The following is a 72,089-nucleotide window of genomic DNA, read 5'->3' on the forward strand; positions in this document are numbered from 1 at the left end:
CTGCGTCGCCTTGACACCAGCCAGCCCCTCCGTGGCAGGGTTTGAGTCTTCCCTGGCCCGCCTCTGGTGTGTTTGACTGCTGTATTTGTGCCTGGTACTGCTTTTTTTTGCCAGCTTCTTCTTTATTTTGCCTGCTACTTTTATTACTATTCTGCGCTTTTGTGCCCCCTCGCTGTTATTTTCTCCCTCCGTCTTATTTTCTCCTCAGTTTCCCACCGCTGCTGTTCCACTGACACCTCCCCTTCTGCCCGCCTCCCAGCTGCTCCCCCACAAATGTCGACCGAAACGCGGTTGCGCGTGAGGCTAGCGCGTCCGCGCCTGGACCACGCCAGACCCACTGGCCTCCGCGAGCGCCACAACACCGGCCGATCCTCCACCTGCTTCCAGGCTGCCCCGAAGCTCATTCACGGACCCTTCACCTGCCGAAACTGCAGCTACACCAGCCAGCGCACACCGGGACGTCCTGCCCATCCCACCAAAGCCACAACAGTCTCAGGTGCATTCTCCTCAACACCCGATCAGTCCAGAAGCACGCCGTCCAACTCTGGGACCTTCTCCATTCATCCTCCTCGGACTTCACCTTCCTGACAGAGACCTGGATGAACGCCTCCTCAGCGCCCGACATAGCCATCCCGGACGGCTACAAGTTCACACGCAGGGACCGAAACAACAACAAACCTGGAGGAGGAATCGCCATTGTCCACAGGAACACCGTCAGAATCTCAACAAACACAGATGACTTCCTCAGCATGGCCGAAAACCTACACTTCCAGATCCACGTCAATCACAATACCACCCTTAGAGGAACCCTTGTCTACAGACTCCCGGGACCCCATCCACAGTTTAGAGAACCCATCGCCGACCTCATCAGCACACACGCTCTCGCATCCAAGGGCTACATTCTCGGAGACCTGAACTTCCACCTCGAGAAAGCCAACGACAGCTACTCCACAATGCTGCTCGACAACCTTGGACTCAAACAGCTCGTCACGACACCCACCCACCCCGCCAGACACACGCTCGACCCCATCTTCTCCGCCAGCGATCACGTCACCTTCAGCCACACCACCGAAATCCACTGGACCTACCACCACTGCATCCACTTCTCCTTCAAGAAACATACCGCACACAACCAACCATAACGTATCCCACACCGCAGCTGGGGAAAAAGTCACCGAAGACCAGCTCATCACCTCACTCGCCGGAGACCCTCCATCCAAGCCCTCCGAGACTGTCACAGCATCCCACAACCTCAGACAATGGATCGACGACTGCGCCAACATCCTCGCCCCGATCAGGAAACCCTCCAACAGGCACACCGACACGAGAGCCATCTGGTTCAATGCTGACCTCCAGAACTCCAAACGCACCTGCCGAAGACTCAGGAAGCAGTGGTGCAATGACCAGACACGAGACGGCCACGCAGCTCTCATGAACGCCAGGCACAAACACCACCAACTAATCCGTTGCACCAAAAGAACCTCCTTCAAGGAACACATCGACAACAAAGCGCACAACAGCAAAGAGCTCTTCAACATCGTGAAAGAACTCACCACCCCCAGCTCCAATGACGTATCGCCGTCACAAGAACTCTGCGACTTCTTGGCTACCTTCTTCCATCACAAGATCACAGACATCCACAACAGCTTCGACACCAACAAGCGGACGACAAACGCCAACACCCCCGACTCAACACCCACCGAACACACCGACCTCCTGCTCTCCTGGCACAACGTCAACGACGAAGACACCATCAAAATCATGATCACCATCCACTCCGGCTCACCCTCCGACCCCTGCCCCCAACACATCTTCAACAAGGCCAGCTCCATCATTGCACCCCAACTCCAAAAGATCAACACCTCCTCCGAGGACCGCCACCTTCCCAGAGAACTGGAAACACGCCAAGATCAACACCCTACTCAAGAAACCCAAGGCGGACCCAAAGGACCTCAAGAACTTTCGACCCATCTCACTGCTGCCGTTCCCGGCAAAAGTCATTGAGAAGACCGCCAACAGACTTCCTGGAGGAGAATAACGTCCTAGACTCCTCGCAATCCGGCTTCCGCAGCAACCACAGCAACAAAACCGCCCTCATCGCCACCACTGATGACATCAGGACCCTTCTGGACAACGGAGAAACCACAGCCTTCATCCTCCTGGACTTCTTGGCCACCTTCGACACAGTCTGCCACCACACCCTACGCAAACGCCTCCATGACGCAGGGATCCGAGAAAAAACCCTGGACTGGATCATCTCCTTCCTCAACGGCAAAACCCAGAGTCCGCCACCCCCCTTCCAATCAGAGGCCACCACAATCGCATGCAGGGTACCACAAGGATCATCCCTCAGCCCGACCCTCTTCAATATCTACATTGCACCACTCTCCAAAATAGTCTGGTCACACCATCTCAACATCTCGTACACCCACAACACTCAGCTGATCCTCTCCCTCACCAAGGACCCGGACGCCGTCAAGTCCAACCTCCACGAAGGAATGGAAGCCGTCGCAGAGTGGATGAGGATCAGCCGCCTGAAACTGAACTCCGACAAGACGGAGGTCCTCATCCTCGGCGCCACCCCCTCCGCATGGGATGACTCCAGGTGGCCGGCCACGCTGGGACTTGCCCCGACCCCCACCAACCACGCACGCAACCTGGGTTTCATCCTGGACTCAACGCTCTCCATGACAAGTCAACACTGTCTCCTCCTCCTGCTTCAACACCTTTGCATGCTCCGCAAGATCTACAGATGGCTACCCACCGAAACCAGGACGGTCAATCAAGCCCTCGTCAGCAGTAGGTTGGACTACGGCAACGCCCTCTACGCAGGAACCACGGCCAAACTCCAGAAGAGACTGCAACGCATACAAAACACCTCCGCACGCAACATCCTCCGAATACCTCACCAGAGCCACATCACCACCCACCTGAGAGACCTGCACTGGCTCTCGGTCAACAGGAGGATCGCCTTCAAGCTCCTCACCCACGCCCACAAAGCACTCCACAACGCCGGACCAGCATACCTCAACGAATGACTCACCTTCTACACCCCGAACCACCAGCTTCGCTCCGCTGACCTCACCCTCACCACCATCCCACGTATCTGCCAAACAACCAACGGCGGCAGATGTTTCTCCCACTTCGCCTCCAAGACATGGAACTCCCTCCCCATCCACCTGCGCCAGACCCAAGACCTGCTGACCTTCAGGAGACTCCTCAAGACTTGGCTGTTCGATCAGTAGCTGCTGCCCCCCACCCCCCCCAGAGCCTTGAGACCCTCACAGGTGAGTAGCATGCTTAATAAATGTTCTGATTGATTGAATGTATGTTCTGCCAAAATTTAGAAATCCAAATATGGATTGTAAAATGTTCATAGTTTTAGGAGACTGCATTAGCGCGCATTTTTCTAGAAAATTTGCGGCCAGGCTTTTGCCTTCACTTGATATCTAATATCCCAAGAATAGGACGCTGAGATGGGCAATTTTTTAAGTTAAATATGTAGCCAAATGGCAAAACCAACAATTATGTTGTTCACGCTGCACAAGTGATCAGGTAATTCATCATCCGTCAGAAAAATATCATCTACATACGACACTGCCTCTTCATCGTAAGCTTGTAATAGCGCTGGTACCCTTGCTGAAAATAGCCCAGGGCTGTTCTGATAGCCTTGGGGCAAGCGACAAAACAGACCCTGAGTGCCATGGGGCAGAAAATCCTGTCAAATATCAGCTTTCAGGAGCTATATTTTGGCAGAAGAATCCATTTGAGATATCTAGTGTTGTTTTGTATTTCTTCTGCACAATGTTATTCATCAATGCGGCGCTGTGTGCGTTCTGAACTGCAAAGGTTTTTGTTCAAGTGTCTGTAATCTAAAACCAAACTATTTGCGGTCAGGTTTCATTAAGGGAAATAAAAGGGTTGTTCATTGATAAGGTGCAAGTTTCAATCACACCTTGGTATTCAAGTTGCTCTAAGATTTATTTGACCTGATTTTTTGTTTTATTTTTAATGTCTCTGCGGAGTTGGAGTAGATTTTATGGAATTTTGGGAAGTTTGGATTCCACATCCCACCCCACATGGTTACAGTATAATGCCAGAGCTAGCACTTGCACCCACTCCCGTGCGCGAGTGTTTTAAGGAATCAGGAACGAGGTCGGAGAAAGCAGGCAAAATTACGCTTTCCCTCTTTGGGCAATCCATTATAAATTCAGGCGGCCAATCTTTTTCTGCTAACAGAACATCATATCCAAATGTCACATTTTGCCAAAAAAGACCTTTATTTTTTCTTGAGATGTCCCCCTCTATTTGGAGATTAATTTCATGTAGTCTGTGAAGGATATTCACTCTTGTATCAGGTGTTTCCACCATGATTCATTCTTACTGCTGTCACCAGAAATTCCTTCAGGGTCTGGCGAGCTATTGTTACTTCTTCCGTGCTGTCTAGCATCGTCAGAGATCATTGGTCTCAGGATCCCAGGTGTCTGCTAACACTTAAAAATACAGCGCCTGGGTGACCATCAATGGGAAAAGGGTAGAGGCTCTAAGATACTGGAGCCAGTGGGACCTCAGTCCAGTGTCACATGGTCTCTGAGGAGCAAGTAGTCCCTGGGGCATTCCACTATGTAGTTGCAGTGGACAACTCAGCACCAGTATATGGTGGCGCAGGTTCCCATGAATGGGGACGGGGGTTTCAGGTCCCTTGAGGGGGCGCGGTGAGCCCTACCATGCCTGTACATTGTCTGCTAGGGAATGACCTGGAGCATTCCTTGTAGAAGGAGGTTGAGCTCAGGTCTCACTTGGAGATGATTGGGTTGCCAGAGTGGGCATGTGTGACCACTCAGTCAATGGCGGGTGGAAAGGGTCATCAGAAGAACCTGAAGCCGGAAACTGTGGCCCAGGTTCCTGTCAAGAGAAAGGGCAGGGGTTTGGAAAACCCACCCCTGAATGTTCCCACGATCCGGGAGGAGGCTGACCTTGAGGGGCACTCCCCGGTACCTACAGGGGAGCAGACAGCTGAACTGAGGGACTTATCGGAGCGGACCCACTGGCCGCAAAAGGTGTTCCCAACAGGGAAGAATTATGCAAGAAGCAAAAAGAGTGCCCGTCTATGGAAGGTTTGCAACAGCAGGCTGAAAACCATGCAGCTGGTGATCAGTCTGGATCACACTGGATCTACTGGGAGAATGGTCTCCTGTACAGTGAGCCTAAGGTCGCTGAACCTGGGTCAGCCCGTGTGCTAGTGGTACCCCAGAGCTTCAGGACCATCCTACTGAGTCTGGCTCTCGACGTACCTTTGGCAGAACATTTGTGGCAGGGACAAGACCTTTGACAGGCTTGTCACCCACTTCTTTTGGCCCCAATGCAAAGGCAGTCAGATGGTCATTGCAGGGTCTTGCCAAACTTGCCAGGCAAGTGGTAAGAAGTATAAGGTTCCTCTTCGACTTTTTCCAATTGTTGGAATCCCTTTTGAAAGGGTTGGGATGGACATTGTGGGGACACTGGATCCCAAGACAGCCATGGGCAGCAGGTACATCCTGGTCCTGGTGGACCATGCCACCCGGTACCCAGAGGCAATCCCTTTCATGGTGCCAGTGGTGGGCCAGGCATTAATGGGGATCTTTTACCTCGTGGTTTTCCCCAGAGAGGTGGTTTCTGACTATTGGACCAATTTCATATCTAAGCCTAGGACATCCCTGTGGAAGGAGTGTGGTATAACCTACAAGTTCACCACTCCTTACCACCCACAACGTAACGGTTTGATGGAGAGATTCAACCGAACCTTGAAGGGCATGATCAAGGGTCTAATAGAACCCATGAGGCGTAAGTGGGATGTCTGCTTGCCATGCCTTCTCTTTGCATACAGGGAGGTACCGCAGAAATCTCTGGGGTTCAGTCCCTTTGATCTTCTGTATAGGCACCCTGTGAGAGGTCCTCTTAGTTAGTCAGCTCCCTGGAAAACTCCCTAGGATGAATTTAGCTACATGCTGGCCTTCAGGAACCAAACTGCCCGCTTAAGGAAACTCGCTCAGGTGAACCTGGAAGCAAGGCAGGAGGAGATGAAACGCTGGTACGACCATGCTGGTCCCTCTGGTAGAGTTTCAGCCTGGCCAGAAAGTGTGGGTAATGGCCCCAGTGGAACCGTGTGCCTTGCAGGACAAGTGGACTGGGCCGTTTGAGGTGGTGGAGCGCAAAAGTGATGTCACCTACCTGGTGAATTTGCAGACTCCCAAGAACCCTTCGAGGGTCCTCCATGTGAACAGCCTCAAGCTTTACTTTGGGAGGTCCTAAGTGAGCATACTCTGGGTGACAGATGGGGTGGAAGACGAGAGTGAACCTCTCCCTGACCTCTTGTCCACCAAGGAGCACAATGTATCAGTGGAAGGTGTGATCTTCTCCCCTACACTGACCCCAGAGCAGCAGGGTGACCGTCACCAGTTGTTGGGACAGTTTGCCACACTGTTCTCCCTGACCCCAGGTGTTAATCACTGGTGTACCCATGACGTGGACACTGGCAACAGCTTTCTTGTAAAACACAAGATTTACAGGTTGACTGACCGGGTCAGGGCCAGCATCAAAGAGGAGGTCTCTAAGATGTTGGCGTTAGAGGTGATCGAGCCCTCCAATAGTCCTTGGGCCAGCCCAGTGGTCTTGGTCCCAAGGACTGCTGCACCCGGTTCCACTCCAGAAATGCAGTTCTGTGTGGACTACCATGGGCTCAATGCAGTCACCAGGACTGACGCACACCTCATCCCCAGAGCTGATGAGTTCATTGATCAGTTGAGAGCTGCCAAGTTCCTCAGCACATTTGATTTGACATCTGGGTACTGGCAGATTGCTTTAACCAATGAGACCAAGGACAGGTCAGCATTCTCAACCTCAGAGGGGCATTACCAATTCCGGGTAATGCCCTTTGGATTGAAGAATGCCCCTGCCACCTTTCAGAGGTTGGTCAATCAGGTTTTGGCTTGACTGGAGGATTTCAGTGCCACCTACCTGGATGACACTGCAGTGTTCAGTTCCAGCTGGGAAGAACAATTGCCGCACCTCTAGGAAGTGTTAACGGCTCTACAGAGGGTGGGCCTCACGGTCAAGGCCAGTAAGTGCCAGATTGGGCAGGGCTCTGTGGTGTACTTGGGACACCAGGTAGGAAGCAGCCAGGTGGCGCCCCTACAGTCAAAGATTGACACCATTCTGGCTTGGGAGCCCCCCCCCCCCAAGACCCAGATAGAGGTGAGAGCCTTTTTAGGTCTCACCGATTACTACAGGAGATTTGTGAAGGACTATGGCACCATTGTTGCCCCCTTAACATAGATGACTTCCAGGAAGCAGCCCAAGAAGGTGATCTGGACTGATGCCTGCCAGAAAGCTTTGGATGCCCTGAAGGCAGCTATGTGCATGGTGCATGTACTCAAGGCACCCAACTTCTCCAATTAATTTGTAGTGCAGACTGATGCTTTAGAACTCGCTGGAATCCAGGACCCTGCCAAGAAGAAGAGCTGGAAGAGTTGCCAGGAGGAGTACAGCCCCTTAGCTGTGTTGTTGCTTTGTCGTGTTGGCCTGCAGTAGCTGCTTCTGCCTTGGGTAGTGAAAGGACTGGACTGAACTTTCTTTACTTGTGCTGAGTATCTCCAAGGGCTTGAAGTAGAGCTTGCCCCCTGTTCTGAATTCTCAGGGACTGCAAAGACTTCACCAACCTCTTTGTACCGCTTCTAGAACTGTTTCAGTTGCCAAGGAGAAGGGAAAAGCAACCGACTCAGTCACTGACTCCGCTGGCTCTGTGTCCTGAAAGCACCGCTGCATTTTGCACCGCAACCCTCGTCTCACCGAGCCGCTGCTTGCAGCGTGACTTGTGGGCACCGCACTCCGCACCACCACCCTGGTATCACAGACACCGTCGCTGCCTGCTGACTTCGTCACTAGTGTCTGAATCGTGGCTGGGGGCACCGCTCATAAGTTTCACAATGCACCTCCTTGTCCCACACTGCAGTCTGGCTGACCAACACCAACTCCCGCTAACCGTCTCAGTCGCTTGCACAGCAACCTGCCAGCACCTCATCAATCACGCCTTGGTCTCACCAACGCCGCTTCCTGCACCACATCATGAGGGCACTACACCCTGCACTGCTTCCATTTTGCAACGCAACCGCAACTGTTGCCCCGGTCAACTCGCACCAACATGTCGGCTGTAATGAGAAAGGTACTGTTCACGAATCTGTCCAAGCTGAGCTGGCCCACACCGACGCAGTCGGTTGGAACTGTTAGACTGTGTGGCTTTCAGCATCGCAGTAGCCCCAGGAGCTACTGACCCGGAAGAAATGTTTTTGAGATATTTCTACAAAATTTAGGATAGCTTGCAAAGTATATATTATTAAGTACTGTATGTTGGATTCGCATCATTTTGGTCTGGTTTTAGATATATAAAAATACTGGATATTTTTCTAAACTGGTGTGGTGTTTTTTGTAGTGCTTTCACTGTATTACTGTTAGTTACGCGCAAATGCACACTGCCTCGGAGATAAGCCTGATTGTTTGTGCAAAGCCAAAAAAACCTGTTGAGAGCCATGCAAGTCACCCCAACCTGGATTCCCCTAGGTGCCTAGTTAAACGTTTTTTTTTTCAGGTTTGGTAGATTTCTCGAAGTACCGATTGAGCTAGTGCCCAAAATCCACATCTACACACTTAGCAAAAAAAAATGGGCCTGTTTTGAGTGGAAAAAATGTGATATATCAATGTTGCGTTTTAGCAGTTTCCGGTCTCTGATCAGAAGCTAACCCGAAAAGTGGGCGACTTCTGAGGCACCGTCTTAACAGAGTCAGAAGGGATTGGTTCTGGGTGTGTAAGCACTAACCTATCGTGCAAATTCATACGTGGTCGGGATCGATTTGTTTCAGAGTCGGACAACACGAAGGGCGCGACCTCCAACTACTCAGGCACCAGTGTCAATGTTTGTGGATCGTGGCAACGGCAGAGGAATTGGCTTTGGATTCAGATCTAAACTCAACACAGGCTCAGAAGGCAGAGCTGGCGCTGAAGGTGGCCTTGCTGGTAGTAACCAAGTTGGAGGCCTTTGCAGATCACTAGGGCCTAAAGAAGTGACAAAGGGAACTGATAAGTTGAAGAGACAAAGCATGGCAACTCTAAATGCCAAGATCTGCTCTGGCATCACAGATGTGGCAGGAACATCTGTGGAAATAGCCAATTATACCTTTTTGCCTTCCAGTTAATTCAAGATATAATATGTAAAGAACTTCATGTATAAGAATAATAATTAGAAGGGTAGGTGATACTCAACTACATCTTCTCAGCAGTAACCTCCCCGAAACTCTTTAAGCGACTAAGCAGCAGTGTTTGTTTCTGCTAGAAGGTGGGCTTTTGAGACTATTGCTCTGGAGTACCTAGAACCATATCAGGTTGCATTGAAATGTTCGGCTGAATCAGCTCCTCAATAGGGGACCAGGAACAAGACTACGGAGCACCTTGATGTCCTCACAGCTTATCGGAGGGTGAGGGGTGAGGATGGGACAGTGCCCGCTTTAACTTTTACTCACCGAAAGCCAAAGATCTGATGCAGGAAAGACCCACGGGACTTGAGTGGGAGCAGCCTTGATGCAGTATCCGGCAACGTTCAGAAACATACAGCGTGTCTTTGTGGTCCTAGAAAACGTTCACATTAACCAGGGCACACCCCCTGCCCCCTAACTACTTGGAGTTGTGGATCAAACTTAGGCACCAGAGCTGATGGGAGGCAACAATCCCCTTACACACTGGGGATATTTTGAGGGGAAATACCTCAACTGTCAAGAAAAACATAGGAGCTAGCTTTGGACCAGTGAACCAAGATGCAAAAGACAGGAACTGATGTCAGTATGCATGGGTGGCACCTATGCATTTTTAAAGTCATCAATTCCAGGGCAGAGTAAAGTTGACTCAGAACCATACCACCGACCAGCACACAGGGGATATGATGAAACATCTGCTAGATTCAGTCAAAGTGAGGAATCTGCAATTTGAAGATTCCATCATGAGAAATGTTTCCCTTGCTGAGTGGCATGCATGTGTTGATGTGGCGAATGAAAAGCACCTCCACTGCTGCAAAGCAGATGTTTTTCAAAAGGATTAATATTGGCTGCATGAGTGCACTTTTTGCATCCGTTGAGGAGAACCTCGTGACAAGATTACATATTACCATGATCAGTGAGATACACAGGTCTCCGGTGCATTTTGTGACGAGGACTAAAACTGCTTCAAGAATGTTTTAAGGAGACTTTCAAGAAAGCACCAAAATTGCCATGCACTTCAAGACAAGAATTATAAAAGCAGAAAGTTTGCCATTCACATCAAAGCAGTCAGCTTCCCACACCAAGAAATGACCACCAGTACAAATCACTGCCTGCTTTATTTATCAATTTTTTTTCCCCTTGATTTATTTTGAAGCTCTCATCCAATGAAACATGAAGAGAAAGATAAAACTCTGGGCCATTACTGTTTTGCTTGGAGGTGGGAAACATCAACCAAAATCTTTTAGAATAAGCTTGCACCCAAGTATGCCCAAGGGCCAGGATTAAGGTCGCTTCATCCACATGAAGTCCTATCCTTGATGACCCACACATAGAAACCAAAGAGCCAACATCTCGACCCTGGAATGGAGCTTTGGGGTCAGAAGGAACCCAGGAAGGCAGTGTTCCAGGTAACTTGGTAGAAAACCACATTAGATCCAGGTCCTGGGGTTCTGACCTGCTCATCTTTCACTCCAGACATCTTGCTGCTGAATTAAAAGGGATTCTTGTAATGGATAAAGATATCTGAAGGGAGTGAGAGCTGCTCGTTCAGGTTTTGGTCTCACTGGGATACATAGGAAATGCACGATTTGACCCTTCGTGTCCAGAGAGGTTGCCGTCAGACTAAGTGCTCTGTGGCTACAGTCAGTGGATACCACAATTACGACGTCTTTCTGATGAGACTTCAGGTTTGGGCAGCTTTCTCCCAGCTGCTGGCGATTCTCTTCCAGGACTTCCCTTAAGTCATTTTTGCGACTTGCCCTCTTACTTCTTCTGCTGTTTTACGACAAGGCTGTCACTGCACAGAACCAGAGAAAGACAGACACAAACAAGAGAGGAATGAGTCAAACCATCCCGTCACATTATGCACCACACGACACAGTCAAGGACTCCACAAATTCATTATTTAAATAAAGAACAAACAGGACAAAAAGAGGGTTTGGAAAGGTAATGCAATATTTTGGCATATACAATTGATGAGGTACAATCAACTGACTGGGCCTTGCAGCAGGCCCCAGTGATGACAGCATTACAAGGAAGATAGAGCTGAGTGGCACATACCATTGACACGCAGCCTTACAAGCTACCATCACTGCAATAGGCTCAGGTAGTACAATATTAGTCTTTTAGCGTGTATCCCCAAACTCATAGATGTGATAGCGGTCTCATGAGGGAACACAAGTTCACCAATTCTTCGGCACACCCCAAGACTTACTATAACTAAGACACACGCATGCTGCCCGGATCGGTTTCCAAATGAGAGGGACCTATCGTAGTACTGAACTCGAGCGTCCATTTGCTCCAGAGGGATAACATCTGGTCTTCCATGCACAATACCAGACATTCATGTAATTCTGGGGCTGGGGTAACAAATGTTGCAAAGGAGCAAATGTTCGGGTCAAGGTTTTGTGCCTTTTAGTGATGCAGTCTGTCTTCCCGATTTACAAATAGTGCACCAAATAACTTTTCCGATTATGTTTAAAAGCAGTCTGGTTTGCTTTAAATATCAGGTCTCATGGATACAACATATTTGTTGCACTTTTACTCAAACAAACACCATCATCAACTCTTCGGTTTTTACAAGAAAACTGTAAAAGTCAAACACCACCTTAAAAAAATACTCCATCATATAATTGAACATGAACAATACATAAAACAGAGTTAAATGGAAAACACTTTTTATGGATCCATAATAAAAACAATTTCATATTACCACGGTAACTCAGTTTAACCATAAAAATTAATCCCAGCTGGACCTAAGCTTGATTGCAGCCCTTACAAAGCTAAGAGTGTATAATACAGAGTTGCCTGAAACGCACAATTTACTGAAAATATGATCTCATTTTGAGATTAAGATAACACCACCCCCTCACCCCCTCAAAAAAAGAAAAACAGATGGTACTAGTTGTTTTTGCGGTTGGGATACCCAAATACTATCATATTGTTTATGCGCTAGGCTCAAATTTTCTGTAACAATGACCACAACGGCCAGAGTTCACCTACAGTGAAATGCTTTAGTGTTCTCAGAAGGCTTCGGGGACCAACAGGTTTAGTACAGTGTTTACTTCAATTCAGTCACAGATGTACCAGACAATGTATTTCGCATGCTTGGATTTAATGTTTTGCCAGTACTCTCGTAACTGTGAAGGTAAGGCAAAACAACGCTGCGGTTGGGAATCCTGAAAAGTTTTCTGCTAAAAAAAAAAAACTGTCCTCAAAATGAAGTCCCCTAAAAACCCAAGGACCAAATCTAGAAAAGCGATACAAAAGGGGAAGATGGACGGAGCGTTTGAGCAACTCAAACACTCACCCCCAGTCAACTGATCTGGGTTTAATCCATCACCATTCTTTAGCCCACTCAGCCACCCCATTTCAGACATGGCTATATGCAAATCAGTCTGACCCTTTGCCTCATGGGAAAAGTCCAGCCCGAACTGCCAAGCCATGTTTTCCATGGACCGGAAACAAGCATCCTGGGACCGGTTTCGGATTCATAATCCTCATCAGCCAGGCTATCTTGAATCCAGTGGCCAAGTGAGCAAGGGACTCACGTCTGAGCACACCCTGCCACACTTAGGGCGAACAAAGCGATACAAAAGGGGATGATGGACGGAGCGTTTGAGCAAATCAAACACTCACCCCCAGTCAACTGATCTGGGTTTAATCCATCACCATTCTTTAGCCCACTCAGCCACCCCATTTCAGACATGGCTATATGCAAATCAGTCTGACCCTTTGCCTCATGGGAAAAGTCCAGCCCGAACTGCCAAGCCATGTCTTCCATGGACCGGAAACAAGCATCCTGGGACCGGTTTCGGATTCATAATCCTCATCAGCCAGGCTATCTTGAATCCAGTTATGGATTAAACCCAGATCAGTTGACTGGGGGTGAGTGTTTGATTTGCTCAAACGCTCCGTCCATCATCCCCTTTTGTATCGCTTTGTTCGCCCTAAGTGTGGCAGGGTAGGGTATGCTCAGACGTGAGTCCCTTGCTCACTTGGCCACTGGATTCAAGATAGCCTGGCTGATGAGGATTATGAATCCGAAATCGGTCCCAGGATGCTTGTTTCCGGTCCAGGGAAGACATGGCTTGGCAGTTAGGGCTGGACTGTTCCCATGAGGCACAGGATCAGACTGATTTGCATATGGCCATGTCTGAACTGGGGTGGCTGAGTGGGCTAAAGAATGGTGATGGATTAAACCCAGATCAGTTGACTGGGGGTGAGTGTTTGATTTGCTCAAACGCTCCGTCCATCATCCCCTTTTGTATCGCTCAAATCTAGAAAAGCGGCCTCCAAGTCCTGCAGCATGTATAAATGTGTGGTATAAGACTTTAATAGTCCAGTTGAGCAAGCTAGTCTTTGTCCAGCAGAACAAAGTTCTGGGGTGAGAACACTACAGGACAGATCTGGTCTCAGTTTTAAAAAGAGGTAGTTGCTAGCACAAATCAAGATCTACTCTCCACCTCCAAAAATATCTAAGATTAGCGATTTGTATCTCCAAAAATAACTTGCAGGTAAGATTACCAGTTGGTGGGAGAACCCAAGGGACAGTTGGCAACACCCACTGGATTCACCATTTAGCACTGTTAACTGGAGCGCTGGGCCTGTATCAGATTGTGAGTTTGCACACCAGTGTCTCCAAAACGGAAAGACTTTGTGTGAAGAGGAATCCCATGAGTTTTTCTGAGATTGGATGAGGACAGACACATGCCCTAGGGATTTCTGGTAGGTCGGGATGGGGTATACTCGCATAAAGAGTTTCATTTTCTTGCTTCTGGGGAGATAGTGGCCGGCTGTGATGCAGGGTTCTTAGGACCCGTGGGCAGTGGGAAGACCTCCAACACTAGCCCTCCCTCAGCTGGGCCTTGTGACTCATTTTGACATTTGCAGAGTGTCACGGCACCATATCCTGTTCGTTCAAGGTTCAAAGAAAAGAGGGCTTTCATTGGCTCTTCAGAAAAACAGAGGTAATTGGAATTAGAATGGACTGCGAGAGTTTGTTCCAACGAGTTGCTGCCTTAGCTGAAAAAGTAACTTCACTCCGACAGACAATGGGAGGACCACAAAGTGGGCCAATGAGGCACAGCAATGGGCAAGGAAGGAAGCAAAAGCCCTGAATTTATGGCACAGATACACTACACTTGAATGGAAAACGGCTCTGTACGCAATATACATGTTCATGAACAGAAATCATTTTTTCAACCAGAGGACAGAGGTTCTGCTGGGTGGGACTTGAAGGTGTGAAAGTTAAAACATAGAAGCAGGTGAGCAACCAAGTTCTGAATGATTTGGAGGCAAGCAGTCAGGTATTCACGGTAAGGCCAAATAGAGGTTGTTACTATTTAACAAGCAGCAACTGCATCTTGGTGTTAACCCTCTCCCAACACCAATGTGAACCTTGCCTGTCACAGGCTTTTTTAGGTCCTGCCTACCAGACAGTACACCAAAAACGTACAGTGAACTGAGGGTACGACCATTGGTCCACATGGTTGTCACTCATATGAATGCTTCTTATTCAATGGTTTGTCTTCCCCCTTCTTATGCCCGTTACTCCCCTAGAGCATGACCTCTTTAACATCCTTTCATTGGATGGCTTTTAGCTTTCCATTGCCCACATTTATGGAACTACACTTCTTTCACCACTCCATGAGCGTAAATTGGTTTTCTAGCACTCTCCCTCCAGCCCCCTGTGCGTCTTCTGTGTTGCTCGCTTCCATAACAACTGCTCACATCTGGTTCTACTCCAGCACCATCACATGTGCTCCATTTTGCTCTCTCCCTAATGTGCCCCTCCCTGCTCCCTATAACTTTATTTTTATTTTATCCCCTTGACTCATTCCGCCGCTCCTCTCCCCACCGTCATAGGTATTTCAACATTTTTTTGGTGTACTTTTTTGGGGAGAGTCTAGCAGCTGACATTTGCTGTTGAGAGTTCGGCTACATCAAATGAGCATTTGCAAACTAAAAATTTTAACCAATCAAAAGGGCATATGCCAAGTTAAACTGGTTAATAAAATTAAAAGGACACTTGTGTCATTTTGTGGGTGCATACATATGTGGTGACCAGCAATAGTGGCCACATCATGACTTTTCTTCCTTTTTTTTGGCTGTGTGGCAAACAGTTGACTCCGGTAATCTGCCTAAAAAGCAAGATTTACTACTTGTTTGACTCTATTATTGTTTGAGCCCAATGCTCGACTGTAGTACCTTTTGTTTAGTCGCCTTTTTTTTATTACTTTAAATCTCAACCCGCCACTTCTCAAATGCATCGCTGGTTTCTCTACCAATAACTCTTTTAATGCACCATTCCTTCGTCTATGTAAAGATGGCCGACCAAACAAAACAAAAAAACTTTGTTACCTTTAATTCTGCTGAAAAAAGCAGCGTCTAATAGTAATATTTTTTGTCCCTTTTTTGCGGGATTGTCATCTGTTTCAACTGCTTCCAATATCTTTACTCTTCTAGAATTCTTTTTTCAGGGAACAGTCCCATAACTGTCCAAGAAACGGTTGGTTAAATAGCTGTAACCCCCCCTCCACAATGGCGTACAGAACAGGAGTCTCAGGTGGAGATATGCAGATTAAAATACAATACAGAGACACCCATCAGAAGAATCTGAGAGAATAACAAAAACTGCAGACTTACCTTCCTCTGTAATGACGAGCAGTTTCAGGAGGCGAAGGTTGAGAAGGAAGAAAGAAAACAGATTAATGACACACGGTATAGTATGATCGACACTTTCCCTGAATACCTTTCACTGTAGCTGTGCAAAAGTCCTGTAATACAAACACAACTGATTTTTACTGGTAAGGATTCTGTTTCATTGACAGTGGTGAGTGGAGTCTCAACATTTAGACAGCAGGGGTGTTGTAAATCAGAACTGAGGTGCATTGCCAGTGTTGTGTAGCCGCTACAGCCATGCCCGCGGATGATCAAAGTCAGGATTGAAGTGCATTGGGAAAGCCTTGCATCAGTGGGAGGTTGCATACTTTCTCTTAAGATCCACAAACCCACTCGTCTGCTAGGCTATGTGCACCCCATCCCCTTTCTTCTGGCCTCTTATAATCTACACCCAAATTCTTCTGTCTTTGCACACAGTCCCCACATTTCCTGGCTGCTCTCCACAGCACCTAAACACACAACTCCCTTTCCTGCATCACTTGCTGAAATACTGCACCAGCAGCATCTCTAGACTGTGTGTGAGGTTATACGGTAAGACATTTGGGTGCCAAGGGACCCACACTGCACCCCTGCAAGTACGTTAGGGTTCTCTTTGCCCACTGGGTCTCTGTTATGGGAGTGGGTAGCAAATGTGGTGGTAGGACCTCCGATCCATAGTCGGATGGCACGCCAGACTTTTCTGCTGACTCCTAAACCCAGCAGGGCGTTTGTGGCATACCCCCATCACATATATATTCAGCCACAGAGAAGCCCGGTGGGAAGATAACTACGTCACAGCCTGAAGCAGGAATGCGTTCCACCAGCGTTATTTGACTGAACACTGTTCATGGTATTTCAAACTGGGAAGACCTACACTGATTGTAAAGTAATACGTCCAACATCTGCTGCCTGCATTTAATTGCTTGCTGGCCAAGTCATACAAGCAGTGATTGCTGCAATAGTTGGAAGATGACGGACACTGGTGATATATTAATAGGGTAGTGCCCTCTGTTATGCACCACACCCACTGGCGACAGGACTCTCTATAAAGGTATTCACAAGGACACAAAAAGAGTGCAATTTGGTTGCCAAGAACCACCCGCCACCAATTCTTTTGTCACACTGTTAGTGATGCAGTAGGTCAGACTGTCATAGGAGTGGGTCTGCTCAATATGCCTCTTTGGTCTTTCTCAAGAGAAGGGGTGGTGATGGAGAATGAGGCAGCAGGATTAACTAGGCATGAAGAGATGTAGCAGGTTTCTCCAAACCAAATGACTAGAGTTGTCAAAAGCACCCCATGAAATAATTTGACACCACTCTCCTACATGTACACTCAAACAATGCGGGTAAATTTGCCTCCCAGGCTCTAAACTATCTACAAGTGCGATTCATAGCTGTTTTGACCATCAAGCAAAGAAATGCAATATTACCTAAATCCTTCAAGTAACTGAAATTTTTTCGCTTCACCAAACTAAAACGCATGTTGGTACTTATTTATATTACTTTTACTTTGCCCCCATCAGTCTATTAAATGAACTTAGTCCACAGAAAGAACTTGGAACCAGGCTCTACTCAGACAGGCAAGGCAGTGTGGCGGTTTCACCTCTCACTTTAGAAAACTGCTCCACAAAGACCTCAACTTTCCAGGTCAATGCAATAGGCATTCAGATCAATTAAGGCGAAGACCATATATCCCGGCCTCCTCAGACAGATCACCATACATACCCTTTTGCTAGCCAATATATTTTTATTCATGCATACTGCAACTTGTTCTGCTCCCTGAAACCCATCTTGACCATCCAGGACTCCCTTCTGCTAAGCATCCATCTCTTCACCCCAGTAGCTCCTCACCTAGCGAAACTGTCCTCCTGAAGGTTCATTACAAGGCTGTTGGAGCTCAGGTACACTTTGTTTTGCGATGCTGCGATCTGTGGAGAAAAGGAGGGGGGGGGGAGATTACAATCACATACGAGAGAAATACAGGTTGAGTCCAACAAAAAGGAAAGCAAGAGTAAGAGACAAACAGAGGGGAGAAGGCATGAAAAATAAGGAAAAAAGGAGGGAGGGATTACAAAAAGAGGGAGAATGAAGGGGGATTAAAAAAGCAGACAGGCCATAGAGTGACAGTGAACAAAGACGAGGAGAGGAAAGAAGACAAAGATAGTGGAAAGAATGAGCAATATAATACAATCAATTGAGATAATACACAAGAAGAAAAGCCCTTAGTATTAAAGGCAAAATCATAGGCGTTTGCCAAAACAGCATAAGAAATGTTTTTGGTCTATTCAGTATGTCACATAGTGGTCTGCTTCCCCTGCATCGGGGAGAAAAGGAAGCGTTGTTTCAGAATTAGGGGTCCTAGTCTGAAAAGGCTAGGGAGAAGACTGCATCAGCGTTCAGGAAGGAATGATGCTCGTGGGGAGGGTGGAACATAATGTCATCAGCCAGTGCAATCAAACCCTGACTCGTACTCTTACGATGTGGCATCAAATTGTTTTCAACCTCCCTATGGCAGAATTCACTATCACTGAGAAGTGTCAGTCTCTTTGGAGCTCTCCAGCATCTAAAGAAGGGAACTAGCTACCCTAGATCCTTTAACCCTTCAATTCAAGTAGTGGTGGGAGTATGGAGAGGTTGTTTTAATTCAGGTGGGGTTAGTGTTTTACCAAACTAAAACAAAATGTGCATACAAGATAAAAAGCTCTGCACTTTCAAAACATAGAAATTCTTTAAACATATATTATAGTATTAACTTCCGTTTCTATCGCATTTTTATTCTCAGGCTTCAAATGGAAAATCTAGAATACAATTCTTAGCACCCAAACAAGACATAGAACACCCTTTCTTACAAACGTGCCCTGCAAAATGTTATTATAAATTTGACAATATCTTGGCGGCTCTTAAATCAGGCTTTAACCTGGGGTCTGACTATCCCTTGCTAGCGCCATCCTTCTTTTACCAGCCCCTCCACGCTTGAAAACCCTTCATACCAGTCAAACAAGCCCCTCGATCTAATTACCAATCCCTCCTTTCCACTGATACTCATGAACGCGCCCAAGTTCCTTTTTCATTGCACACCCCTTACCGTTTTTGCGATCGACTGTGCAGCACGGATCCTACGCAGTTTTAGATACCCAGGATTTTTGCTGAGGGCCTCACCGATGTGACAAGAAACACAGGTCAAAGAAAAACAACCACTAGAGCTGGAGCATATCCCCCTCCATATTTCCAAGATCATGGTGGAACACCTATCTGACACTTCGAGGACTTTCCAGCCTGTGAGGCAACCCATCATGTGGGCAGAAATATCAGATATATCATAGTTGTCCAGAGTGTAGATGTCACATCCACAATGAAGTGATGTGCAGCCTGGCCTAGTTACTTGAATTGAAGGTCCAATCGGAAACTGCAGGACTTGCCCCATAGGAGCAAGCATGGAAACACATTCAACATTCAGTGGCCTGGAACAATTTTTTGCTACCCATGGTGCCCCCAACTAAAGTATCAGTTTGTGCTGTTCCCCTTCTGCTGCACTGAACATAAACATACAACTAAATCTCTGAAGTACACCATCTTATCTTTTATGATAGTGCTTTAAATTCTGCCAGTAAAAGCTGCCAAAATGAAGTTCCAAGTCAACATGTGGGGGGACCCTGGTGCAAAAAGATCTACTGCATTAAGGATTTATTTCAAATACGTAAACATACGGCTCACTCTAGGACAATCTGAATGGACATTAAGACAGACTAGTAGCTAACCCAAGTGGGGTGGACCCAGGTGAAACAGTTACCAAAGGTCAAAGCCCCTCCTTTCGCAAAAGTTCAAATACACATCACGCAGTCTGAGGAGGCTCAAACAAGTTTCATGCCCTGTGGGTTTCATCCAGCCATCAGATTACCAAAGACCGCTCATTTCCCTGCAATATCGAAGATTTATCAATGATCTTGGCATTTCACAGCACAACCTTTGAATCCAAATGACCGATTCTCCTTTTCCTTCTGGAATGTATACGCTGGAGACCAAGGAGCCAGCCCAAGACTTTGGGTTGGCTCCACTGGACTAGTGCGTGGTGCTTTGCACCCTACTCTTGATCTGCTCTGAATGCAGAAGCATTGGATCTTTTACCGGCTCCCACTTTAGAGACTGAGCATCGTCATCTGGAGTTATAGTTGTGCAGCATAGCCAGACCATTAGTAAAACAGGGATCACCTTCGCCTTAGATTCATCACTTGGCCAGTACAAGTTCCAGTGCTGGGGATGGAGGACACCTGGCTTGCACTTCAACCCACCCATATCTTGAGGGTCCCGCATTAACACGCATGCTCCTTTGGTATCATATGCCACCTTCAACATGAGATTGGTTCTCTGGAAAGGATATCATTTTAGCAGCGGCTGCCTCGCCTTCAGCCTGCACGATCTTCTGCTTCTGATCCTGCTTGGCCTTCTCCACCAGGAACTGGGCCCGCTGCGCCTCCTGCTGGGCTGGAGAAAGAGGCAAAAACAGGGGTTGTCCGGGTGGGAGAAGCAAAAGATAAAGCAAAGTAGTGCAGGGAAAGATCACAGAGAAGAAAGAAAATTCACAGCACAACAAGAGGAAAGAAGTGAAATAAAAAGTGGGAGGGACATAGGAAGAGGTTATGGGGTGAGAAATGGGAAGTTGAAAATGGTGCAAGGAAAGAGTTGAAGAGGAAAGATGAAAAAATAAGCAACTTGAGTAAGTGAGGAATCCAGGGTAATGGTGATGGGTAGAGGAGTGGAAGATAAAGGGAAGAAAATTCAAGAATAAGAGTCGGGATTGAGAATAAGCAGGGGGACTGAAGAGCAAGAGAGTGGAGGAAGGAGTAGTAGTTAGAGGGGACATAAGGCGAAAGATAGGCACAATGGGAAAGTGAGAGGAGTAGGTGAGAATGAGAAAGGGAGGGAAGTTGGAAGGAGTTGGAATAAAGGGAAGTAGTGGATGGTACAGGTAGAAGGTACAAAAGGAGGGAATGAGGGAGAAAGGAGTGAAGAAGAGATATGAAACAAAGTAGGGAAAACATGAAGTGAAGCCAGAAAAGGTAGTGAGGGGAAATAGGAATGGAGAGGCAAAGAAAAGGATGAAAATTTATGCAAGGGGAAGTAGGTAAAGGAAAGACCAGACAACAAAGAAAGGAAGGGATGTTGGAGTCACACGGAGAAAAAGGGGCATGAGAGGTGGAAAATTAAAGGATGAGGTAAAATACAGAGGAAAAAAGTGATGAGGCCGTAAAGGCAGTACGAGTCAAAGGAGGGAAGGTAATAGGGAGTAAAAGTGAGGTCAACAGAGATTATGAGAGAGAAACATGGGTCAATCGGCGAAAGTAATTGGTAGAACGAATGGGAAAGGTGGGATGGAAAGCAACAGTTGGCATAAGTGATAGAGAAAAAAAAAAAAAAAGAGCATGACGGCATGAAAAGTAACAAAATCAGGTGAGTGTGATGGCAGAATGAAATATAGGGTTGAAACGGAGGGAGACACGAAGAGTTATTAGAGCAGTCCCATTAACATTCCCCTAATAGAAATTTTATCATGGTGAAGATGGGTTTTGGCAGAGACACCCAGAAAGTTCATTAGGGGAGTGAGAGCTGCTAATCAGAGGCTTCAAAGACACCTTACCTTGTAGAACTCTCTTTGATCCCACCCCGCGCACCTTAGGGTTTGGTACTTACCCACTTGCTTGGACTCAATAGCAGCGGTGTACTCCCGGCTGAAGCTCAGCTCTGTGATGGCCACATCATCCACAATAAGGCTGAAGTCCCGAGCCCGCTCTGCCAGCTCCCGCCGAATCAGAAGCGACACCTGGAGCCAACGGAGCAGAGGACCATAATGTAAGAGAAAGATGGATGATCTGCCCTCTGCCCACTTGCACCCCACCACACTCCTCGGCTTCACACTCTCTCCTTCACTACACTCCATAGACACACTTAGATGCAATGTCATGGTAGTCATGGACGCATGTACAGAAAGAGCCACTTTAGAAACATGTTCACTGCGCCCATCTTGTAGACTCCCTGGTCTCCAACAGCACCGCCAGACTCCATCTCTAGGTTTACAGTGGGCCCCAGCCCTACAGCACACACCTGAGCTCGCTGGGTAATGAGCTGAGAGGCATTGAATTTTGCCACCACACTTTTCAGCACCTCGTTGACAATAGATGGCAAGACACGCTCCTCATAGTCCAGTCCTAGGCGCTGGTATAGGGTTGGGAGCTCGGCAGCAATGGGACGGGAGAGAACACGAAGGGTGATGTTCACCATTTGCAAGTCTGCAAACAAACAAAAATATAATCCACTGTAAAAGTTCCCACAACCAGGATTGCGGACACAAGACCCTTTCTCTCACTCATCTACAGTGGCAGATTTTTTTGGGCTGGGACCATTTGGAAAACCAAAACTAGTCTGAAATATGAGCAATATGAGAGAAATCAGAAATGGTTCGGACAGATAGTGAAACAACTCAATATATGTGACTTTCAGCACTTGTGATATGCACTACAACTGTGACATAGCGCTAAGCAAGAAACGTCTTTCAACAATTTCAGTATCCTAACAAATATGTTCCAACCAGCTGGCATATCCTCACTTCTAATTAAACTTTCAATTTTTTATTATTAAATGAACCAAAGCATTGTGACTCAAAATGGGTGTGGGGTTCAAGCTTTGTAAATAAGGCCTTACAATGCTCTTTGCCAGTGGCTCTGAAGTTTGAACTCTTAAGGAAGGCCCTACTCACAAGAGTTGACAACCAGCAAATATAATTACAGGAATTATTACTTCCCATATGAATGAGACTATGTGACCTGGTTATCTGGGGGGCCTGGATGTCCCTTTGTAAAGAACTTATAAATTAAGTTACCCTAACAGGTAGCAAGATGGCTTGACAACTGTACTTGCTGTACCGGGGCTCCGGTCAGGATAATATATAAAGAGGTGAGAACCGCACCCAGCCAGTAGTGTTAGAGTCTTTCTTTAGGTTAAGCCTTCAGGGTTCCTTGGCCTCTTAAACCAAGTAGAGGTACTAATTTCTGCAGTAATTAATGATAAACGCCTCCTACCGACTAAGTAACACTACTCATGATGTGTTATGCCCCGGAGCAGGCCTTGGCGAGTGAATGTGTGGAGATCTTTGCACCCCCCTAGAGTAGATAAACTCACTAGATTACGATTGCAGTCGATAAATAAGATGGGCCCTCTCTGACACCTTTCTCCCTGTATCACTCCCAGCACTACTAATTTCAGTATTTGAATACAACGCTTACCTTAGATGGCGACAACAAACAACTTCATTTTGGAGAGGAGAACCAGATCCTACCCTTCACCCTGGTCTAGTTAAATAATCTGGTCTTTCCCATGTGCTTCGCTGCACAGTTTAATGGTTGTTTCTTTGTGCATAGTTGCCCTGAGACAAGATGAGATCATTAGGTCTCGCACGCACAACAGTTGTTTGTTCCAAGGACAAGTCTTGAACCCCCGTGAAGGAACAATCATGAGAAGGTCTGTGCTCCCAGGCTCGAAAGGGTTTGTAGCGCTGAAAGGACATGCTGTACAAGTCTTTGCGACGCTGAAAGTTGCGCATTCCTGCATGGATCTGGGCATCATCCGTGCAGCAGGGCAACCTGTCTTTTAAGGATTGTTTTGAGAGCATTGCAGTGGTTCGTAGAGGTGGCACCTTGGGTCTTGTAGTGGAAAGAGCCGACAATGCATGCAGGCTGCTTTGCAAGGTGGCGATTAGGCCTAGGAGCACAGTTTATGCCGCCTGCCTTTGTTAAGGCCACTACACATAAAAAAACATAACAATCCATCAGGGGGTTTACAAAGTTCCTTCTTCCACCAAGCATTTCCTTTGTATGATTTCTAGAAGTCATAGTGGAGATGTGCCTCACTGTATCAACTCCTTACGTTTGTCCCTCTGACCAAATATTTTCAAGCTCTTGACGTCAGTCCTTGTTATACTATGTCCTACGATTGCCCTGTAGCTTGGACTAAGCCCGAAATAGTAGTTCCTGCTTTTATTAATGTAACTTCAATATCTGCAGGCAGCAAGTTAAGCTTTACTCTGTTGCTGAAGTCCAATATTAAGCATGAAGATTTGCATCAAACTGGTAATTGTGTTCATCAGAGAACAAAACGAAGAAACTTTCAAAGTGGTCACCCATCCTTCATACCGCCCACCAGATCACTCACCAACAGGCTAGGGAAATAAAAACACGTGGCTATGAAGCATGCGCCTGCTTTCCAAGGAACTCCAATTTGTTCTGTAAAAACCGTACTTCTGAAGAAAAGCCCTTCGCTCTTACACAATTGTATTGGTTAGTCCAATTTATAAATGAAGCCAAGTGCAGTTTAACTGGCACCAAGGCAATATATTGGCTGCTACTGAACACAAGAGACTGAATGATTACTAGCTAAGAAGCATTATGATGATCAGTCTTTGCTGGACAATCCTAGCAGTGGTATTAAGCAGACAGAACTAGCACACGGGCAGTTTTAGGGCGTTTATTCTTTTTGTGTTCATGATTGCCTCCCAAAATTCGGTACTCACCTTTGGACCCAGTCGGTGAAGATATTTTTCTCGGTTTTGCTCGTATGTCATAAATGATGGGGTATTGAATCCAAGGAAATCTAGACAGATAAGAGACAGGTGACTAACAACGAATAGAGAGTATGGCACACAACCACAAAGGTTGAATTCCCCTCCTGCCTCGAAAAAGAATTTCCTTGACCGGGCTGCATGATTATGGTGCAGCAGGGCATCCTAGGGAAGACACACATGATTGAGTAAACATGGATAAAGAATTCAAACCAGCATAGAAGCCTAGGATTCCATGATAAATGGCCATGTAAGATTTACATGCACAAACCATGCCGGAAGAGACTACTGAAGCTGTAAATTCATGAGAAAAAGCCATGGACGGGAGAACATGGAGAATTTATTTCTGAATCACCCCAGTGAAGCATCAACTCAGTGGCGATTTTGAGTGGCCATAGAGTAAGATTCAAATGCAGGCATAGGAGCACCACCACCTTCACTTCACCAACAGAGAGCCCAATTAGGTGCCAGTAACATACCTGATATGCAGTCCCTCCGAAAGGATTGTGTCTGGCTGAACTCCTCCAATCCGACTAAAGAAGATAGCCCTATGTCCTCCTTCCACTGCATCAAGAAACAGAAAACATTTTTTAATGTCGACACGGGATACAGCATATAAAATGTGTCCACAGAGTCTGCATGTGCCCCCTCCCCTACAAAAAGTATTCCTCATTTTAACATTTTTCTTAAACTGAATTATTCATACAAATCTTGAATTTTCAATGGGTTTGAAGATATAACTCAATAAAACATCCTCCTCACCTTGGAACAATGACTCCTTGATGGTGTAGGCTACTGCACCTGCCCCCAGTAAGAGTTTCAAGGCTGTGCCCATCCCCCGTGGGCCGGCAGGGAGGCGGCCTGCAAAGTCTTTAAGGTTTTGTGCCATGTTGCTACACCTAAAAATTTAAAACAAGATTACATATCAGATCTGATGAAAGGGTACGAGAATCCCGTGCAGGAGGGCTGACATAATGCAAGCAACAGTTAGGGATCAAATAAGAGGAGAGTAAAAAAAAGTGCCTGCACTCCAAATAAGACAGACTGGGCAAATTGCATTTCAGCACACCAGGCCCAGGCTCAGTGTTAAATACAGAGTTTCATAGTACGCTTACATTGAACTGGTGCACGAGGAAACATTTGGTGACCTAGAGAGTACCTCTCCCCCGCAAAAAAAATAGAAGATGTACAGATTACTTACAGACAAACAAGAGAATAGTGAGCTATATTTAAACAAGCATTGGCATGGCCAATAGGTTTCGCCTTTAGGACCTTATAAATGTTTCGCCATGCAACAGTTGATGTTGTTGTACCAAGGATATTGTTCTGCATAACTAAATACTTCTACGGTCCCAAAAGCGAGACCTATTGGCTATGCCAATGCTTGTTTAGGACTTGTGCCCTTACAGTACGTTGTTACATCTGCTGTAGATTGAAGTCGTGGTGAGGCACCGTGACTTGAGACCCATGCACCTGTTAAAGGCACTCAGCGCCTGCTCTCACCATGACAGGACACAGGCCACTCACCTCCATACACACAACAGGGGAGCATGTGTCTCGGAGATTCGGAAGGAGACGACTTGTCCTCATATCATTTAAAATAGGTGGGCAGCAGCTGCAATTCCTGGGGGCCAGGGGCCGGCAGGAATTGCCATTACTGTGGGTTAATGCAATCAATCAGCTTGCAGGTCCCATAGTGATCCAGCTCTATCCTCAGGCATGGTCTAGTTTCCTTGCTGCTGCACCTTCTGAATATTTGGAAGATAATTCAGTTGGTGACAGCACAGGCACCTGCACCCCATCCTCCCTCTCCAGTTTTGACTCCATGAGAAGCCCATACTAGTCCCCATAAACGTTTTTCCTCTTTACACACTACGTTTAACATAACCAAATGAACCATTTCCCAAACATCGACGGTTGGTTTTGGCAAATTTAACGTATAAAATTGCACAAAAAGTTTCTTATTTTAATAATAGCAACTAAATGAGAACTTAATCACATTACTCTCTGAAAAACCAATAAATGCAATTAAATGAGTAAAAGGCATAAAGTTGGAGAACGCGGGCATCGATCCCGCTACCTCTCGCATGCTAAGCGAGCCCTCTAACATTTGAGCTAATTCCCCTTCCGCCTAGCATGCGAGATGTAGCGGGATCGATGCCCGCATTCTCAAAGCTTGTTCATTTTCATCTTAAATCAATTTTCCTTCCTAAAATTAGCCACTAGACAGAGGTTTGCTCTGTAATTACCAGTTGCTCAAACTGTTGCCAGTTGTGCACACGAGTGGCAGAACGGGTGGTCTTACCACACATCACATTTACTTCAAGTTTACCTCACTTATCTGCAGTGCACTTTAAACTAGCCTCTGCAGGGTGTTGTTTTGTAAGGGTTTTCGGTGCACAATACGGCAGGTTCGCGTTTCATTAATATTTCTGTAAATTTTCAGAACTGGCAAAATATGAGATAATCTCATTTGAATCATTGGACCTGCTGCTATAGAAGCATCTGGCACATAAGGCTGGTGCATATTGTTTCCTGTAGATAGGGGCGTTCATTTAGCGTTCTGCTGTAATCAAGCGCGCGCTGCAGCGAGGGGGGATAGAGGAGGGGGCCTGCGCAATTCCCTTGCTGGAGCAAGGCGCGATAATTGATAACATATGCCGCCAGCTGCTCGCTCCCGCAAGGGAATCGCCAAACGTGCATGCATTGCCATTGAAGGCAATGGAACGCGTGCACGTTGTCTGAAAAGCCGAAGCAATTGCTAAAGGTCTTTTGCCTATGCAGCCCATGCGCGCTGCGTAGGCGAGACCTAAAAACAAATGGATAGAGCATCTTGGTGAGAGGGTTTTGCTGCTTGGTAGTATATCCCAAACCTTGTCCATACTGCTGATCTACATTTTTTTTAACAATATCAACATTTTTATTGGGATTTGTCTGAATCTGCTAATTTATTTTGTCTTAGGCAGCACTGCAACATATCTATATATAGTCGGTGGTATGATGAAAAGAAGTGGAATTAAAAACAAAAAATACAGACTGAGAATTAGCTGTTCACAACTTTAAAAAAAATGCTTTTTTTTCATTTAATAATGTTGTTCATTTGAAAAAAATTCTGAAGATTCAACAACCCACATATCAAGCCTCATCTCAAACTTCAACTAGGAATCCGCTACTAAATAACAGTTGCTCAAAAATAAATGAGCCTTACTTTGAATAGAGTGGGGGTAGATTAGATTAAAATCTTTTTTTAAAGAATCAAAATTGATATGTTTTTGCAGGCAGCTAACCGTATTGCTAGAAGCATCGAACATTCCCTACTGAAACTATAACCGATCTTTTTGGGATGAGTTTTGTCCCAAGGATTAGAGAGGATACAAAATCATCATGCTCCACAATCTGAACGCCACATTTGGTAGTGTGAAATATGAATGCTTAAACTGTTTCAGTAACAGTCTCAAAATGGGCGAGGACATTTCTTTCAAACTGACGACAATGTGTAAAATTGGGTCCTTTTCAATCATTAGACAAAAGTTAATTTATGGTTTTACCATTTTGTATAGTAAGACGCAAGACTGTTGCCATTTCTCATCACATTGAGTGTCAATCACTTCCCCCCATAATTCGTATGGTAACTTAAATTCCCCATCATTTTCTTCCAGCATCTGCCAGTACCAAGTAGCTACTTCTTTACCTCCACTGGGTCGCTCTACCAGCATTTGTTCAAGTGTATTGGTTTTCCCGATATTAGGGTCTATATTATTCTGGGATCTGAGCCAGCTATCTAGTTGGATATATTTATATCTAGAAATTTCTAATCCTGCCAGTTCTTGTAATAGATTCCAGGATATTAATTCTCCGTCTATGATCAATTGGCCCCATCTTGCGATCCCTGCTTGTTTTATAATTGTTGATAACCTGTCCTTCAAAAATTCTGGTAAGCCCGGTGAGTCCCAAATTGGAGAATAGCTGGAATAATATGACAGGCCCATTTTTTTCCTTATATGAAACCAGTTTTTTGCCCATGATTGTGCCATCTTTAGCTTGATTTTTTTGAAAAATTTGTAGTTGCCAAATTTAAACATAAATTCCTCAGGTGTAAGATTTGCCGCCAATATTATTGCTTTATACATACTATTAGCGCTTAGGTTGGATGGTGATTTCAGTAACATTCTCGTATGTGACATTTGAAAAGCCCATGAATAGTAGACCAAATCTGGAAGTGCAAGCCCCCCCTTCTCCCTTCTCAGTTTCTTCCATGAAATTCGTGTTGTTTTATAATTCCATATAAAAGAATTAATTTCTCTTTGTGACTTTTCCAATTGTTTCGACTCGAATGCCAATGGGATTGTATTAAAAATGAAAATAAACGTGGGGAGGATGCACATTTTGACCAGATTCACTCTACCAATTACAGAGAGTGGGAGATGGGACCAGGATTTTAGCTGTTTCTTACTTTCCAGGTGTATTCTTTCCAAGTTATTTGATGCTATTTTGTCCAGGTCTTGTGTTATTCTGACTCCTAAATATCTCATAGCTGTCGAAATTTTTACCTCCAACCTGATATTTGGAAGATTCCAAACCATTACCTCAGTCTTGCTAGAGTTTATATCATATCCCGATATTCGTCCAAATTCTGTTGCACATGTTATTATTGCTGGGAATGCCATAACTGGGTCCGACGTGCATATCAGTATGTCGTCCGCATATAAAGCTACCCGCTTTTCCCAATCTCCGTAACGAAAGGATGGAATATTGGTGTCTGTCCTGAGCCTTTGAGCAAATGGTTCTACATATAAATTAAAAAGGAGTGGGGAAAGCGGGCAGCCTTGCCTTGTGCCCCTAGTTATATTAAAAGCATCTGTCAAGCCCCCATTAACCATTATCCTAGCAGAAGGGTTATTATAGAGTAATTTAATTGTTCTACAAAAGATTTCTCCACAGTTGAATTTTTTTAGCACCTCATTAAGATATAACCAATTGACTCTGTCAAATGCTTTAGTCGCATCTAATGTCAGAGTAGCTAGGGGTAACAAGGTGGTATTTGCTATATCAATAGCCCCCACGAGTTCATGAATGAACTCTGCCAACTGTCTACCTTACGTGAATCCTTTTTGATCAGGGTGTATAATACTTCCAATAATGCTGGCTAGTCTAGTAGACATGATGTTTGTGAAAATGTTATAGTCACTATTAAGAAGTGATATAGGTCTGTAATAGTAAAACCTGCATGGCTAAGACGTAATCACCTGTTCACAATTCACCGAGCTTATATTACACCACTAAGATTGTCTAAATTTCTTCCAAACAAAAAATGTAATAAGTGTAACATGGCTGAAGTTAATGACATACAAATGTTTCTAGAATGTCCAGATCTATCGGACTTTTGGGAACAGGTGAGGAATACGCTTAATTCAATTCTACAAACTTCCTTGTCAATCACCCTTTCACTTGTTATTTTTGGAATAGTAGATAATATTAGAGGAACGGAGAGGTCTTTCCTTTTTTATGCGATCTTACTAGCAAGAAGGCAGATTTGTATTCAATGGATAGAAAAAAAACCTCCTTTACATTCCCGGTGGTTGTCATCTCTATACGAGACTTCTAAAATGGACCTGCAAAGACATGCCAGTGAACGTAATTTGGCCTTTTGGGATCTTTTGGTTAGCTGGAAGTGAACCCGGGGTTTTTTTTTTTGTTTTTTTCCCCCGGGTCCAATGATTATGCCATTAATGCTCTTGGACCAAGGGTCAGCCTCGAATCGATCAGGTCCTACAGGTTGAAAAACCTAGATAGAGCCAAATAAACTCCTTCTCAGCTCTGGGTTACACAACACCATTGGGTGTTCAAAAAGCACGATGTTGAGATTAACAAGGAGGTTGGTTTGAACCCTTGTCGGGAAAAAGGGATGGCAAATGAGGACAAAAAAAAAAAAAGTTAATTTATGGGCTTGCACTGTCAACATTATTTAATCTCTTCACAGACCTCGACAAGTCAGAAATAATACTTGTTTTCGGGTCAGTAAAGACTGTGATGGCCATCCCTCCATGAGGTCATGAGGGGAGCTGGCAAGAGGCACTACAAAAAGGGACATTGTCGGGCGTGCCACGGCCCGATTTGTGGAATACGGCTGACAGGGAAGAAGCCTAAGCCGGGAAGCAAAGCGTGGCGCAATTGTCACGATACTAAGGTTCCATTCCGCGCTGGACGTCGGCAGGGTCAGAGCTCAGGGCACCTACCGATACCCTGCAATGGAAACAATCTTAGCCCTCCCGCTCTTCAAGTCCGGACATGAAAGGAATGGGAAGAGCCCTCTTTTTCAACGGGGAAGGCAGAGGGAACCTATGAACCGCACCCCACCTCGCCCCGCCCTCGGCAGCGAATCCAGCTGAGAGGAAAGGCGGCCCGCTGTGACCGCGGCGGCTGGGACAGTGCACGCACAGATAGTAGCCAGAAGGAGGCGTGCTCGCGACAGGCTGGGGAGCGCGTGCACAGGTTCCAGGCAGCCACAGAGGCCTGGCGCACACCGCCTCCCTGTGCCGTGTCGTGGGTCTCGTCCCCTTTTCCTCTTACGTTTGGAAGACTCTGCTCCTGGTAGTGCCCCCCGCCCAGTGTGTGCACCGCGGGGCCTGTTTCCTACGCTGGGGGCCTGCAACCGCCGCTCCCTGCGATGTTGGCGGAGGCTGGCGTGGATGCGCCCCCGGTCTGGGGGAAGCTGCCGGTTTTGCAGCCACTCTCGCCACCTTCTTCCCCAGCGGGAGAGGATCCTATCGGTCCTTCCCGTGAAGCCAGGCCCGCCTTCCCACCACTGCCTCCTCCACCCGGAGCCTCCGGAGCTGCAGAGGAGCCCGACTCTCTAGAAGGGCCGGAGTACGAGGAGGAAGAGGTGGAGATTCCGCTGACCGCTCCGGCGCCTAACCAGTAAGTACCGATTTGGGGGTATGGCAGATCTCCCGGAGCATGGGGCGGGGGTGTGTGTCTGTGTGTAGGGGGCGGGGGGGGGGTAGGGGGGGTCGGGGGGGGTAGGGGGCGGCGGCGTGTGTATGCGTGCGTGTCTGTGTGTGCGCATGTCTGTATGTGTGTGTGTGTGTGTGTAGGGGGGTGGCAGCGTGTATATGTGTGCGTGCGCCTTTGTGTGTGTGCGCAGGGGGGTGGGGGCTGGCTGTGTGTGTGCGCCGTTAGTGCATGCGAGCCAAGCGAAAGCAGGGGCTGTGTGTGCGTCTGCGCAAGCGCGTCTCAGAAGATTTATTGTTAACTATGAGAGCACCTTCCAACATGTGAATTCAGCATGTCTGTTGTACAAAAACGTTGATGTTTAATTAAATATACTTACCTGTTGCACCACGCACAATGAAAAATCTATCACACTTAGGGGCCAATTCAGATTTCAGCCGGAAGGGCTCCGAACGATGGCCGGAGCCCTTCCGACCGACCCGGAATGTGTGGCCCGGATTCCTTTCCCACCGAGCCATTCTGATGGGCTCGGTCGGAAATTAATCCGACTCGGATTTCCGGATTGCTGACGACAGGCTTGGAGAGCCTGTCCGCAGTCCGGAAATCCCTCAGTACTCCCCCAGTCGCCTCTTTACGACCGAGGAAGTACGATGGCAGCTTTTCACTGCCTTTTTGTGCCGGTGTGTCCGGCACGGAAAGGCAGTCGGAAGCGGTCTCTGGGGGCCCCCAGCAGGGCCCCCATGGGTGTGAGGCTGCCAGATGGTGGCCTGGGGGCTTCGTTGATCCCTGCACCCAGTGGCAGGCACCTTGGGGTCCCGGCCACAGGGTGCAGGGATGAACTGCACCCCTGCTTTCAGCAATGCAGGCATACATTCCGCTCGGAATGCATGCTTGTATTGCAAAGTATACGAATGTGACCGAACCCTGTTTGGTCGCATCGTACTAGCAGGGCTGTAACCGACGACAGCAGGTCGTTGGTTACAGCTCCTGGCTGATGTCAGACGGACTCAGGTCCGCCCGACATCGGAATCGGCCCCTTAAAAGATACTCATGATCCTTCATTTGCCTCATCAATAGGATTTACATCAGGGAGGGGGACATGAATGTTTTAAGTTTGAGTTAAAAAACCCACTTTCAATAGTTCTATTACTAAAGAATAATGTGGTGGTGCACTGTCATTTACAGACAGCACATTTCAATTGAAATGGCCACAAACTTTCCCACTGATTAAAACTATATAGCATATAAACAATGGAGAATTTGGGACTTCAGCAAACGTTGATCACTTGCACATCACCAAGTAAAGTATTTCATTACCAATGCACTTATAGAACTTTAAATGGATAAAAAGGATAGTGTTCGGATTTGTTTTGATACACTTATAATATTTGTTTCCATCACAATTCAGAAATATATTTTTTAAAGTGCTTTCACAGCGACTGAAATATATTTCAAAATATTCGTACAGGTAGAAACAAAACTGACATCCTATAGCCTTTCTTTGCAGTGAGAATGACTGTCATACAGTTCACTTTCCTTTCTTTGACTGCAAAGTTAGAGGATGTTGTAAACAGAATCTCCTGGATAAAATAAGGAACAATGTGTAAAAAGAAATAAGCTGACATCTGAGCCCTGTCTTTGAACGCGCAGCAAATGTGAAAAGATTTAAAGTTGTCTTTGTTTTCTTTTATTTATAAGAACACAAGTTCTCTGTCAAGTTGAGTCTCTCGCTTGACTGGGCCTGTGGTCCCTAAAAACAGCTCACCCATATAACATCCGACTTGCAATAGCAAGTGGGCGAGAAGATTGTAGCCTGCTTCAATAACTTCTAATTGTTTAAAACTGCCCAAAAGTTTGCAATAAGAATATTAGGTAGAGAACACAAAGATTATATTTGTGTGTCAAATGACCCAAAGATAATTTTCTAACTTCAAAGGTTTAGAATAACCAACCCACTGGATTGTGAGTGTACGCAATATGTCCCAAACTTTCTGCAGGTCACAAAGTACTACACCGGTAAACATGTAGCTGAACTGTTCACTTTTCAGATCTTGGACCAAATTAACAAATATATAATATAGCCACAAAAAACATCCAAGATAAACTGGCGAGGTACTGCCCAACCAGAATCCTATGGCAAAAATACCTGAAAATTACAAAAGTGGGTGGGTAGGAGGGGGGCAAGGCAGGGAACGGGGGGGGGGGGTCTGGATTAACACAATCAACAATGGAAAGGGGAACACAGATTCTCTGTATTTGTAATAAATAGCTTCCTCACAGCTAGGTTTCATTATGAAGACTATACTCAAGTACCAGCATAAGTGTCTTAGTATAACTTTATTTGTAGTAGTCCCCCTTTGGACCGAAGGTTTTCCAGACTCTTCTACACTGAGAGTTACTTCTGCTCAAGGAAAATCATTATTGGCTACTAACCCATTTTATCACAGTACAATAGTGACCATATTTGTTAATAATACACTAGTACCAGCAGAAATGTCAAGACCAGTGCAAGCAGTATGCACCTTCTGGCACAAAATACATAACAGCAATAACGAGTCTCTCTAAGCTGAGCTAGTAGTACAATTCAATATTAGCTTCACATGCGCTTCGGAAATGCAACAGTTGGGTTTATCAGCTTCTGCAAATGAAACATTTTTCTATCAAATAAATTTCCCATCTCAGCCAAGCAAAGTCAATTTCCCAAGTTTGTTTTCTGAACTTAACCCCATTTTTGCTTTCAAAACATCATTTTTCATTTTTAGTAAACACAGTGCGTAAACATTGGATTGCTAATTTAATCCAGTTCTCACATCTACAATACTGCACATCGAAGGAACCTGCTTCAAATATACAGGTGTTATGCTCACATACTATGGATTCTCACCATAATGCCAAGGAAGTACAGTTGCATTTCATGAATGCCGCCCCATAATACCAAGGACGACTCCAGTGTATCAATAATGCTCATCATTATACTAGATGCACCACTGTGCCAAGGCTGGACATAACAGCCAGAATACTCACAATATGTCAGTCATAGACATTACTACAAATTATCAGACGGGTGCAGTTTCTCAAACAGGAAGGAGACCATAGCAACTTATTCAGAGGGTCTGGTCCGAAGGATCCCGGGAAAGGGGGGTGAGGAGGGTCTCAATTATCAGATTAAAGTACCCTCATAGACCTGGTAGATTTCATGCTTCATCATAGGGCGCTCCTCGTCAGGCCGGCGCTGCAATGCCTGCGGGGCCCCTCAGTGGGGGCTCTTTGGCAGAGATCTTTTAATCTTAAAGCTGTATCGTGTATGCAAGTGAAGGGATGTGAGTGTAGGGTGGAGCACAAGTGGTTAATCTCCGCCACAGAGCCTCCACTGAGGGGCCTGTTAGGAACAGCAGCATCTACCCAACGAGGAGCGCCCTCTGATGAAGCATGACCTCTTACCGGGTGTGTGAGGGCACTTTGATTTGATCAATCAGATCCAGCCTTACCCGGGATCCTTCGGAACAGACCTCCTGAATACGTTGATTGGGTCTCCCTCATGTTTGAGGAACTGCAACCAGTCTGATAATTTACTGTTCACTAAGGAGCATGGGTGCTGGACCTTTTAAAATATTTGCTCCTTGTCCCCACATATCCTTGATTATTGATCGATATTATTACGCCAGATGCGGCTACAATATGTCAATGACAACTGCCAGTATGCACGATCAAACCAAGAGTGCCCAAAATATGTTGAGGAGGACAATTATTATATTATGCCTGGGCCACTACTATGCCAGGAAAAGACAATTGTGTTGGAGATGAGCCCTGTATATTTTGGTGGTCCTCGACAGCACATGTAGTTTCCAAGAATCACCCATGTTTATAACAGAGACACATTGCCAAACAGGTGCAGATGGACACGTAAATGTGCACACATGTATACATAGACACGCAGATTCATGCACAATGAGGCTCAGAAGTGGATCTCAGCTTAAGATCTATCCCCATCTCTCCTCAGCTCCTGGGCTGATCATGCACCCAACTCACACTCAACATATGTTACACTGTGCTGAGCAAGTTAATTTAAGGACATTTTCAAAACAGTATATTTTAATAAAATGTGCATGTGTCTAATGCATGGTTTGGGGGCAGCCAGGGGTCATCACCCTCCAGCGCAACCTTTGTTCCTTAGTTGTTGACCTTATTGGTAATCTGAGCTCTGCGTGTGACTGCACAGCAAGTGTAGGGTGCATGTGCTCATCTAGTCCGAAGTGTATAATTTCAATGTGGAGTCCACCTTCAACTTGTGGGTGTATGCACATTCATGGTGGTGTGTCCGTACCCAGCAAATATTATATGTGTATGCACTTAACAAGTGTATTGCGTGCACATGTACTGTGGTTGTAAGTTTGTGATTGAGCACCACATGATGTGTATACACAGTATGTTTAATAGTTGCCTGCCCAGCTGACTCGCACAGTATGGGCATGGCCTGGGAGTTATATGTGTGCCAAAGGCTGATGTTTGTTGGCCACAGGTAACCTGGCTGCAGCTTGTAGACTGTGCAGCATTTTCCACGATGTGCAAACCAACCATTAGCAGACACACTGATGGTTATCAGAAAAAGGCTGGATTCACCTACAGGAGGACCCTTCTCATTCGGGGTAGGGACTGCACTCCCACCCTTCTCCCGACCACCTATCAAATGACAGGGTCAGCCAAAATCCTAATTCACTTTCTAAATTAGTCCTGTTTCCTCTGTCTGTTATGGGAGTGAGCTCAATGCACCCTCTGAAAATGGGGGTTTTAAGCAATGTTGGTTATCGACTAATACTACTGGTCAAGTAGGCATTAAAAATAAACATTTCCCACACTTCTCATCCATTTTCCATCACATTCATCTTTTAAGCCCTGTCCATTTCCCACAATTTACTCGAAAATATTTGGCGGCGACAATGCTTCTCTGGTCCCGCCCCCGCCCTGTACCTCCACAACTAGACAACCAAAACCCTTGTTCAGATCATGAAAAGTTTACGGATTTGTCATTTCAGGATAACGTTAGGGTCTGACGAGAAGAAAGGGAAAAATGTCATGGCAGTTAGGTGTGTTAGGCCAATTAATATTTTAAAAGGTAAAGTTAAAAATAAAACCTAAAAATTGCCTACACGTTATAAACCGCCTCCCAATATAAGGAACACTTTACCTTATACCTTCTTGTGCCCTCCGTCCCTGGTTCACATGAGGGAGAAGGACACCGGAAGTCTACACCCTGACCCGCAGGAAGTGTCTGACAATTTTCACAGTGGCACCGGAAATGTACTACAGGCACCCGGAAGTTATCCAGAACGGCTTTCTCACTCACGAACTGTTTCCCAATCCCAACTCTAGAGCGTACCTTCTGCAAATAGAGTCATAGAAGTAAATAAATACTGAGCTCATTCACCTATCCGTAACGATTACCCACATTGCATTAGTAAGCTCAAAGATTTTCTTTAAACTCCGCCTAGATAAACAGTAACGCCTATCTTGCACCCAGAAATTAGAGGCCTGGTTTCAAGATGGCGGCGTCAGTGGTTCAAGAGGGGCGTGGTCAGAACCGGAAGCAGGACATGAAGTCCTACTTCGTTCTTGGTGGGTTTTCCTTTACTAAGATGGCGGCTCCCGGTTTTCATGCACGTGAACCAACTGCGGGAAAACGGCGCCGCCAGGAGCAGGACGGAGGAGAGGAGGATGATGAAAAGCGGGGTGTGGAGCCATGGAAACAGCGTCGACTCCCTGGGGCAACGGGAGCCTCTCGCCGCAGGCTGCTGGTGGTGCTGGAGGGGGCCAGTCTGGAGAGCGTTAAGGTAATGCACAGTTGCATCAGGCCATCCCCCCGCTAAAGCTGTATGACTCTGGTTGTGGATCGAGTCTGACAACGACATAACCACAAGTTCATAGCTGTCAAGGTTTCAGATTGCTTATGTGTGACATTTTCGTAGTTTCTTCCTTGGTCCAATCGCTGGTTCTCTCTAGACTGGATTATTGTAATTCTCTTCTGACCGGCCTTTCCAAATCTCACCTCTACCCCCCCCCCCCCTCCTCAAATCCGTCCACCATTCAGCAGCTCGCTTTATTTCAGGGTCCAAACGAAGTGACCACATCACTCCTATCCTGTCTTCTCTCCGATGGCTTCCCATCGAGGCGAGAGCTATCTACAAAACGGCGTGCATCACCCACAAAGCTTTGCACTCTTCCTCCCCTCGCTATAAACTCAAATTGTCTGGAGGCTCAAGACCTTCTCGGAATTCGGAAAACTTCCTGCTTGAGCCCCCCTCCTTCGAAAGGGAAAAACTGATGACACAATCGTTCTCAGGTAATGCGGTGAGAATCTGGAACTCGCTTCCTCCTTCGCTCCGTGCCACCACCTCCATCCAGGTCTTCAAAGCGGACCTCAGATCTCTTTTATTCCGAAGACACTTTCAGAACTAATTCCCTCCTTCTCAGACCCCGCCAGGAAGTTCCTTAGTCATTGTAAATTTGTCATATATATGTATATTTTTGTTTGTACATTCTGTGCTTGCTGTGTTTGTTATTGTGTTCCTTTTTGCCTGCGTTGTTTTGATTCTATGGCCTACTATTTTTTTGCCAGGAAGTTCTTTAGTCATTGTAAATTTGTCATATATACTCATATATTTTTGTTTTTACATTGTGGTCAATGGTGTGTGCCTTTTGCCTGCGCTGTTTTGATTCAATGGCCTGCTATTCCTGTAACAGTTTTCTCATGTAACGTAACTGGCTCTATTGTACAGTGCTCTGACACCTTCGGGTAAAGTCCGCGCTTTATAAAAATGCATTAAATAAATAAAAACCTACGAGTGACATTCAACGACTATGAGTGACACTTTCTCACGATCAAAATCATGCAAGATGTCCATGGAAACAAACAAAATATCAGAAATCACATTCATTTGAGTAACAAGAAACTTGAACTCTGCAGCAGGTGCTTTCAAACCTATTATATTTTACTATTCAACAGCCTCCGCGCCAGGTGCAGCTGGCCCACAAGTAACAAGGAGATTTCTGTCACAAAAGCAAAGCAGCAACCCTCTGAGCTATGCACATTAAATACAGTTCTGTAAATGCTGGTAGACTTACTTTGTAGCAGGTACTCTGTGCTCCTTTATAGTGAGAATCAAAACTGACAGTAGACACAACTCAGACCTTTTTCCAGCAGGAACCTCGGTAAAATATACTCGTATATACAATTGATAAATAGCAAAACAATTAAATACTATCCAGTAGATTTCTTCGACTGAGCACTACAATAATAATCTTGACGGGTATAGATTTTGAGAGGAATCAAATATCAGAAAAACAGTTGCAGTGTTAGCGTTTAAAAAATTATGTTTTTGGACTTTGGAAACTCAAAACCAATGTTGCAACGTGTCCTGATGAGATGGCCGGCATACTAGAAAGGCACAATTGGTTTTGAGTTAAGCCTGCCGTAGTTTACCCGTGATGACCGACTGTCTACCCTAACAACGTCCTAAGAAATACATATGGATGGCACTGATTTTCTACTCAAAGTCAATCAATCTCACTCCGGAACTAGGTGCTCAGTGAAGCATTGACTAGTGATTTGATTAGGAAAGAAGTGTGTAATGAGCCTGGTGCATTCCATTATCAGTGTGATAAAAATCTGAGCTTCACTAATAGTTGAACGGCGAAAGACATTTCAAATTAACTTCACAACTGAATGTCAATTTGTTACCTATAACTCATAAATCAACGTGAAGAATGTTTTCATTTAGAAAACTCGCTCTGTAACATACAAGTTAGGCTCTGACTGCCTGGGCTGGAAACCGCAGCAGCACAAGTCAAGGTCGGGACTAGTAGATGGTCGAAGAAGGCGGTGGTCGATTTATCGAACGCCGGCTTCCTCCAGTTTGACTCGAGGCCAAGCAGGTCATGATGGATGCCTATTTTCACATTCCCATTGCGAGCTAACATCCTTGATACCTCATGTTTTTTTGTCTTAAAGTCCTATCAATTCCAGGTATTGCCCTTTGGGATCAAATCTGCATAGGGAATTTAGAAAGTTGATGTTTCTTTGGTGGCCCTTCTACAGCTGCAGGGCTGGAATATCTTTCAGGACCTGGACAATTGGCTCCTCTATGCCTAGCTGGAAGGAGGAGTACTGAAAGGATTAGATCTAACAATGAATTGCCTTCAGTGCCATGCTCAGTTGATCAGTCTGGAGACATGCAAGTTGCCCCTCTCAGGACAGACTGTTCAAGCACGGTTCAGGACGGATATGGGTATGGTGTTGCTTCCAGAGTACAGAGCAATATGACTAACCGTGGCGCATAGCTGTTAGTTATGTCAGGCAAAAGTCCCCACAAGGTTGTAGCTAAAGATACAGGGATATACAGCGTCCTGTGTATTCCTAATGACCTGGGCAAGACTTCACATTAGATTTCCTTTAGCACACCTAGCAAATATCGGAGACCTTCTTTAATGGAGTGAGAGAAGGAGATTCCAGTAAACAAAAAACCCTGAGCAGAGAACAGCTGGCTGAAACCAGAGCCCTTGATTAAGGGCTTTCCACTTAAGTACTTTCCAGAGAAAGGAATTATGACAGATGCCAGCTCCAAAAGGTGGGGGCAACCATGCTAGACAACAACGCTCTTGGGGGATAGTCATTGAAGTACAGTCTGAGGTCTTAAAACTGGAGAAAATTATCTAGACGTTGACATATTTCAAGGAGGACTTTGTTACCATCATGTAGTCATTGAGACTGACAACACAGCAGCAGCATATATACAGGCCATAGGGAACAAGATTTGACTCTCTCAACCTAGTGGCACTAAGGATTGGAAAATGGGTGGGGAGTAATCTCCTTTCCCTGAAGGCAGTGCAGAGCAGAGGGTTGGAGAATATTGTTGCCGACATTTGAGAAGATTGTTTACCTCCCAAACTCCATTTCTTACTCCTCAGATGTTATCCAAATACTCAGGGAGGCTCTTCATAGATCTATTTGCACCATGAGAAGACATGTAGTTCTTTAAGTTTTTTTACTCGCTATCTGGATACAGAGGCAAGTAGGGGTATATGCAATGGCCTCCCCTTGACCTTACAGCTCCTGTATGCATTCCCACTTAATCCTCAGCTACTCAGTCAACAGAGGTTATAGGGGTGCCATTTTGGCCATGCTGCTCCTGGTTTCCCTCTTAAAAACATTGGCACTTCTCTCTCACTGGAGGATTCCTCTGAATCTCCCCGCCTCCCAATCCTCTTAGAACAGGAAGTCTCCTGCCTCTACATAATCATTGTCTGTTTGGAAGTTGAGGTGGTCTCAAAAAGAGAGTGGTACAAGAAAATTATATCCGAAATCATTCAAGATGCACCTCTACTTCGAAGTCCTATTCGAAGCAAAGTGAGGAATTTCAAGGAATAGTTTTCCTCTGTTTCTTTGTTGGATTGTGAATTACCCTCAATATCACTGTTCCTGCTAGATGAGTTCCAGAAACAATTGTCTGTGTTTAATTTAAGGGCTCAGTTGGCAGCCATTACAGCATTTACGGAGCCAAGGGGAAACTTTTGCAAATACTTTGATTTGGTGGTTAGACTACTAAAAGTTGTGCTTTGTCTAGACCTATTTGTTTAGCCAAGCTGTTCCTCCTTTGGATCACCCGCTAGTCATGAACTCTTCACAGGGTGTCTCATTTGAACTGCTGATATCTGTTAGGCTAAAGTACTCACCCTTTATGGTGGCATTTTTCTTAACCATCACCTCTGATAGAAGGATTGAGGAACTTGGAGTATTGTTATGGATACAAGTATGCTTGAAAATCATGGACAATTGAGTTTGATTTAAACATAATCAAGCCTTCCTTCTTAGGTTGACTTCCAAGATGCACAGAGAGAAGGATATCTTAATAACCTTTACACAAATCTACAAACTGCCTGGAATTTGGTGGGTAGCATTAGTTGCTGGGTTAAGTGGCCCTAGGAGTCTGTGCGCAGCCACAGGCTAACATGTTTGAATATTTACCAACACTTCTCCAATCTCTTCCAATATTGGAAAGGTTTAGAAATGTATTCCCGATAAAGACAGTAGTAAAACACTTTACATGGTAGCAATAAAAAAGGGGGTGTAGGGAAAGTGAATTTGTAGTTGCTCAGATTATCGCATTTGCGAATATACATGTATGTTTGCTCTTCAGAAAATGGTATTTACGCAAGTTTTCTAGGTTTACTTACCTCTGAAAACGCTTGTGAATTCCTTAAAGTCCTAAATAAACATTTAATGCAAGGACATATACTCAATTTATGTTCAGGCTGTCCTTAATGATTTTACACTGGTGCACCATTATATTTATTTTCAGTGTTAGTGTTTTACTAAATGATGCCTCAGGAAAGTGGTATATTAAGTAGCACAGCAGTTTAGCAAAATCCTTTTCTCCAAGTTGCAAATGATTTGGGTGTATGTTTTATTTTGAAAGCAAACAATCCCCAGCCTTGCTTTAATCTTTTTGCATGTATTGCATATAACTGGGGAGTATCCTGGGAGCATTATACATACCCTCCAATTGTTACATTTTGCAAACATGGATGTTTTTTTACTGAAACCGCTGTCAGTGATGTAAACTGAGCTTGCTGCATTTCCTTAGAGCACACACACTGATAGTAAAGGATTTTGCATTAAGGAATCATATATAAAAGTTAGAAATACTTCAGGAGTGTATAAACCTTGCCTTGGGGCAGACCATCCTCTTTCACAGATTCATGCTGTGCTGCTGCAAGCTGTTATTTATAGGGTTTGTACTTCAGAGGTTTTGTCTTCTTGTCCAGTGGGCAAAATAAATATGAAAACTTGTTGAACTTGGTTCCAGACCATATGTTCTGGGCGTGTGATAGGAATTCCACAACCATGTTGTATTCTGTATATCTTGCGGAGTCTTTGGTGCAAACCTGTTTCAGGGTGTGCACATGAAACACAGAGGGGTATGCTCCTTAATAGGAGCTGAAAGCTAGATTCCTGGTGTGAAAAGAGTCCCCATTGCACTACATTACAACGCAAGTCGGTAGATCGACTTGCGCTAGGGGGCGCGCTGGACTTAGGAATCGTATCATTTACTATTCCAACTCCAGTGTGCTCAACAGTAGGGGAGTGTTGGAATAGAAAATTATACTATACTGTTCCTTAGGTTAGTGCGCCCCCTACAGCAAGTCGCTGTAACGTCTTGTGTTGAAGTGTACTGCGAGGTAACAACGCGATTGTTGTAACAACAGCATTGTAGTCTCATGCGTTGTAACGCATGCGATGTAATGGCTGATTCCCGTTCAGTGTGTAGGTTATCAACTGAGAGGCAGTGACTGGTTTACGTTTCACAATTAGATGAACTCAGCAAGGATTTGTCAGTCAAAATGTTATGGGCTCGATATGCAAAGCTATTTACACATGTACGTTTTTGGCTTGCAAATGTAAAGGTTTTGCACAGACCGATATGCTTGCATGAATAACACTGCCCACTGAAAGAGGTTGAAAATGCACTCCGGACATGGATGGGATTAAATACTTTGCCACGGTGGAAAGTGACCGCATCCACTTGGATGAAAGAAAGCAGGAACGAAAGACATCTGTCACTCCACCCCCCCACGGCGCCCCTGCTACTAAAAGAGCTCTAGGAAGATGGGAAGCATTTGTGTCTACCAGCCTATAGGGTAAGTGAACCCTCCAACCCGGCCTGTGGGAGGCAGAATCGTTTTAAACATTTTTGCTAACTAATGCCCTTCAACCTTTCCATCCCATTTGTTCTCGAGACATTTTTGGCATTTCATCAACAAATTCCTATCTACTTTGGGAGCCAATCATTTTGTTCTTGTTTTAGTCATTGCTTTTTTCTTCTTTTTACAAATCGGTTTTGGAACTTTAATTATAGAGTTCTTCGCTTGCATTCTTAACACGTTACTATGAGAAAGTCTACTGCTTTGTGCCATTGCTACCCGCAGTTAGTCTAGGTTTTTTAATTGAAACTGTGTTTTTACCATTCATCTTACAAACCTGTACTCTGGTGGGCACAATTACCAATTCCACTTCTTTCACCCATTGGGTATGTGATTAGGGGCCAAGGAGCTTAATCTTTAAACATTTCACTCTCCAATACCCAACAGTGGGCAGTCCCTTCCACATCTGTTCTGGGAGTCTCATCCTTTCCCCAATATACCTAAAAATGTTGAACTTCCTCCTTGGGAGAGAGGTAGGAATAAAGCCATCTTTAATGGTTGGAGGGGCAAGAAATAGATAAAAATGCAATTGAAAAGTGCTGCCTTATTTTTATTTTTTTAATTTGGCAGAGAATATTTCATTACTGATCATTCAAACGCTACACTCTCATAGGAGATCGCGATTGATATTAATTACCTAGAAGCCACTGGGAGATGGGAAAGGGTGTCCTCCATAATTTTTTAGGTCTCGTGGCGTTGAACAGCGCGTAAGCGCTGTCTCGCCAGAGATCTATTGTTGCTGGGTGTGCTTCCCAGGACAGCACCTGGCCGCGCGCATTGCCTCTCCAAGGAGGCGATTTGAGCGGGCCACGCGAACGCGCGCGCTGTGGCCAGCTGCTGTCTCCTGGGAAGCTCTCGCATGACACTCGCATGCGCATACACAGACACACACACAAGCACCCATGCACACACATACATACAGAGAACCCCCCCCCCCCACGCATATACACACACACACACACACACACACACACACACACACACACACGCGCACACACACAAGTGCACCGACCACCCCCGCCGTCGCTGCACACATACATACATACATACATACACATACATACATACACACACGAGTGCACCGAGACCCCCGCCCAGCCCTTTTCAACTTACCGGTGCAATCTCGGGGGACTCCGCTCTCCCCGCGCGGCAGACACCGGGCATGTGCAACACTTGCGCAACCTCCTTCTGGCGGCCCCGAGGCTCTCCATCGCTCACAGGAGCCCCGGGCCGCGAGACACTTTCACTCCGCCTGCCTCCTCTTCCGGTCCGGATGCGGCCCCGCCCCGTCACAGGTGACCTTGCCTGACTTCCGGTGAGGATGCGCATCGTTCGCGGCGCTTCAATGCTCCTCCCCACCCCCCCCCCCCCCCCCCCCCCCTCCACCACCAACGAGCGTGTCTCGTTATCGTCGCTTTATTGTGGTTTGGTGCTCCTTGTTGTAAGACACTGTTGGGCCACGCGCTCCTACCAGACGGCAAAGTGACCACACCTCTTATATAACTGGATACATGCGAGTCACTGAATATTATAATACCGCAAAGCCACACCGGTATTTATTCGACACGATCAGCAGGATTTAAGCAAAATCTTGCACCATCTTTACACAGTGCTCAGCTCCCCTCATTGTCTGTCCCCAAATCGCCACGAATCGCACTTTACCCAGAAAACACTTTACTTTCTCGTTGTTGAGCTTTTGTGAACTATATAGCCATTTATTCGAAATAAAATGTTCTTTAAAAGGCAAACACTGCATTGAAATGGAACATTTCATGCTTCGGAAGATGGATGAAATGGTTTGTGCTGGGCTGCAACTCAGCACTCATTTCCAGCTTCACAATAACTTTATTTTTTTCAATGTATTTTTTTATTATTATTTTTCTAAAGGCGGTCGTTCTTTTAGATTTATCTAGTTATACTTGTAATTTGTACCAAAAGCTTTCTAACAGACAGATTCGAAAAGAGCTCCTCCACTGATTAATGAGGTGGTTCTGATATTAGATCTCGAGCGAGAGGAACCTGACTTTGTCCTGCAGATGGTGTTCAGCAGGCAATAGATCAATATTTTGACCAAATGAGGCTAATCCAGGCCAGATTAATCAGGATAGTTAATGAAATTGTGTAAATTACTTCATTTTAGATATTTTCGTATGTCAATATATCTTACAAAAAATCCGAAGATTTGGCATGAAGTAACCCTTTCATGGGTCCAGGTAGGAGAGCGCAGCTTTTTCGCCTGTCACTGTTCTCCTGAATGCTTCTGCTCAGTTGTATTTCTAAAAGTTTGTTGTGACTTCCAAGAGGTTGGTGTTTTTTCAAAGCTGGAAACATTGCTCGACAAAGCTTAATTCTTTTCTTACTAAAATGAGTCTTTTGGAATGTGTGTAGCACAAAGAAATAGTGTGCATGCACTTATTGGCACAGACCACAGTGATGATTGTGGATGGTGTGCGTCAATGTGGGCATAGACCGGTGGGGTGTAGAAACATCTGCTCTAGAGTGAAAGGAACGAGTTCAGCAGCACGCAGCAAGCACAGACAAATGTTGGCTCAGTGCTACCAAAAAGAATTCTGGAAAATAATGTTGATAGAATGTGATGAGTAGCACCCCTTTTCCCATCCTTCCCAGTTGATGTGTTTCCTCAGTTGAGGTGGGTGCCTTATTTAATGTCACAACCCTGGCGGTAGTCATCTACTTATGCTATCCAAAGTTGACTGCAGCCCTTGTAGTGTGGAGGTGTGATGTGGTTAGGGGGAGGGGGGGGAGAGACCCTTTCTGCCACCTCACGGCACTGCTTCCGGGGTCTGTCATCTGCCAGTCACAAGGGCTCAGGCTTCAGTTGCTGTGTACCAGATGGAGGGAAAAGGCTGTGCACTTTAAGTTCCCACGGGCCTCCCCGGGTGTCACTTCAACCATTTGGCCCAACAGCGAAGCATGTGGTGCACAACACTCAGGGCCGCGTCACCGCAAAACAAAACACGTGCTTGTTCATTGAATCTGCTGGCCAGAGGTGTGAGGCAGGATTTGGAGGCCCCTCGAGGCACAGGCGTGCTTCACACTAGATGAGGGGTTAGGCTCTCTTGCTAAATTTCCCACCGAACCGCAGTAAGTCAGGTCAATTTAGCCTGTTCTCACTCGCCCACACGATATGTATAATTTTCATAGTTACAACTACATTTCTGGCATATCTACAGATTACAACGTGGATGCTCGTGGAATGAGGAAATCATTTGTTTGTTACTTGCAATAAGAAAGAATACATCAACAATAAATGGGGGGGAGGGGGCGCACAGGACTCAGATTTAAAATGCACCTATCTTTAAAGCAGACTTTGAAGGTAGTTGGCATTTTGCAGTCCAAGCTCCCAGGAACAGGTTTCCAAATAGTATTTATATTGTAGAAAAAGCGTTTCGGATTCTGACTGATCCGTGTGTATGGTGAGTGTAGTGTGCTATATCTGAGTTGCATAAGCGTGACGCTGCGGATGATTGGTACATGTAAGGACATATTTATTGCTAAAGAAAAGAGAGGAAAAGCAGCTTGGGCCGAATTACACACATGTTTTTCTAGATAAAAAGCCGGGGCCAGTTTAGACCTCAGGTCTAAACTCACTGAATCAATTTTACTGCTATAATTGTATGTGTGAGAGGGGGCAGTCTGTCTTTAGTGATTTGCATTCTGATGTCTGCACGGTTCCCCCACAGACTCCATTTTCATACATAACCACACTTGGAAGCAGTCATCGGAGTAATGGATGCCACTACCACCCGACATTGTGGTCTTGAAGAATGGCTGGTAAATTCGACCCAGCCATTGTGGCTGGAACCTGCTATACATTAGTACTCGGGTGACAGTTCCCTGCAGCATGTGCCTTAGCACACTGAGCTGTTTAACATGCTAAATTACGGTCAGTGGGGATAATCCCACGGTCCTGCTCTAAACTGTGAACTAGCCTTCCTTCTTACCACCTCTAAGTCTCCAAAAAGTTTCTCACAGAAAGAGTTATGTGAGAGGAGTAACAGAGACAGGGCTCAGGGAGCAATATTACACACTGCATACACAGAAAAAAAAACGCACAGCAGCAGGGTTAATTTATTTGAGGTTTTATATAGCGTTGACCACTGACTCTTAATGTCCGAGTGCTTCACTCAGATGTAAACATAATAAAACATATATAATTACAGCTGTCACTGTGTACAAGTGATGTGCATAAAAATCCCAGAAAACACCGTGCCATTTGTGTATCGGGTTTCTTCGGGGTGTTTCTGAACATCATGGATGACTTCATGACTGCAATATAAAACAAGCATTTTCAATGCAATAGGTCTCGCAATTGCGAGAGTTTAACATATTGGCATTGTAAATGGCAATGCCTTTTATTTAACGTTTTAAAAACCAACACATAAATAAAAGACATTGCCATTTACAATGCCAATGGCTCAAACTCTAACAACTGCGAGACCTATCTATTACAAATGCTTGTATTGAACAGCTGAGTTAGAGGAAACCGGTAGCTTTTTTTTTGTGTGATATTGAACGTGTAATACTAGCATGTTCAAAAGCAAGAAGAGCGGTCAGCATGAAAACCTTAATTTTTCGAGATAGACAGGAAGTGAATTTTATCTAGAAGTTAATTTTGCTCAGTATCATAAAGGTGCATTGGGGTGTAATCAGGGGAATTTGTAACGGGTTGCAGATCCAGTGTAGTATATTACCTTTCACTCCTCTGTTGTGAAGATACCCTATTATTTTGTAACCATATTCGTTTTCTTTACTATAGCCGCAGTTGGTATGTTCACTGCATACAGAATCGGTGGGTGAAATAAATAGATTATCTTATCTGCACAGTTAAATGCCTGGTGTCTTAAAGTGTGTCCTTTTTTGCCTGGATTCTCTGTAGGTTGGAAAGACGTATGAGCTTCTGAACTGTGACAAACATAAGTCCATGCTGATAAAGAACGGCCGTGACCCGGGACAAGTGAGGCCGGATATTGCACATCAGGTAAAGTCTGATTTTCTCCAAATTCATCACAAACGTTTATCTACATGTGCTGAACCGCCACACTTTCTTGATTTTTCTTCTTGATTTTTGGGGTTGTGTTAAAGAGATCCTTTTTTCCCTTGCAGAGCCTTCTGATGCTTATGGACAGCCCCCTGAACCGTGCTGGCCTGCTGCAAGTATATATCCACACTCAGAGAAATGTTCTGATAGAGGTTAATCCTCAAACCCGCATCCCCCGCACCTTCGACAGATTCTGCGGACTCATGGGTAATTTTTGAAATTCCACAACCAATAAGAAACCATCTTAGTTTGTGAAAGAAAGGTGATTGAAGTTAGGATGCAGGGAATACAGAAAGAAGTGGAAATGCCTTGTAATTCCTTTTATTTCATACTCTAACGATGTGAGGTAGGAATACTTCAGATTGAAGGCTGTTGTGTTCAAATTAAAAGGGGTAAAGTTGCGTAAAGATGTTCTTTACATCATAGTCATATTCCCCATTTAGATTTTGTTTGGCTCTCCATCCACACCCTGACCCTCACTACATGCCCTTTTCAGAATGTACCTTACATCACTGAGGAAACCCTATTTTAAGGAATTCACATCTAATCACAATGCTAGCATTTTTAGGGCATGAGTAACCTACCTTCGCTATGCAATTTAGGAGGGAGTCTAGTTCCTCATGGGCCATCGTGCTCCCTGTTGTGTACAACTGTGTCGTTTAGAGGCACACTTGTATCACACCATCTAAACTCAGCAGATGTCCAGAGTTTTTGTCACTCCCTTATCCTGCAATCCGTGGTTCTTGAGTTCTCCGTGGATGTTGCCATAGCAGGTGTGTCGAGCCCTGACGATTTCTAACCTCTTCCATTAGTTCCTTGAGTTCCCCAGTGATCGTGAGAGCAGAGAATTTTCTTCCTGCCGCAATAATAGACCTACTTGTGTGGCATTATTGATTGCAGGATATAACCTGCATTTTACGAGAATCACTCCTTTGAGGGCTGAGTTAGTTTGCAAGTCTCTCAGGATTGTGTTACCGGAGACATTTGCTGCCACACTCTCACTCAAGACAGAGCACTTAGTCTGCCCACCAGTAACAAATCCATGCTATATTATTACTAGTGACATAAAACAGTAAAGCTGCAGGAGGAAACAATTCTCCCATGATGCTTTATACCCTGAAAGCTGCAGCAGCAGATCTCTGCTCTGTCTTACAAAACCTTGTGCACTAAATGACCTTGGGAAATAAGCAAGTTCCCATGGGTGCTTGCCTCACATGGCCTTGTGGATATTGGCGACATCTGTAGAATAGAGCACTGAGATTCAACTCTTTAACGAATATTGAGATGATTTACTGGATCAACGATAAAGGTCCACCAAACACCCTATGGATGCTCACTCCCAGGATGCCATGAATAACAGGGCAGAGTGTGGGGCTCCACATAAAGTACATAGTTGGATATAACAGAAGACTAATGATTGCGAAGGCGTGGGATCTCCTCCATTCGACTTGTTCGGACTTGCAAAAATTTCTTTTTTAAATGTACAGGATATAGTTCGAAAAGGTCTTGGACTGAGGACAAGGAAGGATCCGGAAATGGGATGAGAGGACACAGAGCAGACATTAGCTGAATGAGGTGTCGACCATGAAGATGTGGTATTTGCCAGTGGGTAGTGCTTAGGCCGGGAGGTAGTAGTAGGCCCTCTGCTACTTTGCTGTGACGTCTTTGGTGGCTGGTGGGTACTGCGATGCAATAAAAGGATGGAAATGCTTGCAGATGTTCGTGTTTTTTTTTTTTTTTGTTTGTTTTTTTTTAAATACATTGTTAATGTGAGCTGGAAGGATTGAACGTCTGCAGTGACCTTTAGTTCCTGTAGTGGAGTGAGACGTTTTTCGATCTTTTGTGACTTGTGACTTTTTTTTCCATTTTTCCACAATACAGTCCAGCTCTTACACAAACTAAGCGTCCGAGCAGCAGATGGACCACAGAAGCTCCTTAAGGTAAGTGCTGGTAGGCTGCCCATAAGGACCTCTTTCAATGACCCTCTTATGCATGTGTATCACTCTAGGATGGTTGGTTATAATGTGGGTATCCTGATCTCCTCCAATTGGCACTTGTCTCTTCCTTGTGAAAACAGTTGATGGTATTGGTGGACTTTCCATGGTTATATGTTCTCATGCATGCCTTTCTCTGCACCCTTTGCTCTTTTATTTGTGTTTGGTTGGGGTAGCAAGGAGCCATATGGTTTCATATTCAATTGAACAGAGTTTCATACTCCCCATCTCTGCTCTCAGGTGATCAAGAACCCGGTGTCAGACCATTTCCCTGTGGGCTGCCTGAAAATTGGCACATCCTTTTCCTCACAGCAGGTGGTTCATATTCGAGATCTGGTGCCAGAGATGGAGCCAGTGGTGTTTGTGGTGGGAGCCTTCGCCCACGGTGCGGTGAGTCATTGCATGCAACATTTGCGGAGTTCCTGTTCCTTAATTTATTTTCTTCCCACCAACCTTTCCTTCAGTTCTTCCCCAAGCCTTCTCAACTGGCAACTCTACTGTCCATTCTTTCTCAATTTTTCTCTTCTCTAAATAGTCCTCTTCCTTCATATTCTCCCCGTTTTCTGAGCTTTCATTCTTTTTCTTTATTCTTTCCACTGGTCTCCTCCATTCCCCTCCCATCTTCTTTGCCAATTCTTTCCTCTTTTCTACCCTCTTTTTGCTCCCGTTTTCATCCGCCCTCTTCAGTCTCTAGGCATTCTCACAGCATTTGTTGCCCTCTCACTCCTCGCCAGTCACACCCCTATATTATTTTCTTGTATACACCTATCCTCCCTTTTGTTGGATTGCTTCTTTTCTTTCCCCTATTTTTTTCACACATGCTCGGTTTGTCTTTAATGATCTGTATTACTTTTCATAAACACCGAATATCTCTGTACATGTGCGGAGCCCTATAACACTTTTAATGTAGAGGACAACTCTTTAATTTAAAGAATATGCCCATGAAAAGACACTTATTTTAAAATCTTTGTACAAATAAACTTGTGTATATAAAAAAGAAATACTAGAAAATTAAAATGATTAAAATTACATCGAGCAGCAGATTAAAAAACATAAACTTCCATAAGAAAAACCTCCAGTGTTGCTGTAAAGAAATCAAGGGATTTTTATGTTTCATCACATTTTAGATGTTGTATTTCCCCCCATAATTTTGGAGCATGTGGAGCCTTTTTTTTTTTTTTCCAGAGCGGAATATGTACAAAAGAGAAACTGGGGCATTTCATTTTGACATTTAACATGGTTAATTGGTATTGCACTTTAATTATGGTTTATGCAAGATGAGGATTATTCCCTCTTGTTGGCTATTTGTGCTCACGCTTTTAGCCTGACTGCGACCTCTGGACTGCTGCAAGTATGAATGGGTGTTTTCTTGCTGCTATTTTACATATTTTTAATCCTGCAAGAATATTTATTTCTCTTTACTTTGTGGTATTTTTTTATAAGTGTTATGGTACAGTTCTTGTATATTCTTTTGCTCTTCTATATTGTAATGATTGCTATGATTTTAATTAATCATGCACTCCGAATAAACGTTTAACTCCTGTTGTATATGAGATACTCAATCACACACCTTTCTAGAGGTTAAGATGCAAGATAATTTACTGTGAAGGCACAGCTTTTCAATGGGGGAATGTTGGACAGTAGGGTTGTTATGCAGTCAGATGCATTCTAAGTCTGTGGCTGCTAGGATATTATGTTTAGTTCTTTACAGTGCTGTACAGAGAAGTAGCATTAAAGAGTTATCGCTTGCCTCTGGTGTTGCCATTTAAACAGGTGACCACTCTGATTTACTTGCTAGGATGCTACTGTTTCATCTTTCTGCTGGAGCATGTATAAATAAATTACTTGTAGATAAATACAATTATATTAGTGTTCCCCACTTTTTACTTGCTTGTTTTTTGTTCGTTTTGAAGAAAAGGAGTGTTGAGGCTGACAATCATTGCTAGGCTTGAGGATACAACACTTCTTAATGCTCCATGCCTACACAAGATGTGTGGACTAACTCAGCAAAAAGGCAATAGAGGAGCAGTTCCTCGCATGGTTCTCCCCATCCCTCGCAACCTTCTAGGAGCGTAGATCAAGATAGCGCCACAGAGTCAAAGGAGGTCCATCTGCCTGGGGCACCTTGATATAAGACAATGAAGCAGAAGCCCAGCTATTTCCCCAGAGGGCAAGAGCACAGCAGAGCTTTTATGCCACAGGTCTATTATGCCATCCAAATAGGACCTCTAAGAATAATGCTTCTATATGACTTGGTCATCTAAAGTCCACATTTTTGGGGCATCAAACCTTGGGACCACGGTGCCCCGGAGGCAACTTCCTGAAAGGAAACAACCACCAAGAGCCATGTCCCATAAAGCGGTGTTGTAGGAGGACTACTTGCTTAGAGACCACGCTTTCATGAGGGTGTGGGTAGGCAGAGTTTGGAGTTGGGGTTGATGCCGCCAATAGCCTTGGCCTCTGAGGGGCTGAAGCACCAAAGGAAACGACTGAAACATCAGATGACCACAATCATTGAATGTATTGCGAGGCCTCTTACAATAACTTGATGATGCGTAAGAAAGTTGAAGATCTGACATTTAGGTTATTCATTAATAGCATTGCACACTGAGATTGTTTGTGAGGGGAAAAATAAGATATGTTTTAATGTTACTTGCGAAGAGTAATATTGATTTTATAGTGTTTACAGATGTTCTTTGATAGGGGTGGGTTTGAAATGTGTTGTATATTTTAACAGGCGAGACGAGTAAATGATCTTAAATTAGTTGCGTCCAGAGGTGAGTAGGTAACTGACTAGTTGTAAGGGCTACATAGAGACTGTTGACTATACGTAGTCATTTCAATTGTTTAAGGAGAATTTTCTTTTTCTCTGCTAAAAAGTGTCCCTGGAATATGCATGTGTCCAGATGTTATTTGTTAAAAAAAACTTAATGAAGTTTCCAGTGATGGAAAACTGGTGTTTAAAAGCATTTTCTGCCCTCTTCCTTTCTCTGACCTTGCATCACCCCCCTCAGAATTCCCTCCTTTTGCCATTCAAGATAGCTGTTTTCTTTTGCTCTTTTCCTTTACTACTTCTCCCCATTTCACCCAGTGCTGCTGCTGTAATCCACCCTGTGTTGTCTTTACTGACCTCCCCTCTCACCAATCCTTTTATTTTTATGCTTTCTTCCCCTTCTACTCTTTTGCTGGCTCTCCTTTCGGGTTTCTGTGCCATTTATGACTGATAGCTTTTGGTAGACCATTTGGCTTCCCCATGCCTTTTGTTCCTATATACCCCTTTTTCCCCTCTCTTCTTTACTACCTTCCTTTCTTAGGTCTTTTGACATTGGAGCCTTCTTCCTCTAGCGCTTACTTATGTTATCCCATTTTTGACTCTGTTCTATTTCTCTCATGCTTATTACTGTTTTCCCTTCTTCATGCTTTCTACTTCCCTTTCTTTGTCCAGCAGACACAGGAATATTTGCTAATGGATTTTCTTATTACACAGGTGAATGTCGACTACACAGAGAAGACTGTGTCAATCAGTAACTATCCACTTTCTGCAGCATTGACTTGTGCCAAGCTTTGCACAGCCTTCGAGGAGGTGTGGAAAGTGGTGTGATCTACACTTTACTACCAGATATCTCCATGACAAGCTGACCATGCCTGTTCTACCTCCGAGACAGTCCATCGCCAAGACTTGTAATAGACAACTCTGTCTGGGACTGCATGGCTATTTGTGGATAGCCTAGAAAACTATTGTAAGAAAAAACTGGCCCAGCTCAAGACTGTGGATTGGCGTTCTCATTTGTGGTAGAACCCTTGAGCATCTCCTGCCGCCTTCTGCGTAAATATGCAGTTTGTGTTTCTTTCGTCTTGGGCCAATGAATTAAATTAATTCACTTTTTTTATTAAAAGAAATGACCTGGATTTGTTAGTTCACTTGATGGGAAATATTGGTCGATTGATACAGGATATCTGTAACAAATTTTTCTGGATGAATATGTCGCCACCACCAGAACGTAATCACTTTGTCAGTTCAAAGTTGTTCCCAGTATGGTTGAAAAAGATGTGGTCTGTCTCTTAGAAATATCAGCAGGACCAGACCGGCTTTCTCTGCAGTGGATGCTGCGGTACTTAGGAAGAATTTGAGTGGATCGCTCCCCCCTTTCTCTATAACCCGAAGCATTTCTTGTACAGCTTCTCAGTCAACAAGTACGCTCTCTGACAGCAGTGCAAGGTGCCTTTCTCTTCATTGTGGGTTTGCTAGTGTACATAGAGTATCTATGGTACAGTGTAAGCTCTCACCGCAGTGAGAGGAGCAGCCTCTACATAGGAATCCAGCGAGTTTGCTCATGGAAGTAAAAGGGAGTGATTTGGCCAGTGGTGGGAATCTTACAAGCTCTCAGAGTGGATGATGGGTGTTTAGAGAATATGAAGTTTGAGAGGGTACACCCGTCAGGCTCTCACAGTTGCAGGAAATACTGTTTCTATTGCACCTTTTAAGATGTCAGAAGGAATTTAATGAAAAGAGAATTATACAAGGGGAGCTCTCTGATGTCAGATTAAAAATCCGCTTGGAGTGTCCGCAAACAAAGCTGTCAGTGGTAACCAACGAGGCTTGGTCCAGGTGGATCATCACAAGAGCACACAAGGACGTGCCGCTCTTCTGCTTCAGCACCACTTGTGGCCAACGCAGCACAGGACTTGGCTTCACTGCATCAACCTTAAAGTAAAAAGTTACTCTTTTAGCTCCTCCTCCCTAACCCCACCTCCTCACCCCCACAATACAGGGCTACAAAGGCTCCATGTTGAAGGAGGAGGCTGGTTGGTGTTGCAACGCAGCAGAACGAGGCTTCTCAGACCAGTGCTGGAGAAGGCAGATTCACTTTGTCTCTGCTAAGAAGCAGAAACAAAATACCTTACAACACAGACCAAAAAAATGCCATGGTTATGTAACGTCTGAAGAAAGTGCTGGAAGTCATCAATGCAAAAGATAACCCCTTGGCAACCAAATTGATTTTCATGTAGTTGCACAATATAGCTCATGTAGAACAGTATACTTGTATATATATTTTTTTATTTCTCTTGACCGATAAATCAATTACAGTGTTTATCCCATGAAGGGTATCAATCTAGCAAATATTTTCACCAAAAAGAGAAGAAAATGACTCGTAACAAATCAAATATACAAACACACACTTAATACAGTAATACCAAAAAATGTACACTACAATGTGTAAGATTAGAACTAAAGAAATATATTTATACATAAGTACATATAACACATCACCACCGAGTCAAGGCACATAACATCTCATACAGTACGCGTAAAGTGTATACAGGTTAAAATCTAAATATAGACTAAATAGATTGGTCTCATGAAATTACTGTTCAACTATTTCATAACAAATCAAGGGTTATAGTCACACTTCTAAGAAGACGCGATGGTGATGTATTATATGTATTTATATATATTTGTCATGCCAAGGTGCCTCTGAACATAAGGACGCCACTCCGCTGGTGCGGGTTAACAAACCATTTATTTTCAGAGGTTGCACATTATGCCCGGTTTATTTTAATCTCCCCCAGCGCGTTTCAAAGCTTCTGCTTCTTCCTCATGGGGTCATAGGCAGCACGTGATGGAATTAACCACAGCCGTCATTTTTATATTTGTATAGTTATTGTCTTACACAACGTAGTGTTTATTTTTTGGTATTAATGTAGTCATTGTGCGTTTGTATATTAGATTTGTTAAGTCTTTTTCTTTTTGTATAACAATATTTGCTAGATTCATATCCTCCATGGGTTAACAATTGTAATTGATGTATCTGTTAATAGAAATATTAATAAAAAATATTAGTATACAGTTCTACATGTTCTACAGTTCTACATGGCCTATATTGTGTAATTACATGAAAAGCAATTTGGTTGCCGACGCGGGGTCGGGGGCGGCCTATTTCTTTACATTGAAAGTGATGGAAGTAGCTGGTTGTTCATCTGCCTCCTTCAGGGTGCTGGTGGAGGGAAGTGCCTTTAAGGCTGTGGAGGCAAATAGTTGCTTAGGCTTCTAAAAAGTTGCTGTTTATATTCCTTTTGAAGAGCATGGCTGTCATGACTTGCACAGAACACCTCTACAGAGTTCTAAGTTGTCAGTTCAAGATGTTTTTCCAGTTCTGCGTTGGGGAATAACCCACAGCTTGCTTGCTTCACAAGTCAGTGGAATCCAAAAGTCTGTGGCTGAGCTGTCCGTGATACGTTAGATGGTCTCTCTAATCTATTTTGTCTGAAATGTGTGTGCTTTTAGTGATTAGTGCTGCAAGTGCCTTGTGACAGTCTGCTTTGCTTACCTGAACTTTTGTAGGTGAATAAAAATTGTCTATTTTAAGTTGAAATGTTTCTTCTAATAGTTAGGGCTGTTAGGTTTTTTGATGGTGGATCTATGAGGGTTATCTATAACGTATGTGACATGCTCTATCATATGTTGTCTTTTGGAGCAGTGCTGACTGTACAAAAAATACGTTCTAGTTTAGAAAAGATGGCTTGGCTGTTAAGTTACAATGAGCCCGGGGTGAAAATGAACTTGCATGTGAGCCAGGTTTGACTGGAAGTTTGTTTTAGACAAGGGTCTATATGTTAAACAGTACATGCAAATGTTTCTCAAACACATTAACTATGTTTTTGTATATTGCACCTTTAGATTTCATTAGATTATATTCTGCTCATTTGTTTCATTCGAATAGCTAGCTGATGATATTCTAGTGATGCGTTTCATTGAACAATCTGACATTGTTTCAGTATTTTGTTGAGTGCATTAACTTTCCTTCTTTGACAATGTTCAAACGTAGTTGAGACCTTATTTGACAGCTTAACTGAGATTTTGCGATGAAACTTGTCTACTTCCAACATTTTATCAATGGAAGTATTTCGAAATTTTAGGCATGGAATCTTACGATTTTCTTTGGGAAGGAAAGTGAAATTAATGTACCAGTTGGCTACAGTTCAATGCTGTAACATTCTACTTACGTATCAGCCAGTCTTGTATCTCCACATCAAGTGCTGCAGACACAATAAGAGTTGACAGACTTGTTGCACCACAATCGCACTCATGTGACGAGCACTCTGCTGCCAGCAGAACACATCAACTCGTTTCTCTTCAACACCAACAGTCTGTTAATAAATAAATGAATGATGGCAGCGAATTGCTCCCCCAAGTTACAACTAGCCACGTGAGCGTGTTGTAGAAATGGAAGTTTAAAGTAGTTGTTAAATTGGAATTGCATATCAATCCATTAGAGCAGTGGTTCCCAAACTTTTGACTCCTGAGGACCCCCATTAAGTCACCACTGGAAGCCAGGGACCCCCAAGCAATTTGTATGAGTTAAGTTTCAAATATTAAAACAGTAATTCGAAAAAAATACACACGTGTGCACACAAAACAAATTCTCAAAGTACTTAAGGGCAGATTTACAATAAGTGACGCATCCATGCATATCAGCAGGGATGCGCCACTTATTGTGCGCCATGCATGTGCCACCATTGATGCGCCACATTTACAATGCCGCGCCTCATGGGGCAAAAAAGCACAGATGCATGACGCATCTGTACCGTAAAGGTGGCGCATTGCTGGAGTTGCGTCGCAAGCGCGACACACCTCCAGCAATGCTCTGGGGGCCCGAATCTTGTTAATGCTTCGTCAATCCTTATGCCTGCTTCAAGCAGGCGCAGGGTTTTGACGCAACATGGGCCCCAAAGTGACTGAGTGAAATCTTGTAGATTTCACTCAGCCACTTTTAGGAGGCGTTCCTGCGCTGGAACGCCTCCTTCTGGCGCAGGGCTTTACAACGTGGCGCATCTCTCAGATGCGTCACATTGTAAATACCCTGCACCATGGCGCATTTTTTGCGTCGCCGCTGCATCATGAAAGTGACGCAACGGTGGCGTAAAAGAGGAGCAAGGGGCTTGTAAATCTGCCCATAAGGATTTTGGGGCCAGAAGTACGACCATTTCATTTAGCGCCTCGCAATTGGCAACACATTGCGAGTGGCAAATTGCGAGTCGCTAAATGACATGTACAACAGTGTGTTTAACACTGTTTCGGATTCCCAATGGGGTCGCAAATTGCGAGGTTCATTAATATTAATGAGCCTCTCGCAATTTGTGAGCCTATTGGGAATGCCAGCCCTCCTAGGTATGGTGCCTGCTGGGCTCTGCTTTTAAATAAAGCAGTTTTAAAAAAATGCAGCCCATTTACCATGCATTTAAAAAAAAAAAAGAAAATGAAACATTTTCGTTTCATTTTCTAAGGGCAGGCAGAGGTCCCTGGGACCACTGCCTGCCCTTAAAAAATAATTTTGCATGCATTTGCAAAGGGGAAGGGGTCCCCTTGGGACCCCTTCCCATTTGCAAATGCACTACCATCTACTTGAAGTAAGTGGTAATTGCGAGTATTTTGCGACCGCAAAACATTTGTACATGGTTTTAAGACTCGCTATTTGGAAGGGAATGCCCCTTCCAAATAGCAAGTTACAAAACCTATTTAGCGAGTCGCAAACAAATTGCGACTCGCGAAATAGGCAATGTACATGGCCCAATACGTTTTTGCATGTGGAAGCGGGTTCACAAACCCGTTCACGCATATAAAAATGGATCGTACATCTGGCCCTTAGTATTTTATATTGAAGTAATAGCCCCTCTGTCCATGCATTTCATTTGTTTTATAGCATCTCTCATACCATTGTAGGATGTCAGAGCACTTTACATCACAAACATATAGAGACATTGAATCATACATGTAAATCAGTGTGTATATAAAATGTTTAATGAGTGCGTGGTCTGGAAAAGCACTAACTCAGGAATCAGAACATAACACAGTGGCTAGCACTGACTTTAACATTAAAAATGTATTTCCACCCAAATAAATCTTTTTAGCAGCATCAGGATAATGAATAACTGGGAAAAAACAAAAGCTACTAACTGGTACCATGCAGTTTGCAAGCAGCTCTTTGATGACAGTTTATAGGTCCCTCCGATACATTACGAGTGTCACTTATGAAGTGCACAGTAACAAAAGAATCTATGTGACAAAAGCAGTAACCACGAACCTATGCACATAAAATGCTGCTTTTTAAAATGCATGTTACACGTTCTTTGCAGTAGGGACATTAACCCTCTGTGCTACATTAGTTAAGTCAAAGCTGCCACTAAACATAACTCTCCTCACGCTCCAGCAGGTACATTAATCACTGGCTTTATCTTGACACTTTTATTGCTGCTGGCAATCTGCTAATTATACAAGAAACTTTTCTGTGCTTTTAAAACTGTTGCCTGCGGACCCCCTGGGAATGTGTCACGGACCCCTGGGGGTCCGCGGACCACAGTTTGGGAAACACTGCATTAGAGGACTCGGTTGCTTCTGGTTGGGGGATTTGGGTGGTTCTTTTCTGTGATCTTCAGTGAAGGAGCTTACTTTTGAAGATGAAAGTGTGGTTCTTTTGAGTGGTGAATCACTTAACAGGTGGTTTCTCTAACAGCTCTCCAGCTCCTTAAAAAATGTTTTTTAAACCGCTGATCACCGGTGCTTTGGAAAGAGAAGTTGTGGTAATCAGAAGACCCTTCCGAGGGAAGAAGTGAGAGAAGCAACACCAAATGCAAAACTAATTTTTCAACACACAGTATCATTTGAGCATAATACTATGAGATGTAATGAATTAATAAACCAACTGGCTGAACTGGAATGCAGTTGTAATGCACCAAGCTTCACTAGATCCACAAATACTACACTGTCCTGTGCCCTACAAAGCCCAAAGGGTCTCTAGATGGGGAATTAGTCACTCTTCAGTAGCACTCATTAGCACTTAACACTACCAGAGCACCTTTCTCCAGTGCTTAGTGGCAGGCTCTCAAGAGCGCATGAGCATAACACATACATCACATGTCCCACCTTAAACATGCTGACCCCCCCTCTTCTTATGTCATATGGTTTATTTGCACCCATTATATCAACAAAACACTGATGTGTTCCTCTCAAAAGGATGCTTATCCTAACCTCTTCCCCTGCAGTCAGTCCTGGATGTCCCATCCCTAAATCCATTATATCTTCCCTAATCACTAAAAACACACCCATTCGGATTTAGGGGTTTCAATTCTTGTAAAGAGCTTCTTCTCCTAGGGACATTATCAGAGGTATTGTGTTGAAATAGTCTAGAGATACTCTACTAAACATTAAAAAAGCCAAAAGGAAACCGTATGTTGGAAGTCAATGCAGCTATCATATTACAAAGTTCACCTGGCATTACAAATTATTCCTATTCCCCATAGTTTTTTCCTCTGGGTTTGTCTAAATGAGACTGGTCTACAAAAATCGCGCTTTGAGAAGAACTTTTCCCCTTTGCTCAACTGTTGCAGACGAAGGGCAATGTGTATTGGTTCTTGACTGTCCTAGCAATGAGTTGCGGATAATCCATACTGGTACAGCGCTCCGTTTCATTTTTCTGGTGAATAGAGAACATCGGCGCCCACAGATTAGAGGATTGTCAGCCTTTCCGTCATATACATTCTTGTAATCCAATTTCTCCTTGGGGATTTGTTCAACAGTTTCAAGGATGCTTTGTCCTACATTGCACGGAGTGACTGCAAAACACACTTCTCGAGAGTTGCCTAGATTTCTTGGGTAACTATTCCGCATGCAGTATTGCTTATGAAAAGTGACAGTGTGTTCTTGCCAGTATTTTATGGGATTGCAGAGAGCCATCCAAGCTATTCCTACAAGCTCTGGAACACTGCTAAATCTATGTATGGCAAAAATAACTTATTGAAGCTTTGGTGCAGGATACATATATGGGAGCAGTCTTGGGCTTAATGGTCCTAAGTCAGAAATGAACTGGACAGCGTTGCTCTTTTATTAATTAACTCGCTCAAATAGCTCAGAATTGCAAATTAAAGAAACAATGAAATTCCTTACAGCCATGCAGTCAGCGCAGGCATAGACTTGAAACCGAGCTCCTTTCGATACTTCTAAAATCATGTACAGATAAATGTGCGGTCTTGTGGGTGTATGTGTAATGTGGCACTCAAAAGGATAAACGATGGTCAAAGTGCTTTGGCTAAATACATGCTTTCCAGTCACCTGTGGAATGGTCAGTTTCTGAAATTGCCCTATCCCCAAAAGATGTATTTAGGTTTTTTCTAATGGGTGTTTTGGACCTTTTTTGATATTTTTTCTTTTTTTTCTTCTTTTCTCCCTCCATCTTGAATCTTCTTGGCTATCTTGGTGGTATTATGCTTCCCTCCTGGTGCATATAGTGCCCATAGAAATCACGTATGTCATGATACCACTGACAACTACCACAGGTTTTGCTGTGTTCACATCTTCAACCCTGAAAAAGACTGCAAACCATGGGCAGCAGTGAGTGGGGCTGCCCTGTTAGCAGAAGAGGGAAGCTGAGCAAGTGCAATAGCTGTATCCTTAGAGTGCAGTTGTCTGTCCAGCTCAGGTTCTGTTGTGGAAGGAGTTCATTCACCGGGAACTGACAATTCGGTATTCTAGATATACATCCGTAACAAATTAGAGCTCTAATGCATTTTGTACAACTGAAATACCTTTCCCAGCATTATAACTTGGCGGAGTTGGGCATTCTAAAATCCTCTTTTCCTCGCATGTCCCAGCAAAGCATTAAAGATTAAACCTGGGAAAGAGAAATTAACTGCATGACCTGACTTGAGTATCCAGCACTGCACATTTCTGAATATCCTTGTTCTCAAATGTAAAAAAACAAAACACAATAGTGTATGGTTCAGTGTCTGTCAGTCGTAGTGCTTTAAACCCTATGTACCTTTGCATAGTCTGCAATATCATCAAGGGGGATATTTCGTCCCTTGAATGAGAGTGAAGATTATTTTGTATCGGCTGCAGTTTGCATGTATATTTGGAAGCGGTTCTCATTAACCCCTTCCACGCGGGGCTAATCTGGGGGCGCGCGGTGCTCGTGACGAGCCCAGCTCGTCATGCTGCACAGTGGAGCTGTGCTCATGACGAGCTGAGCTTGTCACGACTCCGCCCACTCCCATGGAACGCCCGTACAGGAGGGGAATTAGCCCGCGTGGGCGTTCCGCAGCAGTTCCACTGTGCCTCATGACGAGCTGAGCTTGTCATAAGCACCAAAGGGGTTAACATAGTTGAAGCAAGACTGAATCAGTGCCCTGTCAACATGGCCTTAAACCCTAAATTGAGGTATGGGATACTCATTTTCAAGAGCTGAAAATGGATATTACATTTGAACTGCATCTCAAAGTTTTGTTCTAGTTGTGTATACCAGTTAAACTGGGCAGGCTGTGCCATTTGGCCACAGGAAGGGTAAAGATTTTACAGCAAACCGCCATCGCCTTTGTGTTTGCTCCTTTGAGGGCAGAGTTTATTTTTATTAGGGGTGGGCAGAATTTGCCGAGTCTCGCTACGCAAAGCTTCACGAAACGGTAAAAAATCTCAGCGAGCACGCGTAGAGTTCCGCGAACACGTGGAATTGCTTGTTCCTCCAAAAGGTGTTGTGTTTGGCAAATTTAAGAATTATTAGTATAAAGGTGTCAGGTTGACTTAAAAGAATATTTAAATTAATAGATCTTCAGTATTTGAACCTGAAACTTATACTACTTTTGCCACCAATTGTTGGGATTTTATCTATCCCTCCCCTTCTATTTTTCTTCTAAAAATCTTTTTATTCTCTTTCCTTGATTCTTTTCTATTATAATTTTTCTTTTTGAATTTTTGTGGGAAAGTGGGCTTACAGTTTGATTGAATTGTACAAATGTATATGGATGTATTTGTGTATAATATAAATATTGTTTGGTCCTGGTTGAAATGGACTATTTGTTTACCAAAAAGAAAAAGATTCCAAATAATAGATTTAAAAGATTTTAATTAAAAGAAATTAATCAAAAATAATTTGAAAAATTCCTTTCAATCACTAGGAGTGGCACAAGTGATTGGTAGAGTTTTGTATCAGTGGTATCAGCATTGGCATTCCTGTGTTTTTGTTTATTTAGTTTGCCCAGCCTTGCTGATTTTTGCCAGTACCCTATATTGATTATTCTTTTGGGAATACAAGGCAGTGTGAATATGGCTAATGGTAAGCTCTGAAAATATTCTGAGAGTTGGTGCGAAGTAAACTGAACACCATTATGACTAGTCATGGAACAAGAAGTGCCTTCCCCGTAGAAGCATTTACCCAAACACTTGATGGCAGACTCAGTATAAGATTTATTCAACCATTTACGATCTGCCCATTTGGAAAAATAGTTAATTAAAATTACAGTATGTGTTTTACCACCTGCCCACCCCTCTTTCACACCTAATAAATCCCTTGCAAGTTCACACCAATACGTCTTAGGAAACTAATAAAACCTTGATACTAAACGTTTATAAAGATCAGCATTTATACATTGACTGCAATTTATTTTATACTTTCCACACACTATGACTCTCTTATGTGGGAATCTGTTTACTTGGATGTCCTTCATTTATACATTTTTGGCTTTAGAAAGAATGTCATCATGCATCCAAGCTTCTGACCAACTTTCCTTAGAGAGAGCTTAATACATTTTGGAAACCGCTTCATGCACAGACGCCACTACGCATTCTTTCTGATTGCCTTGAAAGGATTCATTATAATCCAAGGATGGTAGTCTGGGCAAACACACATTGCCCTCACATTGAATATCCTTGTAAGATAGGAAATAGTATCATTCTATTCCTAGAGTCTTGAAAGGTTTCTTTCTAGTTTAGAACCCGTACCATCGCTATACAGTAACAATAACCGACTGAACATGGCCCTAAGTCCATTGGCACTTGCATACCCATTTATTGTTCTTTTGGCCTCTTGAGAGAACAAACTAAGGTTTGTATGATTTCTTGTTTGAGAACGAGTTGACTCGAACATAGATTCTTAAGAAGGATTCTCACTGGTGCCGCCAACACAGAAAAGTTACACACAAATTAAGAGTACAATTCATATAGACCTACACAATCTCACTTGTTCTTCATTGATTGACAAACTTGCATGTATTACCTTAATTTTTATTGGGAAAGGTAACCTCAGAAGTTTGATGCCCTACATCTTCAACTTCTTCAGTCAAAAACTTACATTTTCCAAGTTACAACATCAGTCTTTTATCCTGAAGTGTTTCTAAGGCCTTTCCCTAGATGAGATTGTTTCTCTGCTGAGTCGGCATACAGGAGTCTGTCAACCCTGAATGACACAAACCACTTGACTTTCCACAAATAAAATAAATATGCTTGAGTTTTGGGAAACCCCCCGAATTGACAGAGGTCAAGCCACAGGGCATGCTGGTGTATCTGGAAAAAACGCAGAAGATCAAGAAAGCTGAACATGATTTGCCCACCTGAAATCTAAAGTGCTATCCACAGTCAATCCATCCAATTTGGCCAGCAAATCTTGGATGTGGGGAATGGAGAGACAGTTCACAAGAATTTGTTTGTGCACAGACACCAAAACGGCACACATTCTCAAATGTCCATTTTTTTTTATAATAAAAAAATATAGGAGCAAACCCAATGTGAGGCATCAGCTTAATTAGCTTAAAAAACAAGCACTGGCGTTGCCAATAGGTCTCGCAGTAGGAAAGTTGGAGCTATTACAATTGCAAATAACAATGCCTTTTATTTTTGTTTTCATTTTAAAAACATAAAGGGCTTTGTCATTTACAAAACCAATAGCTCCAACTTTCCTACTGCGAGACCTATTGTGCACTGCACAGTGTGGGTGAAAGTGGCACTGCGTGTGTGTGAGTGGCTTTGAGTGACTGGCGTTGCGTGTGTGAGTGGCGTTGCGTGTGTGAGTGGCGTTGCGTGTGTGAGTGGCGTTGCATGTGTGAGTGGGGTTGCGTGGATGAGTGGGGTTGCGTGGATGAGTTGCGTTGCGTGTGTGAGTGGTGTTGCTTGGGTGAGTGGCGTTGTGTGGGTGAGTGTGGTGTTGCGTGGATGATAGTGGGCTTGCGTGGGTGTGAGTGGCGTTGCGTGTCTGTAAGTGTTGCTGTGTGGGTGAAAGTGGCACAGAGCCTTTGATGTGGCCTGGCGCAGGAGAAATGCTGCTGCTGCTAATTAAATATAAAAAGTGTTTAGGGACTCACGGCTGCCGAGAGTAACAAGGCAGTGCTGGGAGGGGGGCTGCGCACCAACTGAAGTGCTCTGGTTGCACGGCCTGCGGCCGGCCGTGTGAAGTGATAAGCCTTTGAAGTACACAGGCATGCTGTGACGGAGGTGTGACAAAAACCACTTGAAACAAAATGCCACTTCAAAGTTTATATTGTTTATTCTTGGAGGCAAAGAAAATACGAGTTTGCCAGTTCAAAACAAAAAAAAGCACGGGGGCCAGAATCTTTAAGTGACCTAAACTGGAAATAGTTTTAGTACAATAACTGTGGTAGTAGAAATCGTTGATAGAAGAGAGAATGCAGAGCGCACGCTGGGCGAAGCCCTTTGATGTGCTGTGAGCGGCCGGGAATGAATGATTAGGGGAGGAGAAGCGGGAAACTGAAAGTACGGCCGGCCTGCGGCCGGCCATGAATAATTAGGGGAGGAGAAGCCCTGGCCGTGAATGCCCGTGCATGTTTGCTCACGTGATTCACGTGAACTTCATGAAAACCGCCAGCAAAAAGCTGGTGGTTTCACAAAGATTTTGGCCACTTGAATTCTCGCTCCGCTCGATGCGCATGCGCGCATCGATAGGTCGCGAGACCTAAAAACCTTTAAGCATATTGGTCAACTTTGCTCTCGCACTCATGGGTAGACTTCTGCGTTTCATATGAACATCTTTATGTTTCACTGCTATGTTGTGGGAGAACCCGGAGACGTTTCCTAAATCATTCCTAGAAACTGCCTCGCACCTATCCAGCAAAAACTCAAAATTGTAGTCCTCTAAAATCACTCAATCCAGAATGCTCAAAATACTCAAATATAGGCATTCTGATATAGGGAAATCCCTATCCTTTCCTGATGCTGTCAACTTAAAACATGTTGACCATCAACATCGACGTATACCTTTTCGAAGATCTATCTGTCCTGGTAAAACCCTGTGATCACGAACTATCCAAGCATGTCAATTCTTTGTCTCCTGTATCCATATACCCCAGTGTCTTAACCTTCCAATTTCTTAACTTCCCATAGATTAATAAAATACACATTTGAAACCATGGTAAATCAGTCATAAGTTTAACATCCTTATCAATCAAAATGGTGCCCATTGGGAGGCTAAAATGTTCTCAGTCTGAGTGAAAGTGATGTAACTAACTACATGAACAGATTGTGACATTTGCTTGTTTTCATCCTCAGTCTTTTCTGCCTTTTACAAACCAGCATACTCCACATCAAAAACTTTCAGTTTGTTATTGACCTTTACTTTGACCTTAAATACCCCCTTTCACACTAATTTGACCCAACATTCTCCCCTAATATCCTTTAGACTCCTCAAGAGCAGATTTTTTATCTACTTAAGAAATCTTCCTAATACCAGAAGATAACTTCATACAAACATTGGAATCATCATCAACTTTGTCAGATTAAAACTTTGTTTACCAGTGGCATGATCTGATCAATTGTAAATGAGGCAATATTAAGCCAGAGGCAGGGTTGGGGGGGGAAGACGTACATCTGTATTTCTCTTGAATTTGCTTCCTAATATTCCGTGTGTCCCTTTTGTCATATCTCGCGTTTTTAAATTTAACCTTAGATGCGTTAGCCACTTTACCTGACATAGATTTTACATTTAAAGTTTTAAAGGATGCAATTGATTGCTTTACTGTGCGCAGCATCGGTCTTTTCGAGAAACGTTGGTTATTGTGGTATCAGAAGTTGCTCTTGTTTTCCTTTTATTAGAACATCTGTTGATGGCATGATCTCTTCATTGGGTCCAAAAATCACAATTCACAGCGATAATCCTGAGCATGGCTACGTAAGATCCAATTGGCCTATTGCCATGTTGGATGTTGAGTATACAAATTGAACCTTTCCTTCACTATATGGGTTTCTTCTGTGTAGTGCGCCTTAAGTCTGCCTATCCCTCAGTGACCAGCCTTAATGCTTTCCATCCACACTGTAGTGAGCTGTGAGTGAAGGCAGATGTTCAAACATACCATCACTGTTTACGCCTAAAAGGTTTAATAGCATTGCTTTCTACTGAATGCAATTCAGAGTCTCCGGTCTGTGACAGACATATAATTTTTAAAGAGTCTTGCCCATTTATCTGACTATAGATGGTTGGCCAGGTTCATTTAATAATGGAGGTTGTTGATTACCACACTGCTTAGTAACAATGGAAGTGAAAATATAGTCCAATCAAATCAATAATCCTTTATTCGATATTTAAAAAATACCATAAAAGTTAATGTTTACACATTAAAAAGATACAATTCATGATTCATCACATACCCCCTACAGATTAGATGGGAATAGAAAAAATAAGACACATAGGATACAATCAACACGACCCTCTTGTGTGCCACAACCTTAGGGCAACCTTAATAAAATTCATAACACAGGTCAACACCAGGGGGTCATTAACTCTTTGCAGGAATATAAATATAGTCAAGGAATCTGAAATGAAGCCTTCCAGATACCCAATATGTTTGTCTAATTCCAGAATGTAAAGAGGTAAGAAAAATTGAACATTGGTATGGACCTCTAGTTGTTGCGCGGGTCGCTCAAAGTCCAAGCACTATCAGGACTTCACAATAAAGTGCCTTTGATCCACAGAGATGTCGCAGTTTGGCTTTCTCATACTTCACTTTGTCTCCACAGCATTCAAATTGACCACCACACAAATCATGCTGGTTGGCGGTGAGTGCTCCTTCAACTACGCTGGAGGTCAGTAGGGTCACATGCTGCTGTCGTGATGTATGGCGTTGGAACTTGATGGCTCCACTGTGTTCCAGTCGTCGGTCTTCATGCGCTGCGTTCCAGCGTGGTGGCGGTTGTGTGCTGGGTTCCAGTTGGGCAGTGGTTGCAAAAGGCTTCTTTCTGGTCCTTTCTGTACTAAGATCATTGGTCCTTTTGTGCTTAGTCCTTTACATCAATAGAGTGGTAACCTTGCAAGCCAGGGTTAGTGGAAATCGACCTGCCTGACCCCCCAAAAGTGTTCAGCATCAGATGGTTACCACAGAGCAACGTTGTCCTGAGGGCACTTTTTGTTTCTGTTTAATAAGTGACTCCTTGCATATAAATTATCAATGTTTGGTGGAGAAGGTTATCATTTGTTGGCTTTTTCGTCAATCTCATTTGCTTGCTTTTTATTTGATGGCTATCTTTTCTCTTCTTGCGTTTGTCCCTCCCCTGTGACACAGCTTCTTGACCACCCTTTCAACTGGATGACATTTTCCTTCCAATGCTTACATTCGGAGACTGCTTTTCTTTTTTTTTTCCCCAGACCTCCCTGGGTGTTCATATGTTTTCTTTTTCTCTCATGCTGCTACTCAGCCCTATTGTCAAATGTCAAAAGCTTTTATATAGCGCAACAATTCACCGAAAAGGTCTCAGGGCGCTTGGCAGAGAAACGGCAATTGACCATTGCAGGGAGCAAAAAGTGGGTGAGAGGGAGATTACTTAGGAAAGAGCCAGGTTTTCAGGCTCCTGCGGAACGCTAGATGGTTAGAGAGAGACAGCAAATGGGAAGGCAATTTATTCCATAGCTGCGGTGCCAGATAGGAGAAAGCCCTGCATCCATTTCTGGAGGTACGCGCCTTAGGTTGAACAAGAAGGGACTTCGAGCTTGAACGTAAGGTTCTGGACGGTTTATACCACGCTAATTTCTTTGCCAGGTAGGTGGGGCCAGTACCATAAAGGAGTTTGTGGGTGAGAAATAGGATTTTAAACTGACATCTTTGCCGCACTGGGAGCCAGTGCAGTTTTTTTAGGCTGGGTACAGAGGCAGACCTCGGTGGTAGACCCAGTACCAACCGGGCTGCCGCATTCTGTAATATTTGGAGTTTAGTAAGCACACATTCATTGATAGACACAAACATGGCATTTCCATAATCTAGACGGCTGATAATAAGCCCCTGAACCAGAGGTTTTCTTGCCTCTAGAGGAAGCCACTTAAAGATTTTACGCAGTTGTTTAAGTATACCATCATACCATCATACCTGTACCTCTCCCTCTCCCCAACCCGCCATCCCTAATTTGCTTGACTGCTCCCTCGTGCCTCCGTTGTTCGCTGTACATCATCGCATACTGTTTTTTCGCGGCTGATATTTGAAATTAACTTTTTGGGAGGAGACTTGCTGCAATTTGCTACCAGACCTCTCCTTTCGTGCATATTTAATTTACAGTTTCAAAATAGCATCTACCATCATGAAACAGTAAATTTAAAGGAAAATAAAGAAAAAATGGGCACCACATCATGATGTATATATTCACAAATGTGGTGACACGTGCACATATATGTCATCCCATCTTTGCAACTTTTATTGTCGATTGTATTGCTGTTGCTCCTTGTCGGCAAACCAGCATTTTTTTCTTTTCTCTTTTACGAATGCAGAACCGCATTACAAAAGAGCACTGGGAAAACCAAAAGGTCTGATTACACAATTGAAATTAAAGTCCTGTTGCCTTTGCCAGTGCTAGTTTACATTTTTATACTCATGAACGACTTGTTTCCCACGAAGCGTGATACCACCTTGAGTTTCCTAGTTATACCCTACACGACTCGATTTTACACGATACTGGATAGGGCAGGTGTGTGGCTACCAGTAGTGCAGTAGGTGCAGTGGCACCGGGACACAAGATAAGCCAATTCACCACAAATAGAGGATGTTTTAGTTGTTTTACTAGAAATTGGGGGATGTGGGGCCCAGTTTCCTTGCTTGCATTACGGCCCTGGCACCCTTGCGATCCACTGTCTGTGACAGGGTTGTAGATCTGAGTTCAGAGGGGCAGTTCTCTCCCAGAACTGCCCCTCTGCTCTTTGACCTGCTGGTTAGCGTCGACAGGCTGTCGCTACCCTCGTTCCCTTGTTAACCACGGCGTGTTTATGATCAAGCCAGTTATTCGTTCCTGGTCACCTCAAACCATCCCGCTCGACATAATTGTTCTCAACCCTGCAGTCCTGGTTGGAACGCTCGACATATTGGTTTAAATATCGATTTATCGAAGGGAGACACTGATTAGACTAATACACACGTCCTTGGGTGTTGTGATGAGCATACGTGCAGCCCTTGCGATGCAGCATTTCACTCTACCAACTGCAGGAAGGGTTTGCTCTCTCCTTTCATCCTCCATAATCACAGCACAGCAGACCTCACCCCCCCCCCCCCCCTCGCACATACATAAAAGTAGCAGGTGCACATTTATTCATGTATAAATACTTTGCAAAAGAGCATTTGTACTTGTAACTTTTATTTAAAGAGTGGAAATATTTTTCCCCAAATGGAACCCTCTTCCCACACACCCCATCAACTTTGAGGGTGCTTCTTCCCCATTCCCATACTGGAAACAGATTTACGCATGCCATTCGGAGTAAAATGTGACTGTATACAGGAACTGACTCCCATGCAAATGTTTGATAATACAGGCTCCCTCTCTAGTGTTCAGTTACTTTCTAACCATAATAATACGTTTTTATTGTGTGGTTAATTATAAACCATAAAACACAGAAAGGTAAAAACAGCACAACGCGTGGAGACACAGTATTTTAGTAACCCTTACATAAAATCCAATGTGCAAAGGAAATAAGTCCACCAGCCTATATACAAGAACTTTAAAAATAAATTTGCAATTAAACACGCACCCGTAAAATAACTTTCAATTACTTCTGTCTGCGTCCTCATGCTGAAGCACTAACCCCGCCTGGGACAAAACTCTTTATTTATTTTTCCCAGTTAGTAGACACAACAAACTCTTTACAAGAGTAGGTTTTCTCACTCATAAGTTTGATAAATTGTTGCTAACCTTTGAAAACTCCCAGTTTTTTGCTTTCTGACCTTCAGTATTTTTAGACCTACATAATGTAGTATCACACGCTATAAACCGTTTAAATGGGATTAATAGTTGCAATCTATAATCGCTGCATTTTAATACAAGGCCAACTGCCTGTAGAGAACTAGGGTAAGGGGCGTTTGGTTAGTTCCAAGGGACTTGTAGGTGGAATGCGTGTGCTCTGTACATGCTGTGTGTGTGGACTGGCGTCGGCATGGATTGTACCTGTAGTGTTTTGCTGTGTGCGGACAAAAATCCATTTTGGATCCTTTTGTGTGTATTGTGGACAAGATGGAGGATTCATGAGCCTGCCAGATAGATATATAGATTGTAGGAACATTGCTTATACCCCTTGACGTGGACCAGGCTTCTGTGAACTGATGGATGGAGACAGAGGGCTCTTTGACATATACGGAAAGGGATGTATGACATTACAACGCATGCCTTTACAACGCGGTTTTTACAACGCATGCCTTTACAACGCATAGTTCTTTGGGGCGCTAGATAGTGAATAGTTTAATTTACTATTCCAACTCCAGTCCCCGTGGATAGTAGGGAAGGTGTTGGATAGTAAATTAAACCTATTCCCTATCCTAGAGCGCCCCCCAGCGCAATGCATTGTAATGGTTTGCGTTGTAAAAGTTGCGTCGTAAAGGCACTGCGTGGTAAAAGTTGCGTTGTAAAGGATGTTTCCCATAGGGAAAGTCTCTTCATTCTTCCCACAGCGGTGATACCCCTTGACCTAACAGTGTGAGGTAGCTGAGCGAAGAGCCTCTCCCTCTTTCATGCTTCTAATTTGGGTTTCCATGAAAGAACT

General features: G+C 44.3%; 2 protein-coding genes across 2 annotated transcripts; one reads left to right on the plus strand and one right to left on the minus strand.

Annotated features, from left to right (window-relative positions):
* Nucleotides 1-10,380: 10,380 nt before the first annotated feature.
* Nucleotides 10,381-36,801, minus strand: PHB2 (prohibitin 2). Its single transcript, XM_078651470.1, has 10 exons — nt 36,689-36,801; nt 25,315-25,451; nt 25,032-25,116; nt 24,505-24,584; nt 22,044-22,228; nt 21,633-21,762; nt 20,323-20,426; nt 19,030-19,107; nt 17,796-17,872; nt 10,381-11,079 (listed from the first exon to the last, which is right to left on the minus strand). The coding sequence occupies exons 2-10, from the start codon at nt 25,439-25,441 to the stop codon at nt 11,046-11,048; spliced, it is 900 nt and encodes a 299-aa protein (XP_078507596.1). The 5' UTR covers nt 25,442-25,451; nt 36,689-36,801; the 3' UTR covers nt 10,381-11,045.
* Nucleotides 36,802-37,115: 314 nt separating this feature from the next.
* Nucleotides 37,116-54,222, plus strand: EMG1 (EMG1 N1-specific pseudouridine methyltransferase). Its single transcript, XM_078651471.1, has 6 exons — nt 37,116-37,331; nt 48,158-48,259; nt 48,385-48,526; nt 50,201-50,259; nt 50,554-50,703; nt 53,801-54,222. The coding sequence occupies exons 1-6, from the start codon at nt 37,137-37,139 to the stop codon at nt 53,912-53,914; spliced, it is 762 nt and encodes a 253-aa protein (XP_078507597.1). The 5' UTR covers nt 37,116-37,136; the 3' UTR covers nt 53,915-54,222.
* Nucleotides 54,223-72,089: the final 17,867 nt, after the last annotated feature.

The sequence above is a fragment of the Lissotriton helveticus genome, chromosome 7 (genome assembly GCF_964261635.1).
Source record: "Lissotriton helveticus chromosome 7, aLisHel1.1, whole genome shotgun sequence".
Lineage (NCBI taxonomy): Eukaryota > Metazoa > Chordata > Amphibia > Caudata > Salamandridae > Lissotriton > Lissotriton helveticus.

What these genes read in the sequence shown, in the direction of transcription:
- PHB2 (XM_078651470.1), bottom strand. Translation starts at nt 25,441, where the DNA reads ATGGCACAAAACCTTAAAGACTTTGCAGGCCGCCTCCCTGCCGGCCCA. An exon ending in TATTGAGTCCAAGCAAGTGG is followed by an intron (nt 20,427 to 21,632) that starts GTAAGTACCAAA and finishes CTCTTTCTCCAG; the next exon opens with CCCAGCAGGAGGCGCAGCGG. An exon ending in CAGGAGGACAGTTTCGCTAG is followed by an intron (nt 11,080 to 17,795) that starts GTGAGGAGCTAC and finishes GGTTCTGTGCAG; the next exon opens with TGACAGCCTTGTCGTAAAAC.
- EMG1 (XM_078651471.1), top strand. Translation starts at nt 37,137, where the DNA reads ATGGCGGCTCCCGGTTTTCATGCACGTGAACCAACTGCGGGAAAACGG. An exon ending in CCAGTCTGGAGAGCGTTAAG is followed by an intron (nt 37,332 to 48,157) that starts GTAATGCACAGT and finishes GATTCTCTGTAG; the next exon opens with GTTGGAAAGACGTATGAGCT. An exon ending in GAGCCTTCGCCCACGGTGCG is followed by an intron (nt 50,704 to 53,800) that starts GTGAGTCATTGC and finishes CTTATTACACAG; the next exon opens with GTGAATGTCGACTACACAGA.